Source organism: Bubalus bubalis, chromosome 7 (assembly GCF_019923935.1).
Source record: "Bubalus bubalis isolate 160015118507 breed Murrah chromosome 7, NDDB_SH_1, whole genome shotgun sequence".
NCBI classification, from domain to species: Eukaryota; Metazoa; Chordata; class Mammalia; order Artiodactyla; family Bovidae; genus Bubalus; species Bubalus bubalis.
The window spans coordinates 78,249,293-78,321,381 of NC_059163.1; the positions used below are offsets into that span (position 1 = coordinate 78,249,293).

Genomic DNA, 72,089 nt, shown 5'->3' on the forward strand with positions numbered 1-72,089 from the left:
GGAAAACAGGCAAAACACACTCTGACATAAATCACAACAGGATCCTCTATGACCCACCTCCAAGAGCAATGCAAACAAAAGCAAAAATAAACAAATGGGACCTAATTAAACTTAAAAGCTTTTGCACAATGAAGGAAACTATAAGCAAGGTAAAATGACAGCCTTCAGAATGGGAGAAAGTGAAGTCGGTCAGTCGTGTCTGACTCTTTGCGACGCCATGGACTGTAGCCTACTAGATTCCTTAGTCCATGGAATTTTCCAGGCAAGAATACTGGAGTGGAATGCCATTCATAATGGGAGAAAATAACAGCAAATGAAGCAGCTGACAAAGAATTGATATCAAAAATACACAAGCAGCTCATGCAACTCAATACCAGAAAAACAAAGGACCCAATCAAAAAATGGACCAAGAACTAAACAGACATTTCTCCAAAGACATAAAAATGGCTAACAAACACATGAAAAGATGGTCAATATCACTCATTATCAGAGAAATGCAAATCAAAGCCACAATGAGGTACCATGTGATGCCAGTCAGAATGGCTACTATCAGAAAGTCTATCCACAATAAATGCTGGAGAGGGTGTGGAGAAAAGAGAATCCTCTTACACTTTTTTGGAAATGCAAACTAGTGTAGACACTATGGAGAACAGTGTGGAGATTCCTTAAAAAACTGGAAAGAGAACTGCCATATGACAGCAATCACACTGCTGGGCATACACAATGAGGAAACCAGAATTGAAAGAGTCATGTGTACCCCAATGTTCATTGCAGCACTGTTTACAATTGCTAAGACATGGAAGCAACCTAGATGACCCTTGGCAGACAAATGGATGAGAAAGCAGTAGTACATAGAGACAATGGAATATTCAGTACAGTTCAGTTCAGTCGCTCAGTCATGTCTGACTCTTTGCGACCCCATGAATCACAGCACGCCAGGCCTCCCTGTCCATCACCATCTCCCGGAGTTCACTCAGACTCACATTCATCGAGTCAGTGATGCCATCCAGCCATCTCATCCTCTGTCATCCCCTTCTCCTCCTGCCCCCAATCCCTCCCAGCATCAGAGTCTTTTCCAATGAGTCAACTCTTGGCATGAGGTGGCCAAAGTACTGGAGTTTCAGCCTTAGCATCATTCCTTCCAAAGAAATCCCAGGGCTGATCTCCTTCAGAATGGACTGGTTGGATCTCCTTGCAGTCCAAGGGACTCTCAAGAGTCTTCTCCAACAACACAGTGCAAAAGCATCAATTCTTTGGCGCTCAGCCTTCTTCACAGTCCAACTCTCACATCCATACATGACCACTGGAAAAACCATAGCCTTGACTAGACGGACCTTTGTTGGCAAAGTAATGTCTCTGCTTTTCAATTTGCTACCTAGGTTGGTCAAAACTTTTCTGCTGAGCAGTAAGCGTCTTTTAATTTCAGGGCTGCAATCACCATCTGCAGTGATATTGGAGCCCCCAAAAATAAAGTCTAACACTGTTTCCACTGCTTCCCCATCTATTTCCCATGAAGTGATGGGACCGGATGCCATGGTCTTTGTTTTCTGAATGTTGAGTTTTAAGCCAACTTTTTCACTCTCCTCTTTCACTTTCATCAAAAGGCTTTTTAGCTCCTCTTCACTTTCTGCCATAAAGGTGGTGTCATCTGCACATCTGAGGTTATTGATATTTCTCCCGGCAATCTTGATTCCAGCTTGTGCTTCTTCCAGCCCAGCGTTTCTCATGATGTACTCTGCATAGAAGTTAAATAAGCAGGATGACAATATACAGCCTTGACGTACTCCTTTTCCTATTTGGGACCAGTCTGTTGTTCCATGTCCAGTTCTAACTGGTGCTTCCTAACCTGAATACAAATTTCTCAAGAGGCAGGTCAGGTGGTCTGGTATTCCCATTTCTTTCAGGATTTTCCACAGTTTATTGTGATCCACACAGTCAAAAGCTTTGGCATAGTCAATAAAGCAGAAATAGATGTTTTTTCTGGAACTCTCTTGCTTTTTCCATGATCCAGCGGATGTTGGCAATTTGATCTCTGGTTCCTCTGCCTTTTCTAAAACCAGCTTGAACATCTGGAAGTTCACTGTTCATGTATTGCTGAAGTCTGGCTTGGAGAATTTTGAGCATTACTTTACTAGTGCGTGAGATGAGTGCAATTGTGCAGTAGTTTGGCATTGCCTTTCTTTGGGATTGGAATGAAAACTGACCTTTTCCAGTCCTGTGGCCACTGCTGAGTTTTCCAAATAGGCTGGCATATTGAGTGTAGCACTTTCACAGCATCATCTTTCAGGATTTGAAATAGCTCAATTGGAATTCCATCACCTCCACTAGCTTTGTTGGTAGCGATGCTTTCTAAGGCCCACTTGATTTCACATTCCAGGATGTCTGGCTCTAGGTCAGTGATCACACCATTGTGATTATTTGGGTCGTGAAGATCTTTTTTGTACAGTTCTTCTGTGTATTCTTTTCACCTCTTCTTAATGTCTTCTACTTCTGCTAGGTCCATAGCATATCTGTCCTTTATCGAGCCCATCTTTGCATGAAATGTTCCCTTGGTATCTCTCATTTTCTTGAAGAGATCTCTAGTTTTTCCCATTCTGTTGTTTTCCTTTATGTCTTTGCATTGATCGCTGAGGAAGGCTTTCTTATCTCTTCTTGCTATTCTTTGGAAGTCTGCATTCAGATGTTTATATCTTTCCTTTTCTCCTTTGCTTTTCACTTCTCTTCTTTTCACAGCTATTTGTAAGGCCTCCCCAGACAGCCATTTTGCTTTTTTGCATGTCTTCCATGGGGATGATCTTGATCCCTGTCTTCTGTACAATGTCAGGAACCTCATTCCATAGTTCATCAGGCACTCTATCTATCAGATCTAGGCCCTTAAATCTATTTCTCACTTCCCCTGTATAATCATAAGGTATTTGATTTAGGTCATACCTGAATGGTCTAGTGGTTTTCCCTACTGTCTTCAGTTTAAGTCTGAATTTGCCAATATAAGGAGTTCATGATCTGAGCCACAGTCAGCTCCTGGTCTTGTTTTTGCTGACTGTATAGAGCTTCTCCATCTTTGGCTACAAAGAATATAATCAATCTGATTTTGGTGTTGACCATCTGGTGATGTCCATGTATAGAGTCTTCTCTTGTGTTGTTGGAACTGGGTGTGTGCTATGACCAGTGCATTTTCTTGGCAAAACTCTATTAGTCTTTGCCCTGCTTCATTCCATATTCCAAGGCCAAATTTGCCTGTTACTCCAGGTTATTTCTTGACTTCCTACTTTTGCATTCCAGTCCCCTATAATGAAAAGGACATCTTTTTTGGGTGTTAGTTCTAAAAGGTCTTGTAGGTCTTCTTAGAACCATTCAACTTCAGCTTCTTCAGCATTACTGGTTGGGGCACAGACTTGGATTACTGTGATATTGAATGGTTTGCCTTGGAAATGAACAGAGATCATTCTGTCGTTTTTGAGATTTCATCCAAGTACTGCATTTCAGACTCTTTCGTTGGCCGTGATGGCTACTCCATTTCTTCTGAGGGACTCCTGCCTGTAGTAGTAGATATATGGTCATCTGAGTTAAATTTACCCATTACAGTACATTTTAATTCACTGATCCCTAGAATGTCGACATTCACTCTTGCCATCTCTTGTTTGACCACTTCCAATTTGCCTTGATTCATGGACGTGACACTCCAGGTTCCTATGCAATATTGCTCTTTACAACATCAGACCTTGCTTCTATCACCAGTCCCATGCACAACTGGGTATTGTTTTTGCTTTGGCTCCATCCCTTCATTCTTTCTGGAGTTATTTCTCCACTGATCTCCAGTAGCATATTGGGCACCTACTGACCTGGGGAGTTCCTCTTTCAGTATCCTATCATTTTGCCTCTTCATACTGTTCATGGGGTTCTCAAGGCAATAATACTGAAGTGGTTTGCCATTCCCTTCTCCAGTGGACCACATTCTGTCATTAACATTCTGTAATGGAATATTACTCAGCTATTAAAAAGAACAAGCTGGAATCAAGATTGCCAGTAGAAATATCAATAACCTCAGATATGCAGATACCATCCTTATGGTAGAAAGTAAAGAAAAACTGAAGAGTCTCTTGATGAAAGTGAAAGAGGAGAGTGAAAAAGTTGGCTTAAAGCTCAACACTCAGAAAACTAAGATCATGGCATCTGGTCCCATCACTTCATGGCAAATAGATGGGGAAACAGTGGAAATAGTGACAGACTATTTTGGGGCTCCAAAATCTCTGCAGATTGTGACTGCAGCTGTGAAATTAAAAGATGCTTACTCCTTGGAAGAAAAGTTATGACCAACCTAGACAGCATATTAAAAAGCAGAGACATTACTTTGCCAACAAAGGTTCATCTAGTCAAAGCTATGGTTTTTCTAGTTGTCATGTATGGATGTGAGAGTTGGACATAAAGAAAGCTGAGCTTCAAAGAATTTATGCTTTTGAACTGTGGTGTTGGAGACAACTCTTGAGAATCCCTTGGAGTGCAAGCAGATCCAATCAGTCCATCCTAAAGGAAATCAGTCCTGAATATTCATTGGAAGGACTGATGTTGAAGCTGAAACTCCAATTCTTTGGCCACCTGATGTGAAGAACTGACTCATTTGGAAAGACCTTGATGCTGGGAAAGATTGAAGGCAGGAGGAGAAGGAGATGACAGAGGATGAGGTGGTTCAATGGCATCACTGACTCAATGGACATGAGTTTGAGTAAACTCCAGGAGTTAGTGATGGACAGGGAAGCCTGCTGTGTTGCAGTCCATGGGTTCGCAAAGAGCTGGACAGGACTGAGTGACTGCACTGCACTGAACTGATTAAAAAGAACTCATTTGAATCAGTTCTAATGAAGTGGGTGAAATGGGAACCTATTATACAGAGTGAAGTAAGTCAGAAAGAAAGACACTAATACAGTATATTAACACATATATATGGAATTTAGAAAGAGGGTAATGATGACCCTATATGTGAGACAGCAAAAGAGACACAGATATAAAGAACAGACTTTTGGACTCTGTGGGAGAAGATGAGGAAGGGATGATTTGAGAGAATAGCATTGAAACATGTATATTACTATATGTGAAATAGATCCAGTCTGTGTTAGATGCATGAAACAGGGCACTCAAAGCTGGTGCACTGGGACAACCCTGAGGGATGGAATGAGAAGGGAGTTGGGAGGGTGGTTAAGTACAGAGGACACATGTACACCCATGGGCGATTCACGTCAATATATTACAAAAACCACTACAATATTGTAAAGTAATTAGCTTCCAATTAAAACTAATTAATTAATTAATATTTTAAAAAGCTAAAAAAAGAAAAAAAACAATTAAATGTTCATTCAAAAAATTTAGACATTAAATGTCATTTATCCCTGGTATGATATTTTTTAGCCTGCTGTGGTAGACAGATGCCCCTGGTAGCCATGTTTAACACAATGACCCAGGTGATGTTGTTCAAATTTCATCACTTCTCCAGGCTTCCAGTCGATCACTTATAAATTAGTGGGAGTTAAAATAATGACCACCAGGTTTCACTTTGTATCATGATTCTATTCAATTGGTCTTGGCTGCTTGTTGCACTGGATTTTGAAGGATTTTGGCTGTATTGAGATTCAGAAGAAAACCATTCTATGATTAATGGGAAGGCAGAGTAGAAAGAAATGACTATAAAGTTGCAGGGCATTTGCACAAGATTCCTGTTTTACCTAAGGTAGGTGAATTGCTATATCAAAGAGACTACAAAATATAACAAAATAGAAATTTGTTTCTCACGCTCATACAAGTACAGGACAAGGGGACAAGGAGGTGTGATGTCCCCTCCAAAGTGACCCAGCCCGATGGACATTATTTCAGATCTACCCAAAACATAAAGAAACTGCAAAAGTTCCGGAGAAGGCAATGGCAGCCCACTCCAGTACTCTTACCTGGAGAATCCCATGGACAGAGGAGCCTGGTAGGCTATGGTCCATGGGGTCTCAAAAGGTTGGGCATGACTGAGAAACTTCACTTTTTCTTTTCACTTTCATGCATTGGAGAAGGAAATGGCAACCCACTCCAGTGTTCTTGCCTGGAGAATCCCAGGAACAGAGGAGCCTGGTGGGCTGCCATCTATGGAGTCGCACAGAGTCGGACACGACTGAAGTGACTTAGCAGCAGCAGCAGCAGCAGCAAAGTTTCCCCACAACCGGCATTTTTATGGTCCAGCTCTGAAAGTACGATCCAGCACTACTACTTACATATGTTTCAGTATCATTTCACCTGATCAAATCTAATTGAAATAGAGGCTGGATTCATAGTTTCTCTGTGTCCATGGATAAAAATAAAAATATAGATTTTGTAATCAGCTGTCACAGTATCTAAAACACCTTTCAGCTTGGTTTCAATTTAACACATTCTCATTTATTCATTGTGCTACTGACTCAAGTCACAGCTCTACTTCATTATGAATTTGAGGATTGGTTCATCTCTAAAGTGGCAATAATAACTGGCAAAATGACCTGTTGTTTAGCTCAGTTGGAAAGCATGCTGCCGCTAAGTCACTTCACTCGTGTCCGACTCTGTGCGATCCCATAGACGGCAGCCCACCAGGCTCCTCTGTCCCTGGGATTCTCCAGGCAAGAACATTGGAGTGGGTTGACATTTCCCTCTCCAATCATGAAAGTGAAACGTGAAAGTGAAGTTGCTCAGTCGTGCCCGACTCTTAGCGACCCCATGGACTGCAGCCTACCAGGCTCCTCTGTCCATGGGATTTTCCAGGCAAGGGTACTGGAGTGGGTTGCCATTGGAAAGCATAGGGCAGTAGTAAGTCTTGGGTGGGTGTTTCAAAATTGATGTTAATTGTCTAGCTTTACTCTAGTGAAATAGTTTTCTAATTTTTCATTAGAATATCAATTTCAGAGTGTAGGTGCCTCATCTATCTTGTTACTCAATGTATGCCCAGCAACTACAGCGGGGCCTGTCACACAGAAGATACTCCATATGTATTCACTGAATGAATCATAATTCAGGCCATAGAGCTATTATATGTAATAAATTCACGGGGAGTAGTCTTTAAAACTATTCCCTGTAAATATCTAAAATACATAGTGTTATTATCATTAATATCAATAATCTAGAAAAACTCTAACCCTCACATGTCCATGCCTTGTCTTGTCTTGTCCTCATGCTCAGTCACATCCAATTCTTTGGACTGTAGCCCACCAGGCTCCTCTGTCCATTGGATTTTCCAGGCAAGAATCCTGGAGTAGATTGCCGTTTCCTCCTCCAAGGTATCTTCCCCATTCAGGATCGAACCTGCATCTCTTATATCTCCTGCATTGTAGGCTGATTCCTTAACCACTGAGCCATCATGAAAGTCCCTCACTGCCCTTCAAAACAACCACTGGTATGTCTATGAGGCAATCTAATATAAACAAAAAATTTTGGGCTAACAATGGGATTAATAACAATAATCATTAATCCTGAACAGTAAGAAAGGTGACTGTATCCCAGTAGGCTTGAGACTGTCATGATTTCTATCAGTTCATTCAGGATTTTATCTGGATGCTGACTTTTTCATCTCCATAAATATCCCAGTTTGCATCATAAATTACATGATTATTCTAGTAATAAGATTTTTGTTTGCTTTTACTTTTGAATGATATTATGTTTTAATCCTTCCTGATTTCTCTTGGACAGGTATAACTTCATTGAAGCTTATGTCTCTATGATAATTTGCATGGTTGCTTTAAATAGCAAATTCATGGCTATAAATCATGCTCTATTTTATATAATATTTTGTTACTTATAAGCATTTGTTAATTGGCTAAATTGACTATTCCAGATAAGCAAAGTGAAAGTCATTAAAATGTAGTACTGTGAGTTAAGATTTACTTGGCAACAGATTTCCCCAAAATAATTGTATCTGGTAGCAGCTACAGCAGAACGCTACAGCTGAAATTTCAAACATAATTCATGATAACCAATAAATTGGCAATGGACTTCCTGAGCATAATTAGGCACAACCAGTAATAACTATGCATTAGGAATAGATCTCACAAGCACAACTGGGAATAGCTAACAATAATTAATGAATTGGCAATAGATTTCCTAAGCACAAATGTATCTGGTAACAACTACTGATGAATGTCAGAACTGAAATTTCAAACACAATTCATAACTCCATTGTTTTAGGTCAGATGACATTGTTCTTAACTAAATATTTTCTAGTGTGGTTAAATGCTTTTTTTGGCAAATTTTTGAAGACAATAAATAACTGTCAATTGCAATAACTCGAGTACTAGGCTTGTCTTAATTAGTAGAGTTACTTTTGGCTTAAAATCTAGTCCTTTGGGCAACTGAAAAAACAAGTACTTAGCTTTTCTCCTTCATCATATAAAATCTGTATTTTTATAATTATTGTTACTTAATCTCTTCCTTGTGCATACCTGTGTGTGCTCAGTCATGTTCAACTCTTTGCAACTCTATGAACTGTAGCTCATTAGGCTCCTCTGTCCATGGAATTTTCCAGGCAAGAATACTGGGGGGTGGAGGGGGTTGCCATTTCCTCCTCCAGGGGATCTTCCCAACCCATGAACCCGCGTCTCCTGCATCGACAAGCAGATTCTTCACCACTGAGCCACTTGGGGGGATTATTCAAATGTAAAACCTCTATAATTCTAGATTTACCAGATACACCTAATATCACACAGCTATTATTTTTTCCCCCTGGCAAAATCCACTCAGACCTTTTACATCTCCAAAAATGTTGATAGTCTCCCTCTGAGCTCTTTGCCTAGAGACATTACAGCCACAGTATTTAATGTTAAGCCCCCCAGATTGTTCTTTAAGTATATTAATAGTAGGGCTTCCCTGGAGATCTAGTGGTTAACACTTCATCTTCCAATGCAGGGGTTGCAGATTCAACCCCTCATCAGGGAGCTAAGATCCCTCATGCCTTGTGACCAAAAAGCCAAAAGATAAAACAGAAGCAATATTGTAACAAATTCAATAAAACCTTTGAAATTGATTTACATTAAAAAATCTTTAAAAATACATTATATGTCAGGGATACCTAAGGGCCTCACATATAATAGATAAGTGTTTTCATACACATTGCCTCATTTGTTTCCCATTATAATCTTGTGACATATATATTGTACATTGCTCCTTACGCATTTGGTCATTTTCAAAAGAATAAACATCCTGGACACCAGTACCCATATGCTTACCCTAAGATTAATCTTGGCATGCAGTAGATACTTAATAAATAGCTGTTGAGCAAAAGTCTTAAATCAGAGCATATACGTATGCAATTTCCGTTAGGTGTTTATTGTTGCATAACTATAGTACTGCAGAGAAGGCAATGGCACCTCACTCCAGTACTCTTGCCTGGAAAATCCCATGGATGGAGGAGCCTGGTAGGCTGTAGTCCATGGGGTTGCTAAGAGTCGGACACGACTGAGCAACTTCACTTTCATGCATTGGAGAAGGAAATGGCAACCTACTCCAGTATTCTTGCCTGGAGAATCCCAGGGATGGGGGAGGCTGGTGGGCTGCTGTCTATGGGGTCACACGAAGTCGGACACAACTGAAGTGACTTAGCAACTATAGTACTGAAATCTTAGTGGTTTCAAACAACATGTATTTATTGTCTTGCAGTTTCTGTGGGTTAGGAATCCTAGCTTGCCTTAGAAGGGTCTTCTGTTTTGGGTTCTCACAAACTGAGTTCAGTGTGGTAGCTAGGACTGCAGTGTCATCTGAGCTTGACTGGGGCATTATTTGCTTCCGCAAGCTCACATAGTTGTTGGCAATATTCAGTTCCTGGCAGGTGGTTGGACTGAGGGCTAGAAGTCTCCATCAGTTTCTAGCCATGTGAGACTTCCCCCAATGGTGACTTACTCCTTAAAGTTGGCAAAAGACAGAGTGTCAGAAGAATGGGTTTATAACTTACAGGATGTAATCACCTACACATAATCACATACATCTCCTCACTGTTGCCAGAGTCTGTTGGTTAGAAACAAGTTACAGGCCATGCGTCTCCTCAACAGAATGGGATTATGCAGGAGTATGACAACTAGAAGTTGGGGATCACCATGGTCACCCAGAGTCTCCTCATATAGTTTTTCTACCAAGTTTTCTGAAAGGAAACTAGTTTGAAACTAGCATCTCCAATTCAATGGGCATGAACTTGGGTGACCTCTGGAAGATGGTGAGGGACAGGGAGGACTGGCATTCTACAACCAATGGGTTTGCAAACATAACTTAGCTACTGAACAACAACAGCATAGCTTTTATCAGAAAGCACATGCTTATAATAAGAGTAAGACGAAGTTTTAAAATCTGGTCAATGAGAATTTGATACATGGCTCATTGAGTTGAGAGTAGGGAGCTGTATGTGAGGCTAAGTTTGCTGTACAGAATATGTCTACTTTCCTTCCACACTCCTTACAGTATGAGGGCACATTATTAAAATATTTATACAACTTACATAACTGCATCTAGAAATTATGTATTTGATGTAATCTATTCAGCCACATTTTATTTTTATTCTTTCTTTTAAAAGCATTTTTGGCAACATGAGCTCACCTGCCTTGCAAACTTCAGAGAACCACGAGCTCTGTGGTTTGCCAGGTAGCAATCTAGATGCTGAATTCATTTTAAGTAATAGCAGGATAGGTCCAAAGGAGGACATAGTAATGAGAGGAATTCAAATTATTGTGCCTTAATCTTTATAGGAATTCTAAACTGCCTTCATATTTTAAATTCCAGCTGATGAAATTTCTTATAGAGAAACATTAAAAGTCGTAATAGAGTATATACAGATGCCCATGAATTCTCATATATATTCCTTTATTCTCCTAAACATGGCATTTCCACGTTTAGTAAGATTTCATTGCATGTGTAAGCACAGTTTTACTGAAGCATAAAATTCATTTTGTGTTGCAGTAAAATTCTTCCCTTTCTATCTCTTCTCATATCTTCCTTTCAATATTGCTAACAGTGAGATATTTGTAGTTAAATAAATGTGAGTGCCATTTCCAGCTCCTTGACTTACTAGTTGTCTCATCTTGAAAATTTACATAATCATTTGAGCGTCTATTTCCTCATCTGTAAAGAAAAAAAATAGGAAGAAAAGAAATAAAAGGGTAATTACACCTGCCTCATAGGGTGGTAGTGAGGATTAAATAAGATTGAATATCTAAAGGGCTTAATGTAGTTCCCAGCACAAGGTTGGCATGCAGTCCATGTTTTCCTCCTTTTGCGTTACATTTATCTTTCACTTTTACAGTCTAAAAATGATGATTCCATTTGAATTGTTTCTCGAAATGAAATCCAGGCTTCCATAAAAAGATAGCCCTTACTGAAACTGAGATGACTATCATGAGTGCACCATTTTAATACTCTGACTATAAACTCTGTTAAATGCTTCTCAATATGTTTTTATATTAAATCAATTCTAAAGTTTCAAATGGTTCCTTGCAGAGTTTTGTTTTAATTTTTATTTAGCAATTTCCCCTTCTACCTAAATGAAATTCAAGCCACTGATTGCCTACATTTGTAAAGATTTGTCTAGCAATGTACTTCTTCCATTATATTTATATAAAAATAAGCCTTTGAAATATAATGCTTGAGTATTTTGTAAAGTCTTTTGGTTCATATCTTCATCAAACATTTTTTGAATATCTATGTGAAATTCACTGTATAGATCAAAGGGGAAAAAAGGCAATTTTAAGAATAATAATGTTACTATTAATAAACTTTGAGCACTTACTAGGCAACAGGCACTCTCATAAGTAATGTGTCTATTTACTTATTTAAACTTCTCATCATCTTTTAAGGTGGATCTTATTACCTGAATTTTATATACGTGAAAACAGAGGTCCAGAGAGTTTAAGTAAGTTCACTATATAGTTTGATGTAGGTCACACAGTTCATAATGAGCAAAGCCAGAATCCACACCCACAAGTCTGACTCTAGAATCTCTGCTTTCCATCAGCAGTCAAAGGCTTACATACAGAAGTGCATGATTTAGTGTATTTCAAATATCTTTCAGGGACTTCCCTGGTAGCTCAGACAGTAAAGAGTCTGCCTGCAATGCAGGAGACCTGGGTTTGATCCCTGGGTCTGGAAGATCCCCTTTAGAAGGGAATGGCAGTCCACTCCAGTATTTTTGTTTGGAGAATTCCATGGACAGACCATGGGGTCCCAAAGAGTCAGACACGACTGAGTGACTTTCACTCACTTTACTCACTCACTCAATATCTTTTAACCCATTAGATAAGCCATTTATTTTAATAATTTTTTAATTACAAAAATTCCCTCTCCATCCTCAATCATTAGTTGCTGCTGCTGCTGCTAAGTCGCTTCAGTCGTGTCCAACTCTGTGCGACCCCATAGACAGCAGCCCACCAGGCCCCACCGTCCCTGGGATTCTCCAGGCAAGAACACTGGAGTGGGTTGCCATTTCCTCCTCCAATGCATGAAAGTGAAAAGTGAAAGTGAAATCACTCAGTCGTGTCCGACTCTTAGCGACCCCATGGACTGCAGCCTACCAGGCTCCTCTGTCCATGGGATTTTCCAGGCAAGAGTACTGGAATCATTAGTTAGGTGTCTACAAAACAGAAGAGACTTTGTAGAACTATTATGATAAAGTCACGTTGAATGGTCCTGTATGACCATCCCAGTGTGACTCCTGGAAGCCTTTTTCCAATGTTCCTTGCTTATAATGCTCTTTACTCACCATGCTCTTTACAAGTTAATTAATCTCCTGCAATGCCGGAGACCCAGGTCCGATCCCTGCTTCAGGAAGATCCCCTGGAGAAGGAAATGGCAACCCACTTAAGTATTCTTGCCTGGAGAATTTGATGGACAGAGGAGCCTAGCAGGTTACAGGCGATGGGGTCACAAAGAGTCAGACATAACTGAGCGACTTTCACTTGCACTGTTGACAGAATGTTTGTTTTCTCTCAAAATTCATATATTGAAACCTAGTTCTCAGTATGATGGTATTTGTAGGCAGGACGTTGGGGAGGATAACTGGTTCACAAGGGTGGAATCCTCATGAGAAGGATTAATACCTGTATGAAGAAACTACACAGAACCCCCTTGCCCCTTCCATCATGTGAGAACACAGCAAGAAGAGGGTAATTTATGCACCAGGAAGAAGGTCCTCAACAGACACTGAATCTGCCAGCAATTTGATCTTAGAATTAGCCTCCAATACTGTGAGAAATAGAAGTTTGTTGTCTAAGCAATCAGTTGATGATATTTTTGTTAGAGCTCCCCTCGTGGCTCTGTTGGTAACAAATCTGCCTACAGATCTCTGGGTCAGAAAGAAGGGAGAGGGAAGAAATATTGAAAAGGGAAGGGAGAGGGAAGAAATATTGAAGAAAAATATTCATCCCCTGGAGAAGGGAATGGCAATCTACACCAGCATACTTGCCTGGAGAATTTCAAGAACAGAGTAACCTGGTAGGCTATTTGTCCATTGGGTTGCAAAGAGTCAGACATGACAGATAATTTCACTTTCTTTCACTTTTGTTAGAACAGCCAGAATGAACCAGGATCAAGGCCTTTGATTCTGCTCTGCAGATTCAGTCTTTCTCTTCTGAGTGTTATTCCAAAATGATACCTAAGGAATGGGGAGACTGGAATGCATCTACCACCTTTGCTTTCATGAGGAGTCAGACTCCTTAGTTTTATATCACAATTGATTCCATACTTTGTTGAGGAAAGGGATGCTGCCTATTTGCCTTCTTGGAGATACCATTTATGAGCTCTGGCTTTACCTATATTAAAGTGAACCACACTGAAAGTACAGTTAGTTATTCCTGAAAAGGACAACCTCACCTGTTTCAGAGTCAATAAGACTCAACTTCACTTCTAAGCTTTCCTTCAGAATTAATATTTATGAAATAAATGCTGACATTTATTGACTGCCTATTTAAGCAGCATGCATTTCATAATTCATTGAATCTTTAATGCAAACCTGTGTCTTATGTCTTCTTATTAATCCTTTTTATAAACAGAGAAAAAGAATAACAGAGAAATCAAGTAACTTGCCCATATTCTCACAACTACTGATAGTATCAAGCTTTGCACACTGTAATCCTTGTCTCCAGACATGCTCACTTAATCTTATATCAGGTAAGTGTCCTTAACTTTCCTGATTCACACTATATGAGTTCTAGTGATATAAATATAAAATCAGGGCATGGATGTATTTTTGAAATAGTTATTTATATAATCTTAGCTTTTTTTTTTTAACTTACCAGAAGGAGAGATATTTAATTAAGTTAGGCAGCTCCCCCTTGTCCAGGCTGGTAGAATCCTGCCAGATATAATCCTTTCCCCTGCTTCTTGTTTAGCAGCCAAGAAAGCTTTGCATACAAGGTTTTTGGGGGACTGGGTGGAGCCCATATATACAGTGGCAGACTTGCTGGTAATAAAATACCTTAATGGGTGAAACAATAAATTCTAGCCAAAGAGACACCTCCAAAACATCTAGAGTGTCTGAGGGACAGCCAAGATGAACAGATGATGTAACTTGTGTATGATAATCAGCCCTCCAGGCCAGGGCTGCTTCTGACTGGTTTGTGAGAAAAAGTGTTTGTCTCAGGTTCACCATAGAGAGAGGGACAACCATGCACAATTAATTTTGTGAGTAGTTAAGAAGTAATGTTGAAGAAAAATATTGAATTGGATTTGTCAACAAGTGATAATCTTGGAAAAATTACTCTCCGACATACATCACAGCAGGATCCTCTATGACCCACCTCCCAGAATATTGGAAATAAAAACAAAAATAAACAAATGGGACCTAATTAAACTTAAAAGCTTCTGCACATCAAAGCAAACTATTAGCAAGGTGAAAAGGCAGCCTTCAGAATGGGAGAAAATAATAGCAACTGACAAACAACTAATCTCAAAAATATACAAGCAACTCCTACAGCTCAACTCCAGAAAAATAAATGGCCCAATCAAAAAATGGGCCAAAGAACTAAATAGACATTTCTCCAAAGAAGACATACAGATGGCTAACAAACACATGAAAAGATGCTCAACATCACTCATTATCAGAGAAATGCAAATCAAAACCACTATGAGGTACCATTTCACACCAGTCAGAATGGCTACGATCCAAAAGTCTACAAACAATAAATGCTAGAGAGGGTGTGGAGAAAAGGGAACCCTCTTACACTGTTGGTGGGAATGCAAACTAGTACAGCCACTATGGAGAACAGTGTGGAGATTCCTTAAAAAACTGGAAATAAAACTGCCTTATGATCCAGCAATCCCACTGCTGGGCATACACACTGAGGAAACCAGAATTGAAAGAGACACGTGTACTCCAATGTTCATCACAGCACTGTTTATAATAGCCAGGACATGGAAGCAACCTAGATGTCCATCAGCAGATGAATGGATAAGAAAGCTATGGTACATATACACAATGGAGTATTACTCAGCCATTAAAAAGAATACATTTGAATCAGTTCTAATGAGGTGGATGAAACTGGAGCCAGAAAGAAAAACACCAATACAGTATACTAACGCATATATATGGAATTTAGAAAGATGGTAACCAGAACCCTGTATACGAGACAGCAAAAGAGACACTGATGTATAGAACAGTCTTTTGGACTCTGTGGGAGAGCGAGAGGGTGGGATGATATGGGAGAATGGCATTGAAATACGTATAATATCATATATGAAATGAGTCACCAGTCCAGGTTCGATGCACGATACTGGATGCTTGGGGCTGGTGCACTGGGACGACCCAGAGGGATGGTATGGGGAGGGAGGAGGGAGGAGGGTTCAGGATGGGGAACACATGTATACCTGTGGCAGATTCATTTCAATATTTGGCAAAACCAATACAATATTGTAAAGTTTAAAAATAAAACTAAAAAAAAACAACAGTCAGAGGGAGCCAACCATATTTCATTTTCATTTATTTTCCAAAAACATATTTCTTTAAAAAAGATCTTCCATTTGTTGAAATTATAAAGTCTCCTTTATATTTAATATCCTATATTTTCTAAGCACTGCATTATTGAATTGTCAGGAAAATGTTTCCTTAGAAGTTTAATTAATGACTGGTTGTTTTCTTAATAACCTCCTTCCTTAGACTTGCTATGGAATAGTTTGATTGGCTGGTGATTCCTACATGCGTGCTAAGTCACTTCAGTCATGTCTGACCCTTTGCAACCCCCTGCCAGGTTCCTCTGTGGATTCTCCAGGCAAGAATACTGGAGTGGATTGCCATGCCCTCCTCTTCCAGGGGATCTTCCCAGTTAGGGATCAAACCCATGTCTCCTGCCTCACTTGCATGCAGGCAGATTCTTTATGGCTGAGTCACCGAGGAAGCCTTGGTGGTTCCTAGCAGTTCCCTAATTCAAGTTGGTAAATATTTCGAATGAGAACCATGCTGGGCATTTCTGACAGGATATAAATATATATACTTTAGTTCCTGTTCTTGTAATGTTTGAGTTAGTTGGCAGGATAATAAATCAATAATAAAAATGGTTAAGTTTTATTGAGGGCTTACTTTGCACCTTGGAATGTTTAAGCACTCTACATTTATTGAATCATTTAATTATAAAAACAACCAGATTTCTCTTTTTATCCTTATTTTATATATGGAAACTGATACTTGGAGAGCTTTAGTATTGTGCTCCAGATTACATTGCAAAAAAAGTTGGTAACTGCTGCTGCGGCTAAGTCGCTTCAGTCATGTCCGACTCTGTGCGACCATACATGGCAGCCCACCAGGCTCCTCTGTCTCTGGGATTCTCCAGGCAAGAACACTGGAATGGGTTGCCATTGCCTTCTCCGAAAAGTTGGTAAACTAGATTGCAACTCCAGGTATGTTCGTTTCCTACAGCTGCTGTAACAAAATACTTCAAACTAGGTGACTTGAAATAACAAAAACTTACTCTCTCACAGTTCTGGAAGGCAGAAGTCTGAAATCAAGTTGTCAAAAAAAACTTTTAACCTCTAAGGGAGGACACTTTTTTTGCCTCTTCTAGCTTCTGGTGACTGTTGTCACTTCAGTCTATCTCTGGTGTCTATGTAACTTCAGTCTCTGCCTCATGTCTTCACAAGACCATCTCCTCTCCTGTATCATTTCTTCTCTCTCCTTTAGGATATTTGTCATTGAATTTAGGGCCCAACCAGAATAATACAGGACAATCTCATCTTAAGGTACTTAATTTAATTACATCTACAAAGACTCTTTTTTCAAATAAGGTCCCATTCATAAGTTCTCTGGGTTGAGATGTGGAGATACCATTCAATGGACTCCACCAAGCATTCTGATTGCAATGCCCTTACTATGGCTCTCAATGTGTAAATATAAATAGATTGAAGGGCATAGTAAGATACCTCTCAGTGGGAGGGAGCAGTAGAAAAGACAAAAGTACTGGCATTAGACAGAAAGGAATATGAGCCTTGCCTTTACTGTAATTATAGTCTGTTTCTCCTTGGGCAGGTTACCTATTAGTTCCAAGTTTCAGTTTTGTCATCTATAAAATGTGCTTTACTATATGTTTTGCCACATCAGTTTTTGAAGATAAAGAAAAACTAAATAAAATCACCAGGTCTCATATCTAGTGTTAGAGGAACCATTGACTGAAACTGCCCACCCTGTCCAGGCATGATAGTAACCATGTGCATGAATTATCTTACAATAGGAAGTCCTGGTAAAGAATGCGTAACTAACAAGTTACTACTAACCAGAATAATTTGTGAAAGGTCAAAAGGAGAGAGGAGATGTCAATTAATGTGTCCTACCAACCTCCCAGAATCCTTCATGCTGGAATCCATCTTGGCAGGGCAATGCCGAGGAGGCTTTCCCAATAGTCTCTTGCTTTGTCAGCACATGTGTCTCCTCAGAAAATTCATTTCCAAGTTTTAGACAAGAGCCAATTCTCAGGCCCTGGAAGGGATCTCCCCTTTTGCAACAGATAGATACAAAATGTTAGTGTCCCTTTACTGCCCAGGAACAAACAAACCAAAAAATGAGGGAAAAGGAAGATAAGGAGTAATTCATCTCTGGATGAGACTCAAGAATAGAGTTTGGAGACTGCTTCACTTAGGTATATCTTGATAGACTGTTTGATTTTCTACAGATGAGGACAACCTATGTGCTCTCTAGAAAAGGTGGATAAAATAGCATTTATTTTGAAAAAAGAGTATTTTTACAAGAACATTATAGAAATGATTTCAATCTGAAAAAATAGATTGCTACAGTGCCAGGAGAACTTTAACTTTTAGGATGAGAAGCCTGTAGAGAAATCTCAGGAATCTGTTATAAAGTTTTCAAAGACATTAAGATATTAAGTTTTTCTGTTTTCTGGCAAAATATTTTGTAGAGTAGAATTAATAGTCATGATACAAAGAACAATTATGTAAATGCCCAAAAGCAAACAATTCAAGAGGAAATGAGCGGACAATTTTAAAGAAGTACTTTACAGGTGTAAAAGTTTATATAGTCAGTGTCATCTATGAGGACATCTATGATATGACAGTGATATTATTACAGAAGGAATACACAACCCCATTAACAATCAGTGTGTGCAATTAAAACTAATGACTGGTTAAAAAAACAATTGGACTAGCAAAAACTAAAAAATATGGAAAAATATATTCAGGAAGTAAGAGTAACAAGTGCTTAGGAAAGTATAACCTAATTATGAAAGTATAAATTGAAATATCTTATAGTTTGAAAATACTTTGGCATTCTCTAAGACACAATATTTCCACTCTTAGAGAAAAAAATGTATGCACATTTACTTCAGGCTACATCTATAAAACTGGTCATAGGAGCATTGTTAGTAATATTTTCAAACTTGAAACTGCCCAAATGGTCACCAAAAGTAAAAACGTCAAAAATACATTAAATAAGGAATGCTATATGATAATAAACATTAATGAAGTACAAACACACACATCTACAAGAATGTATCTCAATAACATGCTAAGTGAAATAATCATGTCACAAAAGAATACACAATGTGATTTTATTTATATAAATTCTAATTGCAAAAAAACTAAACTATCTGCTTATGATGGATATATGAAAGAGAAAATTGCAAAGAAAAAAAAAAAAAAAAAAAACAAGAAATCCAGGAGATTTTAAAACAAATTTCAGCATAGTATCTGCTTGTAGGAGAGGGAATGGAAAATACAGCAAGTCCTCTACATGCAAATGAATTCCATTCCAAGAGCACATCCATAAGTCCAATTTGTTCTTAAATCCAAAGTTAGCCTAGGTACCCAGTTAACATAATCAAATATACAGTACTGTACTGTAATAAGTTTATAATACTTTTCACACAAATAGTACATAAGAAACAAATACAGAAAGCAAGAAAATATTTTAAATCTTATAGTACAGTACCTCAAAAAGTACAGGAGTATGGTACAACAGCTGGCATATAGTGTCTGCCATCTAATGAAGAGGCAAGAAAAGTTATTGACGAGGAGGGAGACGAGGTGAGAGAGGATAGAGATGAAAGATTATCAGCAATAGAAATGGAGGGCAAGCTGCAATTCTGATGGCACAGGTTTCCTGCTGGATTCAATTCTAAATATTCTCTTGAAAAAATTATGCAGTGATGTCTAGGTAGTAGCTCTTTTTTTTCTCATCATGGATGACAGGGTACAACTGTACTGCTCCCTGAATGGCTGATGCAATCTTCGCATACCATTCTACGTTCAGGTACCACGCCTCAAACACTAACAGTGCCTCCTCAAATAAAGAAAAAACTCTTGCCATTTCCTGCATCATGAATCTCTTTGGTTCTTCAGTGACTTCTTCATCCTATCTCTCTTCATCTTTTCACTGGGACTTTAAATGCATCAGGTCTTCATTAGTAAGCTCCTCGTGTTGCACAGCAAGGGGTTCAATGAAGTAGTCCTTGCATGTTTGCTTCTTTGAAAGTTAACAACTTGAAGGTTTGTATGTAGGCTTCTGTGACTGGGTTATGGTGCTATGGCTTCCAAGGTACTGGGGAAATTCAGGTTTTTCTAAAAACTTAATGGTGTTATTCATCTGCTCAATTTAACCTACTTTTTTTAAAACTTTATGTTTACATATGTACTATATGTATAGGTATACATGCGTTTTGGGTGGTTTTTGTACAAACATCTCACAATTTTTAAAATAACACAAAAAGATAATCCACTTGACATACTAGATTTTAGAGTTGAGTTAGATAGCAATTTGACTCAATAAGATACTCGGTCATTTACCTAATATCAGTTAAGAAGGAGCTAGACACTTGCCAGAACTGTATCTTGAATTAAAAAAACAAAATAGTCAAGCAAAGATGTCAATGTAAGATGTTCCTATACTTACTTCCTATCATAAGTACACTGAATCTACTGTTATACATGGAATAATTTCTTTCAAAAGAAATACAGAAACTGAATTACACATCATGTGAACTAGAAAATATCTACAGTGAAATGGATAGATAATGTTGAGAAACATTCTCACAGTAAATCACAGCCTAGCATAGTAACATGGTATAGAAAAGGGACATACAATCCTCAGATTCTCTCTGAGAAACAAAGGGTTTAGACCAAGCATCTAGTGCCCTGATTTTTTAAGACTTCTATCTCATAGGTAGGCCTTAAAACCATCTAGTTCTGAAAATTAATGGGGCTTACTTCCACAAGACCCACAAGACTATACAAAGGAATATTCCTTAGTGGGATCAGGAGATTTGCTGTGTCTTTCCAGTGTTCCCCTGAAAAAGATCTATTTGCATTCTTTAAAACTATTGCCTGAGGGTTAGGCTTCTAATATATCCCACTATTAGGGCTTAATAGTGATCTTCCCTTAAGACCCTCTGGCAAGGCCGGCAGGCACTGTCTTCCCATAGTCCTGATGGCCCACTCTAGGTTCCCAAGTAGTAGAATGAAGGAAATGACAAAGATCAGAGCTGATATAGGAACTAAAAAGACCATACAAAAATCAATAAAATTAAAAGTTGGCATTTTGAAAATATAAACAAAATAGAGCAAACTTCAGCTAGACTTACCAAGGGAAAAATGATAGAAAAATGAAAGCAAAGACATTACCGTTTATAATAAACAAACATGAATTCTTAAGAGACTGCTATAAATAATTATACATTAAAAATTGGACAGATAAGATAAGAATAGATAAGAATAGATAAATTCTTAGAAATATGCAAACCACCAATACTGAATCATAAAGAAACAGAAAAACTGACCAGATCATTTACTAGTAGAAAGATTGAATCAGTAATCAAAAATCTCCCAGTGAAGAAAAGCAGAGAATTATATAGCTTCATGGTGATTTCTACTATATATTTAGAGAAGAATTAATGCCAATCCTCCTGAAACACTTCCAAAAAATAGAAGAGGAAGGAATCCTTTTAAAATTATTTTATGAGACCAAAATTACCCTGATACTAAAACCAAACAAGAACACACAAGAGATTATTACAGGCCAATATCCCTGATCCACATGGATGGAAAAACCCTCAACAAAATATTAGTAAAACAAATACAAAAATACACTGAAAGAATCATTCATCATGATGATCCAGTGAAATTTATTCCATGGAGGTAAGGAGGTAAGGTGATTCAATATTTGCAAATTAATCAATGAAATGTACTACTTTAATGAACAAAAAGGATAAAAACCATATGATTATTTTAATAGATGCAGAAAAAGCATTTGACAAAATTTAACACCCATGTATCATAAAACAGGGCTTCCCTAGTGGCTCAGTTGATAAAGAATCTGCCTGCAATGCAGGAGACCTGGGTTCAATCCTTGGGTTGGGAAGACCCCCTAGAGAAGGAAATGGCAACCCATGCCAGTAATCTTGCTTGCAGAATTCCATGGATGGAGGAACCGGGCAGGATATAGTCCATGAGATCACAAAGAGTCAGACACAACTGTGTGACTAATTTTGACTTTGACTTTTTGTATCATAAAAATTCTTAATAAACTGGGTATAGAGGGAGAATACCTCAGCATAATAAAGGTGACATATTACAAGCCCACTGGGCTTCCCCAGTGGCTCAGTGGTTAAGAATCTGCCTGAAATGCAGGAGTCACAGGAGATGCAGGTTCAATCCCTGGGTTGGGAAGATCCCCTGCAGGAGGGCATGGCAACCCTCTCCAATATTCTTACTTGGAGAATCCCATAGACAGAACAGCTTGGTGGGCTACAGTTCATAGGGTCACAAAGAGTTGGACATGACTGAAACAACTCACATGCACACACATTTCAAGCCCACACATAACATCATATTCAATGATGAAAAGCTGAAAATTTTCCCTCTAAGACAACGAGCAAGATGAGAATGCTCACTTCTACTGCCTTTACTCAACATAGCACAGGAAGTTATAGAGATATCAATCAGTCAAGAAAAAGAAATAAAAGTTAACCAAGACTGAAAGGAAGAAGTAAATTATGTCCCTATTTGTAGATGACATGATGTATATAGAAACCTTGAAGACTCCACCAAAAAACTATTATAAATAAGAAACAAATTCAGTAGAACTGCAGGATTCAAAATGAATATATGAAAATCAATTGTGTTTTATACACTAATGAATTAACAGAAAGAGAAATCAAGAAAACAATCCCATTTATAATTAAATAAAAATGAATAAAATACATAGGAATAAATTTTAACAAAGCTGTCAAGGTCTATATGTGAAAACTATAAAACACTTATTAAAATTGAAGTGAAAGTTGCTCAGTTGTGTCCGACTCTTTGCAACCCCATGGACTGTCCATGGAATTCTCCAGGCTAGAATATTGGAATGGGTAGTCTTTCCCTTCTCCAGGGGATCTTCCCAACCCAGGGATTGAAGGAGGCACCAATAAATGGACAGATATATCATGTTTGTGGATTGGAAGAATTAATATTGTTATAATGTCTATGTTACCTAAACCAATCTATGGATTATATGCAGTTTCTCTCAAAATTCTAATGGCATTTTTCACAGAAATAGAATAATCTTAAAATTAGTATGGAATGACAAAAGATGTCAAATATCAAAAGCAATCTTGAGAAAGAGGAACAAAGGTAGAAGCATCATGATTGCTGATTTCAAACTATATTACAAAGCTACAGTAATCAAAGCAATATGTTATTGGCATAAAAAGCTATAAATAATCATAAATACCAACAGAACAGAATCAAGAAATAAATCTTCACATATGCAGTTAACTAATATTTAACAAGGAAGCCAAGAATACTCAATAAAGAAAGAATAGTTTATTTAATAAATGTTGCTAGGAAAAATGTATACACACATGCAGAAGAATTAAATTACTAATAGATCCCCACTTACACAACTCACAAAGATTTAGTTGGAATAGATTATAGGTATAAACATAAGACTTGAATCCATAAAATTCTTAGAATAAAACACAGAGAAGAAGCCCTTTAACATTTATCTTGGCAATGTTGGTTATGATAGCAAAACAAAGGAACAAAAGCCAAAATTAAAAAGTAGAACTACAGCAAATTAAAGTGCTTCTACAGAACAAAGGGAACAATCAGCAAAATGAAAATGTAACCTACAAAATGAGAGAAGATATTTTTAAACTGTCTATGTAATAAGGGATCAATGCCTCCAAATGTATGTATATATAATGGACTCATAGAACTCAGTAGCTAAAGAAGCAAAGCAATGCTATTAAAAAAATGAGCAGAGGAACTGATGTGGCGGATTCATTTTGATATTTGGCAAATCTAATACAGTTATGTAAAGTTTAAAAATAAAATAAAATTAAAAAAAAAAAATGAGCAGAGGAACTGAATAGACATTTACTCAGGGAAAACATGCAAATGGCCAACAGGTATATGATGAGGTGTCCAAAAGTACTGATCATCAAGGAAATACAAGTCAAAATCACAATGAAATGTTACCTAATACCTGTAAGAGTGGCTATCATCAAAAACACAAGAAAAACCAAGTGTTGTTGAGGATGTGAAAAAAAGAAACCTATGTGCATTGTTGATGGGAATGTAAATTGGTAGAGCCACTATTGAAAACATTATGGAGGTTCCTCAAAAAATTAAAAGTAGAACTAGCATATAATCCAGTAATCTCACTTCCTGGTATATATCTGAAGAAAATGAAAATAAAAACAGGGTATCCTAAAATTTATATGCCAATTATACCAAAATTAAACTGAAATTTAAAAAATAAATGGAGCACTTTATAAACTAAATGTATTTAAATGGTACTTTCACTTTCCTTTGGACATCTGAGAATATCTCTGATTATTACAAAGTAAAACCATTTTTGTGTGTAGATCAAAGTTTCTTCTATTCCTACTCCTCCTTCTCCTCCTCTTCTTTCTCTTTTTCTTCTTCTTCCTCAGCCCCTGCCCCATGCCTTCCTCTTTTTCCTCTTCTTTGATGATGTATGTACTTTTTGTCCTATGCCAAAAAATAAAGAAACAAACAAAAACTCTTCTATCTCAACCAGAGGTTAAAAAAAATCATATCTAAGCAACTTATCTTAACAATCAACAGGACATTTGTTTGAAAATTGTACATATGGTGAAATGAATGAAAGTTCCTGGAACTTTGTAAGGTGTGACTTAGATTCAGGGAAAAATATTTAAATAACTAGTAAGCTACTTATCTTGCTAGGCATGAAGTATTTCACAAACACACGCAGAAAAACAAACAAATAAAAACAAACAAAACAAAAAAACTTTTAATATTACCATTCTAATATCATAACTATGTGCACAATTAGATTTTATTTCATCATTCTAGAATTTGCTTTCTGTGGTATATCTTGTTATTTGTTTGACAAGATATTTTTGGCAGTGTATTGATAGTTTAATAGCCAAGCATGTAGGAGAGTGAGAGATTTTCCGTCTGTTGATTGAGAAAGCCAAAGGGAGGAAAAGCCATTGCACAATTCTAGAGCAGGGTGATTATTCAGAGAACTTCACAAGGTGGCTTTTATCATACTTTTTAAACAGATGAGTATCTACTGAAAATCTGATATCTCATATTTTTCTTTAAAAATTTTTTTCTTTCATTGCAGCTTTGCTCATCTTTGTTACAGCTTTGGTGGTCAGAGAAGTAATCAATGAAGAGTCACATGAAGAACACTGATGGATACAAGGTACACTGAATATGGGAATGTGGGAGTAGGAGCCGAGTTTTGGGAAAAGGGAGTGACTGGACGCCTCAACTTTGACTGAAGAGTACAATATTATCTTTTGTCTTCAGTAAATGAGTAAGAAAAAGTTTTGTGGTTGAAAAAGAAAAAATATTTTTAAAATTTCTACACTTGGCATTTGTGTAGTTTATTTAAAGATATCAAAAAGTGAAGTGGTTTAAGAACTAGCATAGGATGGGATGACTTTGGCTTTTTATTTATAAGTAAGAGAATTATGGTTGATGACACAATGCATTATCCTTAAGCTATAAACCATTTTGTTTCAATTTCCTATGCAGTTTAACACCTAACACTTCCTTCTGCCCTATAAATATTGGTACAAATTATAACTACTCATACAGCACAAAATATATAGAAATTAACTTTAATGTCCATACTGAGAAATTGTTGGAAGTGAATCATGACTGTAATAAAAGAGTAAGCTTTGAATCACTTTCCCAAAAAAGGTTTAATGTGTACAATTCAACATTGATTATAGGACATGGTTCAAGAATGAATTCCCCAAACAACTGGCAGATGTGATAAGGCAGTTTGAAAAGACAGAAGAAAATATGAAAAAGTACATTCAAGGCAATATTTATTGAACAATGAGAGACCACACAGACCATTCACCTGATAAATGTGATATTCCTAACATACCAAACCAGAACCAGAAATGAGTTTTTGAGTTGATATGAAAGATTAAAAGAGAGAGGGAGTGGGAGAGATAGAGATACTTATATGAGGATATCAAGCCCAAACAACCTAATTCTTAGTTGAAAATACTCAATGTTTGGATAATATAAGAAATATGCAGGGATTCAAGTAGCCAAAGCACAAAGGTAAGAATACGTGTTTGAGATATAATTTTGCCATGAGGTGAATAAATGTGGATTTGGGGTTTCTTTTTGTGACTTCCTAGAGTCCAACTCCCTATCTGATCTATTTCTGGATAGTTTTTTGTGGAATCATTGCCTCCAATCTTATGTATTAATGGGGGAGGATACTTTTAAGGATATGTCCTTCACTAAGTCTGTAAAGGAATCTGAACTCACTCTTCCTTCTCTATCACAGCCAGGGGCAGGAAGACAGCCCAAGGACCAACATGAAAGCCTCTTCATGGACTTTGAAAATTGAGAAAGGTACACACAGGCCTGAAATGGAGAGAGGCATAATGGAACTCAAAGAGTTGATATTTTAGGACATGACATAAATGCCGAACCAAATTCTAATTAATAAGTTTGAAGAATTATGGCATCCAGTGCTTTCTCCTTGATGGCAGATATCTGTGAACACTTCTTGGCAAAGTAAAGTACATTTTAGATGGTTTCAAGCTGTTTAAATTGATGTGAGAACAGGTAGAAATTGTAAAAGGATTGGTTCTACTTCACTATGTCAGTTTCTATTGTGATAAATAAATGGTTATCAGCTTTCCCAGCAAGTAGATGTCAAATGTGAGTCAAAGCTGGGATTACCAGAGCTGTTCAATCCTGAAAAATTATCAGCTATTTTGAAAACTATCCCCATAGAATTTACTGATATTTGTATAGCTATCATCAGAAATATGCTTCTTGTAATGATCCTTTTATGAACATCAGATTTATGTTATTTGTGTTCAATTCACAGGATAAGCATTCTCTTTTCTAATTTACTGTTAAATTTCTTACTTCTCTGGACCACTCATTTAAACTGTACAATGTGGGATTTTGATTCAGACTAACCTAAATACAACTTTCAATAACTAACTTTTCTGATTTTACTATTATTTATAACTCTAAAGATGATTAATCTCTAATTTAATCTCTTTTTGTGACACAGCAAAAATTTCTAAGATATTCCATATAAAATATGGATAGAAAATTTATGATTTTAACTTAAACACTAGCTATAAAATGTTGAATTTGCTCAGTTCATTTGATCATATTAAATTCTCATTTTTTATTATCACTCATAGGCCTCATAAATATCAGTACATTCTATTATACTTAGATCATTAGCCATTAAACACCAACTCACTTATTTGTCATACCAAAATTGGTTGATACATCTTTAAATTTCAGGAAGACATATCTTTTCTTACCAAAATCTGAAAGAGTTGTATAGTTAGGTCAAGTTGAGCCATAGGCAGTAGGCAGACTGATCTTTCTTTCTCTATACTGCTTTGGTTACTATACAAATAGATAGATAACGTATTTTTCCTTTTCACCTTTGAAGAGGCTAAGTTGGAGGCGATCCACAGCAGGAGGAAAATTGTAGGCAATAGAACATGCCATCTGGTAGGAGTATGCTGGAAAATCTTCAGCTTTCTCATTTCCAGAAAGTAAAAGTAAAAGTCTATTAATTCAGCTCCTTGCTTGGCTGAGAAATAAATTCCAAAAGTCTCAAGTTGCATCTGGTTTACTCCATGTCTGGCTCTAATATGTACAATGTAAGCCAGACAATTTGGATGAAAATATTGCTCCTCTCTGAGCTTTTAGCAATTGGAAGGAATAATAATGTTTTTCATGTCTTAAATTCAGACACTGTCTCTGATATTGATCTGGAATGCACAGCCTGTCTGGGCTGTTCCTTAAGTGGTGGGATATAGTCTAAAGATCTCTTCCTGAGAAGGAGAGGCTAATGATGGAAAAGATGGTTTCATAGATCAGCTTACCTGCCAGTGAATCCTATTACAAGACCATCATCAGTTCTCTGTGCTTTACACTGGTAAGACCTCTGAATCTGCTCTTTGGGGCATACAGTTGCCTTTGGAAGCTACCATGGCTTCCTACTTTTATAAAATTTTGACCATACCCTTCTTTCTATTTTCTTTTCTATTTATCTATAAATATGAGTTTTTAATGCAGAAGTCATGCTAACATGTATTTATGCTCTCTACAGGGCTTCCCATAGTCTTAAATGGACATGAAGCTTTTCTAACTATTCTGCTGATCAAAACAAATGTTATCCTTTTTCTCTTTACCTCATGGGCACAAGATAGCTGGCACAGTTCTAGGCATCAACTACATATTCAAATTAAGAAAAAAAGTGATAATTGGTCATCCAATCCTTATCTATCCTTTTCATCAGAAATAATACAACCTTTCTAAAAGTTCCTCACCAATAGTTATCTAACTTAGGTACCATTAGTCAGAACTATGTCACATGACTATCTTGCAAAGGAGGATAGGTATGTGGTTATTTTTCCAGTCTCTCTAGCAGAGGTAAGAAATTAAGTTTTGTAATAAGTATTGGGTATTGGTTTAGTTAGTCAACAGTTCCTTTGACTTGCATGAAAAGCAGTTAATACAGAGTTCACTTTAGTTCAGTTCAGTTGCTCAGTCATGTCTGACTCTTTGCGACCCCATGGACTGCAGCATGCCAGACCTCCCTGTCAGTCACCAAGCCCTGGAGTTTACTCAAACTCATGTCCATTAAGTTGGTGATGTCATACAACCATCTCATCTTCTGTCATCCCCTTGTGGTCCCATCTTTAATCTTTCCCAGCAAATGAGTCCATTCTTCACATCAGGTGGCCAAAGTATTGAAGTTTCAGCTTTAGCATCAGTCCTTCCAATGAATATACAGGACTGATTTCCTTTAGGATGGATTGGTTGGATCTCCTTGCAGTTCAAGGGACTCTCAAGAGTCTTTTCCAACACCACAGTTCAAAAGCATCAACTCTTCGGCATTCAGCTTTCTTTATAATCCAACTGTCAAAACTCTCTCTTCTTTATAGTCATGTACATCCATACATGACTATTGGAAAAACCATAGCTTTGACTAGACGGACCCTTGTTGGCAAAGTAATGTCTCTGCTTTTTAATATGTTATCTAGGTTGGTCATAACTTTTCTTCCACACAAATCAATAAATTGCAGTTGTTCCTAGCTACTAATTTGACAGAAAAAGCTTATTTAGTTCATGGAAATCAACAAAATATTTCATAGCTTCACGTTATTTTCTCACGTTATTTCATCCATGTTCTTACCCTTAGTTTGTGACAAACACTATCTATTCCTTAAACCCTATCCCAGGACCTAAACTGTTGCCCGCCAGGCTCCTCTGTCTATAGGATTCTTCAGGCAAGAATACTAGAGTGGGTTGCCATGCCCTTCTCCCGGGTGTCTTCCTAACCCAGGGAACAAACCCGTGTCTCTTATGTCTCCTGCATTGGCAGGCAGGTTCTTTACCACTAGCGCCACCTGGGAAGCCCAAGATCTAAACAACTCCTTCTTATATTGCTCTACATGCCATTACTGTTTATTTCCGTTATTCAACAAATATTTTGAGAATCATATCTATACAATAAAAAAAAATATTTCATAGCTTCAAAAGATAGAAAAAAGTACATAATTTAAGTTAATCAGTAGGCACTTCTTTAAGAATTCAAATTCCATGGTGCCTAATCTTATTATGGAGAAGGCAATGGCACCCCACTCCAGTACTCTTGCCTGGAAAATCCCATGGATGGAGGAGCCTGGTAGGCTGCAGTCCATGGGGTCTCTAAGAGCCGGACACGACTGAGCGACTTCACTTTCACTTTTCACTTTCATGCTTTGGAGAAGGAAATGGCAACCCACTCCAGTGTTCTTGCCTGGAGAATCCCGGGGACGGGGGTGCCTGGTGGGCTGCCATCTATGGGGTCGCACAGAGTCGGACACGACTGAAGCGACTTAGCAGCAGCAATCTTATTATATCCAGAGGAAAAACACTGTATGTGGGAATTATTTATAATTTTCCATTCACTAAGGGCTTCTAAAAATTAAACATAGAAACATTATTAAGGCAGTGTAACAAACTAAAATAATTCATATCTTAAATTGAAATTCAGGAAAAATCTAAACAGAGCCAAAGAACTTGCTTGTTATCTTTGCAGGAAATAATCTGATGCTCACCAGAGCCAAAAATACAAATCAGGCATCGTCAATCTTTATTCAAGACTATCACCTATAAAGGCAACATCTTTTTAATCTGTAAGTACTGGTTGCCCTGGAATCTAAGTCATGTTGTGTAGGAGTGGTGGGGCTTCTCTGGGGATATGAACCATCCTAATTTGGGGTTAGAGACATCCCAGGAAAGAATAAATCAAGAATGAACACCAGAGATAAAGCCCAGAGCAAGACCAGAGTAGGAAAACTTTTGCCAAAGTACCAAGCCAAAATTAAATGAAATATAGACTGTACAGTGAAAACATACTCTATTGCAGTCAGAAATATGTATTAATATTCAGAATATTGGCCTCATTGTCCACTCGCTATGTGTCTTTGGACAACTTGCTTAATTGCTCAAAATTTAGCTTTCTTAATATTAATGGAGAAAATAAGTCATAACTTTTAGATTGTGGTAAGAATTAGAGAAAATATAGATAAAATATTTTACAGATTATTTATCACAGGTAATTATTTGTCTTATTTTGGGATTGTCTTAAAAGTAGGGATTCAAGTAAGGCTTGCATTCAAGTAGCTCATATGGTAGATAGACCCAGGGAAAGAAATGGAGGAAGAAGGGAAACTGTGAAGATAAGAGGGAAGAAATAAAATTCAATGCAAGGATGTTATAACATTTACCACCAGAGGCATCAGGGCTTGACTTGTCTGGGCCTGCTTAGGGAACAAACAGAATGCTTCCCAGATTGGGTGACTCAAGGAGCAGAATACTAGGGCACTCAACCAGTCTTCTCTATTGGTTGAAAGTTTCCATTTTACATTGAGTGTTGCCCTGGAAGAGTAACCCTTCATAAAATCAGGCTGTACTGTATTTGTGGGCTCAGAGATCTAAGCAGATAGAGCAGACTCCTCTTAAATAGAACATTCAAGACAGAAAGCAAAAATATTTAAAAGTTTATGGATGAAGCTAAATGCTATCAGGGTTCCATGAGTCTGAGCTCCTGGGAAATAATGGTCAGCTCTTGCCACAGTCCCTGGTAGCTTGGATGGTAAAGCGTCTGCCTACAATGTGAGAGACCTGGGTTCAATCCCTGGTTGGGAAGATCCCCTGGAGAAAGAAATGGCAAAACACTCCAGTATTCACGCCTGGAAAATCCGATGCACCGAGGAGCCTGGTGGGCTACAGTCCATGGGGTTGCAAAGAGACGGATATGACTGAGCAACTTCTCTTCACTTCACTTCACTTGCTACAGTTGAAATTAGTGGCAAGTCATAGAGATATAACATGGGTAATAGAGGGATCTGCTATAGTTTTTGATAAGCTTATTATTATAGTGGTGAAATTAAAGGACATAAACAGGCTTTCGGCAGTCATGCCATAAGGACATAAATCAGAAATTAAGAGCTTGAAAGACTGATCCAAGTGGCAAATGTCAAGGTGCTTGAGAAGTAATATCTTTGGACAGTGTGTTTTTAAATGGTATAATCTGTCTCTGTTGTGGCAATATTTTTATCTTCCTAAAGTGGCAGTGTTAGTGAGTTACTGCTGCACATAGCTACTGAGAATTTAGTTGTTTCAGTGGCTTATTTGCCTGGCTCCCCTGTCTATGGAATTTTTCAGGCAAGAATAGTGGAGAGCATTGCCATGTCCTCCTCCAGGGGATCTTCCTGATGCAGGGGTCGAAACGGAGTCTCTTATATCTCTTGCATTGGCAGGTGGATTCTTTACCACTAGAGCCACCTGGGAACCTCCTTGCCAATACAAGAGACATAAGAGACTCAGGTTCGATCCTTGGGTTGGGAAGATCCCCTGGAGGAAAGCATGGCAACTCAAACTCCAGTATTCTTGTCTAAAAAATCCCATAGACAGAGGACCCTAGCAGGCTACAGTCCATAGGGTAGAAAGAGTCAGACACAACTGAAATGACTTAGCATGCAGTAGAGGTTTAGAAATATTATATTCAACTATTTTCATCTTCTTTGCCACAAATTCAATATATAGATCTACCTCTAAACCATGTCTCAAATATCGTCATTTTGTTCCATTGTCAGCATCACCACTCAAATTCAAGGCTTCTTTGGTATAATTGTCATTCTTTCTCTATAAACATACTATGGTGACAATAAAACATGTCAGACCATTCAAACCCTCCAGTCTTTCCCTTGTTGCCATTGTTCATGTGCTAAGTCATGTGCTAAGTCTTTGCAACCCCATGGACTACAGCATGCCAGGCTTCACTGTCCTTCACTGTCTCCTAGTTCTGTTCAGTTCAGTCACTCAGTAGTGTCCGACTCTTTGCAATCCCATGAACTGCAGCGTGCCAGGCTTCCCTGTCCATCACCAACTCCCACAGCTTGTTCAAACTCATGTCCATGGAGTCTGTGATTCCCATCTAACCATCTCCTCCTGCCTTCAATCTTTCTCAGTGTCAGGGTCTTTTCCAATGAGTTAGTACTTCACATCAGGTGACCAAAGTATTGGAGCTTCAGCTTCAGTCCTTCCAATTAATATTCAGGACTGATTTCCTTCAGGATGGACTGGTTTGATCTCTTGGCTATCCAAGGGACTCAAGCATCTTCTCTAGGACCACAGTTCAAAACCATCAATTCTTTAGCACTCAGCTTTCTTTATGGTCCAACTCTCACATCCATATATGACTACTTGTAAAACCATAGCTTTAACTAGATGGACCTTTGTCAGCAAAGTAATATCTCTGTTTTTTAATATCATGTCTAGGTTTGTCAAAGCTTTTCTTCCAAGGAGCAAGCATCTCTTAATTTCATGTCTGCAGTCACCATCTGCAATGATTTTTGAACCCAAAGAAAATAAAGTCTGTCACTGTTTCCATTGTTTCTCCATCTATCTCCCAGAGTTTGCTCAGATTCATGGCCATTGAGTCAGTGATGCTATCTAACAATCTCAGCCTCTGTTATCACCTTCTCCTCCTACCCTCAGTCTTTCCAACCATCAGGGTCTTTTCCAGTGAGTTGGCTCTTTGCATCAGTGGCTAAAGTATTGGAGTTTCAGCTTCAGCATTAGTCCTTCCAATGAATATTCAAGACTGATTTCCTTTAGGACTAACTGGTTTGATCACCTTGCAGTCCAAGGGATTCTCAAGAGTCTTCTCCAGCAACATAGTTTGAAAGGATAAATTCTTAGGTGCTCAGCCTTCTTTATGCTCCAACTCTCATATCTGTACAGGACTACTGGAAAAACCACAGCTTTGACTATATGGACCTTTGCTGGCAGAGTGATGATTCTTCCCACTAATCTTGGATTAAATTCCAATTTCCTTTAACTTGCATATAGAACCCTATGTTATTTGTCCTCCAATTACCTCTGTGAATTTATTTTACTACTTTTCTTATTGCATACATACAACAGTTTAGCCACAAAGATGTTCTTTCTGCTCTTCTAATTCCTGAAGATTATTGCTACATTGAGAACATTTCACTTCCTTTTTTTAAATTTTAATCCCGTAATGCTTTTCCCTAATTATGGCTGGTTCTTTTTTATCATTCATATTTTAGCATTTTCTTGGCTACCCAAACAAAAAATGTCACTCTGTTATGTCTATCGAATCACCCCATTTTAATTCCTTCCATAACACTAATCAGTTTTCTAAATCTTTTCTTGTTTATTTGCTTGTTTATTTTCCAGTTTCTTTTACTAGGATATAAACTATATGAGTGTGGAGATTTTTCTCTTGCTCAAGCCTGTATCCCCAGTAACTAGAATAGTGTCTGGAACCTCTTGTTTGTTCAAAAATTATTATTTAAATTAATGAATGAATGCATGAATCTAGTTGTAAGCTAAATACTTTGAAAAGTATTGCTGAAGACGCACTGCTTTTTTTTTTGTATTTTATTTTATTTTTTAACTTTACAATATTGTATTGGTTTTGCCATATATCAAAATGAATCTGCCACAGGTATACATGTATTCCCCATCCTGAACCCTCCTCCCTCCTCCCTCCCCATACCATCCCTCTGGGTCGTCCCAGTGCACCAGCCCCAAGCATCCAGTATCGTGCATCGAACCTGGACTGGTGACTCGTTTCATATACGATATGATACATGTTTCAATGCCATTCTCCCAAATCATCCCACCCTCGCCCTCTCCCACAGAGTCCAAAAAACTGTTCTATACATCAGTGTCTCTTTTGCTGTCTCACATACAGGGTTATCACTACCATCTTTCTAAATTCCATACATATGCATTAGTATACTGTATTGGTATTTTTCTTTCTGGCTTACTTCACTCTGTATAATAGGCTCCAGTTTCATCCACCTCATTAGAACTGATTCAAATGTATTCTTTTTAATGGCTGAGTAATACTCCATTGTGTATATGTACCACTACTTTCTTATCCATTCATCTGCTGATGGACATCTAGGTTGCTTCCATGTCCTGGCTATTATAAACAGTGCTGCGATGAACAATGGGGTAAATGTGTCTCTTTCAATTCTGGTTTCCTCAGTGTGTATGCCCAGCAGTGGGATTGCTGGATCATAAGGCAGTTCTATTTCCAGTTTTTTAAGGAATCTCCACACTGTTCTCCATAGTGGCTATACTAGTTTGCATTCCCACCAACAGTGTAAGAGGGTTCCCTTTTCTCCACACCCTCTCCAGCATTTATTGCTTGTAGACTTTTGGGTCGCAGCCATTCTGACTGGTGTGAAATGGTACCTCATAGTGGTTTTGATTTGCATTTCTCTGATAATGAGTGATGTTGAGCATCTTTTCATGTGTTTGTTAGCCATCTGTATGTCTTCTTTGGAGAAATGTCTATTTAGTTCTTTGGCCCATTTTTTGATTGGGCCATTTATTTTTCTGGAGTTGAGCTGTAGGAGTTGCTTGTATATTTTTGAGATTAGTTGTTTGTCAGTTGCTTCATTTGCTATTATTTTCTCCCATACTGAAGGCTGTCTTTTCACCTTGCTTATAGTTTCCTTCGTTGTGCAGAAGCTTTTGTTTAATTAGGTCGTATTTGTTTATTTTTGCTTTTATTTCCAATATTCTGGGAGGTGGGTCATAGAGGATCCTGCTTTTAGTCCCCAAACCTAGATTCTTTGCAACATAAATTTAAGGGTCTTGAGTATTTGTCCCAAAGAATAGGGAGGAGTTTATTCCTTCCTGAGTTCACTCTAGGAGTCCAGATGATTCTTAAATTCAGGAGCAACCCCTCCTTCTCATCTCATTTCAGGACTTTCATACCCTACATGAATCTTGTAGTGCAATGCCCCTGCGTTTTTTTTTTAACTGATGTTCACCCAGCTACCGTTTTCACTGGTCTTTGATGAGTACAGAAATTGAAAGCACACATTTACAAACTTTTGTAGCAAATTTGACATCATCATCCCAACTAAGTGTATGAACATTTTTTAAAATTATTATTTTATTCTAAAGAGATTCAGTTTGTGATGGATTAGAGAAAAATAAAAGCATGTCCTTCATGACAAATAGTTGGAAAAGCTGCTATTTTAAAGCCAGAGTAGATATGAAGCTCAGAGAAGACTTGCAAAGCCCAGTGCCAGCTCAGAATCATGACAGCCAGAATTTTTAGATAATTAATGAAGAGTTTCTCAAATTTGAGAGTGCTCTTAGACTCCTTATATGTCCCTAAATTATTTATAATATAATATTTGAATTTATAAGCAAAAATACATGAACTCTTCATGTGCATAGATTTTATGCAACTATAAAACCAAGATAAGTTTAAAATTTAAAAGTTCAAATAATTACCATTCATGTATGTAACTTATTTCACAGAAACTAAATCGATACTTATTTGGGCATATGATAATAATTGCTATGATGCAGGTTTTAGAGAAATTTCTAGAGCAGGGATGATTCTAGAACCTTTTTCAATAAGAATAAAATAGCAAATATGTTCAGATTTTTAGTCATATGATCTCTTGCAACTACTCAACTCTGCTATTGTAGCATGAAAGTAGCCACAGACATAAAGTACATGAATGGTCCTTTGGAATACACTGGTTTTCAATGTTGACTCTGGATTCCAGGTAATAGCAGAGAGTGAATAAGAAATCTGAGAATAGTAATACAGGTCTTGTACAAGCACATGGCTTATAGACTAAATGATGTGAAAGCAAAAGCAGGGAGCCACTTGAAAGAAACCTGAAGAACGCTACAAAATAAAAAGATATAGTGGAAGGGAGCTATTCTTTTTTATATCTAGTTGTATAATTTCCCCAGGTTCTCAGGGAAGAAGAACAGAAAGTTTGCATTGTATTCAACAACTCCTCAGTAATAATAACAAATAATAATGATTCACATACATTGAGTGTTTATTAGATGCAAGAGTCCTTCGTATCTGGGTTAATCACTTAGGCTATCTGGCTCTATTGTCTTGGTCAGCAGATAGGTTCATTTAACCACATCAGATCGGAGATGCGAGTCAGTTGTAAGATACACAAGCTTAGAGTTTAAGGAGGTTCTGGCTATAGTTATTGATAAGCACACAGATGGTACTGTGAACATGAGATCACACTGGGAAATACTATAGACAGGTTAAAAGAGTTTAGCACCAAGCCATGGAACTATACATATAGAGATCCAGAATCAGATCACATTCTATGGGGACACCAAATTTCCCTCTGTGAACTATGAAGGATAAAACTACACAAGATAAGAGCACTTGGTAAGCCATGGATTTTGCAAAGAATGGAAAAATAAAGGTTATCTGGATTTGCATGGAAAGAAATAATTATCACGAAAGCCCACAGGTCACTGTAGATTCAATTATATGTTAGACACTCAAACTCACTTTAAATTATCAAATGAGAAAATGCAGTGTGGACTAAGGATATTTTATGAAAAAAAATCTATTTTCCAAAGATTCTATCTATATTAAGGAAAGTCATCTTGAAGTGTCTGCATCATCATTGTATAATTAGCACCCCAGGTTATATTTATTTAAGCCGTTGAAAGTCAGAAGAAGCACAACTCTATCTGGCAATACCATGATGAATAATACTCCTAATGGGGTTAAAAATTGAAACTAATTGGTTTGTGTGATTGTTATTAAGTCCAATTTAAGTTAGTTAATGGAATTTTGTTTGGCAAGGGAATAGAGTTTATCTTTGCAGATGATATTTTTATCTTTGCAATAAGTTTCTGTCACCCTATTGAATTCATGTATCTAAATAAAGTTAAAGTGATAATGTTCCTCTGCATGCCTCAGGTCAATGGTTAATTTTAGAGAAAACGTAGTAAGAAAATTCATAACATTCCTGGTACAGTGGTATCTCTATCTAGAATACCGACACACTCAATCTTCATTTTCAACAGACTCCATGTAAGATCAGGTCACTTAAAACAGTGTGACAGTTTAGTGGAATATAAGTCCATAACACAGTTGCCTAAATAGATTCCAGTGTCACCCAATGATGAAATAAATGATCTTTCATGAAAACCAGATTTGGCAGGAAACCCAAAAAACCTAATTAAGTAAACAATATACAACCTAGGTAGTCTTCTACACTATTTATTATACTTCATGCATGATTGTTTCTTAACTGACTTGTGTATATAGCCTGGCTAAACTTTGAAATGAGTATTCACATATGTCATATCTTTTTGCCGTTTCACACTGTTCATGGGGTTCTCGAGGCAAGGATACTGGAGTGGTCTTTCATTCACTCCTCCTCCAGTAGACAAATTTTGTCAGAATTCTTCACTATGACCCATTCATCAAGGGTGTTCCTGCACAGCATGGCTCATAATTCATTGAGATATGCAAGTTCCTCAGCTACAACAAGGCTGTGGTCCATGAAGTGGTATGACACCAGATGATGAGCCTCCCAGGACAGAAGGTGTCCGATATGCTACTAGGGAAGAGCAGAGGGCAGTTACTAATAGCTCCTAAAAGAATTAAGTAGCTGGACCAAAGCAGAAATGATGTTCAGGTGTGGATGTGTCTGGTGGTGAAAGTAAAGTCCAATGCTGTAAAATATTGCATAGAAACCTAAATGTTAGGTCCATGAATAAAGATAAATTGGACATGATCAAGCAGAAGATGGCAAGACTGAACGTCAACATCTTAGGAATCAGTGAGCTAAAATGGATGGGAATGGGCAAATTTAATTCAGATGACTATTATATCCACCACTGTGGGCAAGAACCACTTAGAAGAAATAAAGTAGCCCTCACAGTCAACAAAAGAATCTGAAATTAAATGAAAGGATGATTTCAATTTGTTTCCAGGGTAAACTATTCAACATCACAATAATCCAAGTCTATGCCCCAACTGCTGATACTAAAGAAGCTGAAGTAGACTGTTTCTATGAAGATCTACAAGACCTTATAAACTAACACACACACACACAAATAAGTCCTTTTGTCATAAGAGATTGGAATGCAAAAGTAGTTGAAAGTCAAGAGATACCTAGAGTAACAGGCAAGTTTGGCCTTGGAGTACAAAATGAAGCAGGGCAAAGTTAGCAGTTTTGTAAAGAGAGTAAGTTGGTCATAGCACACACCCTTTTCCAACAACCCAAGACAACTCTACTCAGGGACATCACAAGATGGTCAATATCAAAATCAGATTGATAATGTTCTTTGCAACCTAAGATGGAGAAATTCTATACAGTCAGCAAAAAACAAGACCTGGAGGTGACTGTGGCTCAGATCAGGAGCTTCTTACTGTAAAACCCAAACTTAAATTGAAGATAGTAGGGAAAACCACTAGACAATTCAAGTATGACCTAAATCAGTACAGTGGAGGTGATGAATAGATTCAAGGGATTAGATCTGGTAGACAGAGTGCCTGAAGAACTATGGACAGAAGTTCATAACATTGTACAGGATGCACCACAACTAACCCAGAGATAAAGAAATTCAAGAAGACAAAGTTGGCTGTCTGAGGAAACTTTACAAATAGCTGATGAAAGAAGAGAGGTGAAAAGCAAGGGAGAAAGGGAAAGATATACCCAACTGAATGCAGAGTTACAGAGAATAGCAAGAAGAGATAAGAAGGCTTTCTTAAATGAACAATGCAAAGATAGGAGAAAATAATAGAATGGGTAAGACTAGAAATCTCTTCAAGAAAAATGAAGATATCAAGGGAATAGTTCATGCAAGGATAGACACAATAAATGACAAAAATGGCAATTGCCTAACAGAAGCAGAAGAGATTAAGAAGAGTTGGCAAGAATACACAGAAGAATTCTACAAAAAAAGGTCTTAATGACCTGGGTAACCATGATAGTATGGTCACTGATCTAGAGCCAGATATCCTGGGGCATGAAGTTAAGTGGGCTTCAGGAAGCATTACTATGAACAAAGCTAGTGGATATGACAGAAATCCAGCTGAACTACTTAAAATCCTAAAAGATGATGCTGTTAAAGTGCTGCACTCAATATGCCAGCAAATTTGGAAGACTCAACAGTGGTCACGGGACTGGAAAAGTTGTTTTCATTCCAACTCCAAAGAAGGGCAACGCCAAAGAATGTTCAAACTACTGTACAAATGTGCTCATTTCACATGCTAGCAAGTTTATGCTCAAAACCCTTGACAGCAATACATGATCCGAGAACTTCCATCTGTACAAGCTGGGTTTAGAAAAGGCAGAAGAACCAGAGATCAAATTGCCAACATTCACTGGATCATGGAGAAAGCAAGGGAATTCCAGAAAAACATCTACTTCTGTTTCATGGACTATGCTAAAGCCTTTGTGTGGATCACAGCAAACTGTGGAAAATTCTTAAAGAGACGGAAATCAAATCCATTCTCATGGCATAGTTGCCACTGTGCTTTGGATCATTCCCCCAATTCAAAGTAGCTCTGGATTCTTGTTTCCTTCTTTAAACAGTTTTTCTAGGCATCACATCCATATCTCCCCAGTAAAAGCAGAAGAAATTTATGGGTTCCCAAGTAGTTTGCTACATGCAAAACATTGAGGTGATGCTGAAAATTCTTAGGATCTGTGAGCTTGTTAGTAAGGCATCTAAGATTAACAGTTGTGCTGAGATACACAGACACTTTAAGCTACTATATAGATTTCTATTTTGTTTCATGACCTCTAATTTCTGAAGTGTTAAATGATTTCCTTTTCTATGTTTGGTTGCTCTTTATAAGATTTTCTTCCTTTCTAATCTATATATTTTTTAATTCATTTTATTGGGTTCTTGTCTGGGGGAGGGAATTCTATTCTGCCTTAATTCTGAAGATCTTGTTCCTCCCTTTTTAGATGGCTCATAAGGGCTTATAAAGGCCCAAATAGAGGTGTTTTAGAGAGGCTTATTTCTGGATTAAACAGTCATCACTTATAATTGCCATCCTAATGCCCCCAACAGGAAGCTTTACAAAAGGTGACTTTCTTTTCTGGGAGTGCCATCACTAATATCAGCACTATCTTCAGCATGGCTAGAATAAAGGAATTTGACCTAGCTGTCTGCAAGAAGCATGCCATTTGGCTAAGGAAAAATAAGTGACACAACTTGAATGTCATTTTTAAAAAAATAATAAATGCAGATGGAAATGACCAATAATTTTTGAAGGAGTAAGGAAGATTACAAGGAAATATAAATTTAAATCCCTTGGATAATGTTAAATGAATTTGAATAGGAGTTTTAAGGTGGGATTTAGACTTTTGACAATACAAAAAGTACTCCTTGAGGTCAGGGGTACATTGTGAGCAAAAAAGAGAAGAGGGGCAGCATGGGTGTATATATACACCGTATTAATCAGCTTGGCTCTATTATGAGATACAAGAAGCAAGAATGTGCAGTCATGTTTTAAAAAGACAAATTATAAAGACTGAGTGATGACCTTAGTGATTTTATGACTTTAACCTTCAGCTTTGGAGACTGCCCCCACCCCCCAAATTTAAGATACACCTCATGTCAGATTCCATGTCTTTTCAGTTGAACATTTAGATTCTTTTCCTCCTGTTGAGAAAAATACGCTTTTTCAGCTAGCTAACCCCACCTTATTGAGTTCAGATACTAGCAGGCTGACATTAGTAACAAGAGATTAGAGGTGTGAACTTCCTCAATTTATGTTAACAAGGTGCTAAATGCAAAGGCCAATTATGAGTACCCCTGAATGTCAACTTCCTGTCGCCTGAATATCCAGTGAATGAGCTTGATCAGGGTATAGCCCTTGTCCTGTGGTATTTATAGGATTCTCAGCTGAAACTTATTGGATTCCTGAAAGTGTGGCTTTTAAATTCTTCAGGGTATTGAGGAATGTTGTGGGTTCTCTATAAACGCTCCAGATGCTGTCCAGAACACCTGGCAATAAATTCCAGCCTCTCTGACTTCCCATTTCTTCTGATGCAGGGTTATTAAATATGAAATATTGCATGCTGAAATTCACATAAAACAGCCTAATTAGTAATAGGAGGAAGTGAGAGCAAGGGCACATGTGGTAAGAAAGGGATCATGGAGGGGGTAAGGATAGGGATCTATAATTGCAAAAACACAAGGAACTCACTCGCCATCCATTCAGCACCCTGCCCTGCCTAACTATACCCTTCTGCTGACCTCCATTGTTCGGGTCACTCTTTTTTTCATGATTTTTTAAAGCCTCTTTTTAAATATATATTTTACTGTAGGACAGTTTTAAATTAACAGAAAAGTTGTTAGGATAATACAGAGAGTTTTCATGTAAGTCTCACTCAAATATTGGCTTACAAGGAAATACTAAGACCCAGTTCACTGTAGGGAAGAAATATTTTTCCCTAATTCCTTTCCTACCTTCGTCATACACAATGTTATGCTCTGGTTTAGAGTCTCAAAAATTCTGATAGAATAAGCTTAGTTAAATGATATTATGACTCATAGTGCTATTTGTGCTGCAAGAGAGTTACCTAAAGCATGGTCAATGGACTCCTTCCAATTTACAGAATGTTTGTAACCAGTCTTCAAAGAAAGAAGCAGCTTATGACAGAACTTAAATTCTCTATTTTGCTGAGTTTCTTATAGCAAGACCTTTATTTTTTTTCTGTTTTAGTAAGGAAGCCATGCATTTATTTGCATTCTGTTGTTATCCTCTGTTACGTTCCAATAGCCTCCTCTACTACTCATTGTTCTAAATCAACTATCTGCATTACTTTTCCTGTGAAGCCTCTAGAACTGCAAGGATGGCCCCCCTCCCCTAGTCTTTCTTTTAATATTGAACAGCCTTTAAAATTTAAACACCTTGAGCATAGGGCAAAGTCCTAAAATTTTCTTAAAGAGTTAGGCAAATGGAAGAGGGTCCCTAATGCTTCTTGAATTGTATAAAAGTCCGATACTGGATTAAATTGAAAAACTGCCTATCCCTTGTTCCCCTAGCCAGGTCATGAAATAAATAAGTATAATTCATAGTGTAGTTTAATGTTGAAAAAAATTAATAAATTTTGATCTGATTGGACTATTGACATGAATGCAAAATAGCATTAAATTAATTTAAAATTATTCATAACCTTAACTCTTCAGCAATTTTTTTTTAGGTTGATCTTCCATTATCTATCCTTGGTACTCACTGCTTATTACTTATAATGACAACATTATAATACTCTTGAGTTCTCACCTTCTGTATTTTTCAACAAATGAAAAAATCTTGATTTGAATTTTTTAATCTAGAAAATCCTTTTTTAAATGAGAGAAAATGACACTAAAGGGAAATAGGATTTCCTTCCTAGGTTCTAATCATATATATTTTTATCAGTAATAACACTATCAATAAAAGGCCATCTTCCTTGTACCAGACTAAACCCATTAATCACTGTAAGCAGGTAGACAAACTCAAAGTTCTAATATATTATGGTCTAGATTACAGTCTTATCAAGAGTCCTCTTGCCCCACTGGTGGTATTTTGCAATGTTTGGAGGCATTTCTGTTTGCCACATTTGGGCAGGGGCAATTACAGGTATGCAGTGCAAAGAAAGGAAAGCATATAGGGCAGCCTTCAAAGCGAACAACTAGCTGGCCTAAAATGTAATAGTTTCAAGGTTGAGAAACCATGGTGTACATGACCAATACAGGATAAACTTTGGTCAAGAGAATAAAGGTGGAATGGGTTTTATAGGATGAGGAAGGACATGAAAGCACATTAAATAGCTTGATATCTGAAGGAAAATTTATGCAGTGGTTTTAACCAAATGTAGGGGAAAGTGGGTGGATGTGATGGTACAAAGTAGTGAGGTACATTCTAGGTTATTGGAAGTTTTATACTTCTCAGAAGGGAACCTCTGGAAGATGAATAAGATGACTAAGGGCATTTTAGATCAAGGACTTCAGAATCTGAGATGTAAAACCTATATGTAAGATAAAATTTAATACAGTGCTTTAAATGTTATGATAGTGATATACACAGGGAGGCAAGACAGCATATAAGACAGAGAAATCACCAAAACAGAGAAGGATTGGAAAGGCTTTCTCAGTGAGATGATGTGGTTCCATTTATACTGAATTCTAAAGGATGAGTCACAGTTAGCTAGAGGACAGTGGAAAGTGGTAAGTAGTTTATTACAGACAAAAAGAAAAGTACACAGAGCAAGAGGGTAGAAAGAGTCTGGAAAATGTCTTGTTTTAAGTAGTTCAGTATGTATTCCTCTTATTGTAAGAAATAAAGAGAATGTTGAGGGATGAGGCTGGAAAAGAGGGAGTAGAAGTCAGAAAATAATGAAATTTCTCTTATGCCAATACTGACATTAGTAGTGATCATGGAATGCCACTGAAAAATATAAAGCAAGTGAGTAACTTCATGATTCATGCCTTTGGAAAATCACTCTGTCCAGAGAGTGTGGCTGGAGGGACCAGCCTTGGGGTCAAGGAAGTCAGACAGGAGACTTCAGGACCATCTGAACAAGAGTAGCTGGTGGTCCCACTGAGATACCCTAACTTACCTGGCATATTATTTGGTAGTTTTCAAAATGTGAAGGAGATCAGATATCTATGAATAAGTATTTTTAAGGGCTTTAAGTCATTCCCCTAAGCATATCACCATTCTAGAAAACGTAGACATGCAGGTGAATCAAACATGGTTACTGATCTCCACAAGTTACAGGAGAGATAGGACATGTATATATTAATTGATACCTAAGTAAGAAATGATACACTCCACAACAAGGGTACAGGTACATTGCAATGCAAATTTAGAGCAAGCAAAGGATGATTGCTCCATAGAGAATAAGAAAGGGCTCTAAGACAGTAATGAAAATAGAGCACACTACTAATATCACAGTAACATAATAAAATAATATGTGAAAGTTATTAAGCATTTATTATTAGTAAATGCTTCATTTAATCCTTATGTGATTCCATGTTAGGTACCTTTTTCAGATGGGGAAGCTGAGGTTGTAAAGAGGTTGAGAGATTTGGCCAAGGTCACCTAACTGCTATATGGAAAAGTTAGGAATTAATCTAGGTGTGGATGAAGCAAGCACCCTTTAGAAATGTTGAGAAGAAAGGAACAGGCTTCTCTGTGGAAGGAGGAACATCATTATAAGCCCTGAAGTAGGGCATCCCAGAGTACATATGGAGAAAATAGAATGGTTTATTTTGCCAGGAGCCTGTGTGGATAAAATATCTACAAATAAGCAGATTTTTCTGAGTCATGTGGTCAAACAAACACCTTAGAACTTTCAAAATTTAGATTTTTGGTTTAACACCATTCTATAAATAAGCCATACTCCTATGGTGAATATAGCTAGACTTCCATTGCTTTGTTCCAGCTCTTTGAGTTAGGCCATCTTGAAGAATTTAGAGCAATTATTTGATCACACATTTTCTAATTGACAAAAAAATGTTAATAGTATCTTCAAAATCCCTTACTCCCTAGCTGCCAAAGGAACGTGCATGGAACAGATGCCAAAGACAGCTTGGAAACTTTCGAGAGGGTTGGAAACAGCAGTTCCTATTAGTCTCTCTATCTACTGTATCCAGGGTTGGCATCAGAAGCAGTCACTGTGCTTGCCAAGGACTCAGGTGGCATCCTGAAGGGACTACTACTTATGAAGCCATGTGGTGATTTGTATTCCTTTCAAATTCCAAGACAAAAATAGAGACCATGTATATGGATGCTAACCCTTAATTGGGAAAAAAAAAATTGTTTCAATAAAATGTTGTCTTTTAATAGTTTATTCCAAAGTTCATGCTCAATATTGGACACTAATCCAACAGATTGTAGCAAGGTTTTGTGCAAAATGACCACCTTCTTCTAATTTGTCTGGCTGAATATTTCCTGTACCTTATAAAAGAGGGATAGGATGTCCTGGGTGAAACCATCAACATCAGGTCTGCAGTCACCTTGAGAGCCACAGCTCCCTGCTTTTCCTCACCCTCTGAGCTCTGACTTCTACAGACCTTTCTTTCTTGTTTATATCTGCCACTATCTGTCTTGCTGAGGTCCTACTGTGCTTTCTTACCCTATGCCGTCTCCTCAAAACTATTTTCTCCAACTCTATTTCATACTACCATTTAATTTTTCCTTCAGTTACACCTTTCATAAATACTTCCATTTTAGTCCTTATACTAAAGTCTGACTTGCAGGCAAACTGCAAAAGCAATAAAAACAACCCCTTTCTATGCCTCAATTTTAACACCTATAGTATAGCATTCTGTTTGTCTATTGGTATATCAGTATCACCACCTAGATTTTGACCTCTGTGAAAGCTGACGCTAGATCATATTTACCACTCTCCTTCTAATCTTGGCTTTGGAACTGACACATAGCAGATGATGAATCAATAATGGTTAAATAAATGAGAGAAAAAAAGGTCCTTATTCTTTAAGGAAAAAAAAAGCTTTCTATACATAAAAGAGACAGTTAAGTTTTATTTTCTATATTTCTTACCAGAATGTGGCCCCTGGGGTCAAATCCTGACTCCTTCACTTGGTACCTGTTTTACTTTTTCAAGCTGATTCAGTTCAGTTCAGTTCAGTTGCTCAGTCATGTCCGACTCTTTGCAACCCCATGAATCGCAGCACACCAGGCCTCCCTGCCCATCACCAACTCCCAGAGTTCGCTCAAACTCACGTCAATTGAGTCGGTGATGCCATCTGGCCATCTCATCCTCTGTCATCCCCTTCTCCTCCTGCCCCCAATCCCTCCCAGCATCAGAGTCTTTTCCAATGAGTCAGCTCTTCGCATGAGGTGGCCAAAGTACTGGAGTTTCAGCTTTAGCATCAGTCCTTCCATTGAAGACCCAGGGATGATCTCCTTTAGAATGGACTGGTAGGACCTCCTTGCAGTCCAAGGGACTCCCAAGAATCTTTTCCAACACCACAGTTCAAAAGCATCAATTCTTCGGCGCTCAGCTTTCTTCACAGTCCAACTCTCACATCCATACATGACCACTGGAAAAACCAAACCTTACTTTGTTGGCAAAGTAATGTCTCTGCTTTTGAATATGCTATCTAGGTTGGTCATAACTTTCCTTCCAAAGAGTAAGCGTCTTTTAATTTCATGGCTGCAGTCACCATCTGCAGTGATTTTGGAGCCCCCAAAAATAAAGTCTGACACTGTTTCCACATCTATTTCCCATGAAGTGATGGGACCAGATGCCATGATCTTCATTTTCTGAATGTTGAGCTTTAAGCCAACTTTTTCACTCTCCTCTTTCACTTTCATCAAGAGGCTTTTTATTTCCTCTTCACTTTCTGCCATAAGGGTGGTGTCATCTGCATATCTGAGTTTACTGATATTTCTCCCAACAATCTTGATTCCGGCCTGTGGTTCTTCCAGCCCAGCGTTTCTCATGATGTACTCTGCATATAAGTTAAATAAGCAGGGTGACAATATACAGCCTTGACGTACTCCTTTTTCTATTTGGAACCAGTCTGTTGTTCCATGTCTAGTTCTAACTGTTGCTTCCTGACCTGCATATAGGTTTCTCAAGAGGCAGGACAGGTGGTCTGGTATTCCCATCTCTTTCAGAATTTTCCACAGTTTATTAAGCACTGTAAAATAAAAATATTAATAATGACCACCTTGAGGAGTTATGGCAATAAATAAATGAGATAATGAATATAAGGACCTCACCCTTGTGTCTAGTGTAAACTGAATTCAATTAATATTAGCTTGCAACATATTTATTATAGATAAACAAATAAGCTTCTTAGTTATTTCTAAGTTGTATTGGGCACATAGATGCATTTGGGTCATGTTATGTTCACGAAAATAATATAGATAAATAATTAAGCTGATAGGATGGTTAACATTCTCTCATAAAAGGATAAATAGAATCAAATGCTCTAAATAAATAAATTTTTTAAAAAAGAATGTCATTTAAGACTACTTGGCTGTATTTTTAATGTTAGACTATATTCCACTATGGATGAATAGTAAAATTTGTATATTTTAAAATCAATTCGAATAATTCTTTCCTCTGGGTGGTAATGTCACCAGGTTTCTATTTCAATTTTTAATTTGCTTTGTTTACAGTGCCATTTAATTTTATTTTGTACTATGTTAAAATGTATGTGTTTCTAAATTCATAGCTGTGTAATAAGGTATATTTAGAATGTTTGCATTTTTTCTTTTACAGATTAGACTTTATTAGTATTTTAGGTTGTAATAGAGAATTTCATAGACTATATAATTAGATGTTTAGGAAAGAGAAAATATTTTGTTTTGGTCATAATTTTATAAATGTTTCATATTGCTTAATAATAAAAATGCCTCTTCTAATTTGTTGTTTAAACTATCTTTCAATAGGAACACCTCATTTGTGAGGTGCTATAAGCAAAATCTTATAAAAATAAAGAAAATATTATGTACATGCATTTTTTTATTGCGGTAAAAAATCCATAATGTGAGACCTATCCGCCTAACAAATTTTTAAGTGTACTGAACAGTATTAACTATAAGCATAATGTTTTGCAGAAGATATCTAGAACTGTCTCGTCTTGTATAACTGAAATTTATATCCATTAAACAGCGACTCTCCATAGTTACTCATAGATAGTAATTTATGTGTTTTTTCTTTAATGTTAGCCAAAATAGCTATGTGCGGCATGTCAACTCCTGCTTCCTGATCACCAGCTATGATAAGTTGTTTAACACCTGTAATAAAATTTTCCCATAGGAGGTAAAATTATCACTATTACTATTATTGTTATATCTAGCTCTATGCTTAGTCTGAATAAAAAATATAGAAAGATAGTGTATATCATTTAATAACATAGTATATACCATAAAATTTGTATTGGTATTGATGATACAATTATTTTATTCTATTGATATGCATAAAGGTATTGGCATTAATAAAATCTACTGAGTGCAAATAGATTGTCCATCACCAAGCTAGGGGTTTTCTATGTATTTGCTCATTTAACCTCATGACTACTCTATGTGGGAAAATTTATTATTACTCTTGTTTTATAGATGAGGTCACTGAAACTATTTAGAAAATAGTCTAAAATCATACTAGTAAGTAGTGGGTCTAAGATCTAACCCAAATCTACTTGATGAAAATCATGCACTGTTTTCTCTGGTATTATAATTGAAATTCAGAGAAATTAACTTAGATCACAAAAGTAGTGCATAGCAGTTTGAATTTGAAAGTCTGTATGGTCCCAAAGTCTGTTATTTCTATTCTATTATGTTGTTTCCAGTGGCACGTTTACAACAGTTCAGTTCAGTTCAGTCACTCAGTCATGTCCTACTCTTTGTGACCCCATGAACCGCAGCATGCCAGGCCTCCCTGTCCATCACCAACTCCCGAGGTTCACTCAAACCCATGTCCATTGAGTCAGTGATGCCATCCAACCATCTCATCCTCTGTCATCCCCTTCTCCTCCTGCCCTCAATCTTTCCCAGCATCAGGGTCTTTTCAAATGAGTCAGCTCTTCGCATCAGGTGGCCAAAGTACTGGAGTTTCAGCTTCAACATCAGTCCTTCCAATGAACACCCAGGACTGATCTCCTTTAGAATGGACTGGTTGGATCTCCTTGCAGTCCAAGGGACTCTCAAGAGTCTTCTCCAACACCACAGTTCAAAAGCATCAATTCTTTGGGCTCAGCTTTCTTTATAGTCCCAACTCTCACATCCTTACATGACAACAGAGACAAGATTAAACATTAATAGCAACTCGTATTGTTTATAATCTAATGTAAAAATGTGTGGATCAAATTAGCAACACTTTGGTGACCATTGTTACAAACTAAAAGTTTTTACCAATTCATTCAAGAAATATTTTTTTTAGCATGTACTTCATGAAAGGTACATTTCATATAGCTTGGAAAATAGCTTCCATTCTAAAGGGAAAGACAGATTTTGAAGAAATAATAATTTAATGTCAGAGAATGATCCATGCTATGAATAAAAAGGAGAATAAGGCACTTCCAAACACTATAGGGATTGGGGACGACAGAGGATGAGATGGTTGGATGGCATCACTGACTCGATGGACGTGAGTCTGAGTGAACTCTGGGAGTTGGTGATGGACAGGGAGGCCTGGCGTGCTGCGATTCATGGGGTCGCAAAGAGTCGGACACGGCTGAGTGACTGAACTGAACTGGACTGAAACAGTATAGTATGGAATGAGGGGATAGTACATTGTAACTTTACTGACACTAACAATCTCAAACAAAGCAATGGAAGTTAACATCAGTAGAGGTAAATCATACTGATAACTTTTGCCCTTGATAATGTGGTGAGAATTGCACCTTACTCTTGTGATCTTCCACCGCTAAACTCATTACTCCAGTCTAATCATGAGAAAAACATTAGTTCAGTCCTTATAGAGGGACATTATACAAAATAACTGACCAGTAATCCTCAAAATTGCCAAAGTCATTATGAACATTGAAAACTGAGAAGTTTTTACAGCCAAGAGGAAACTTAGAAGATTGAATGTAATGTGGGATACTTGAGGGATTCCAGAGCAGAAAAAGGACATTTGAGAAAAACAGAAGAAATCTGATTAAGTGTGGAGTTTATGGTGGCTCAGATGGTAAAGCATCTGCCTGAAATGCAGGAGACCAGTGTTCATCCCTGGGTGGGGAAGATCGTCTGGAGAAGGGAATGACAACCCAATCCAGTATTCTTGCCTGGAGGATCCTGGTGGGCTACAGTCCCTGGGATCGCAAAGAGTCGGCCATGACTGAGCGACTAACATTTTCACTTTCACTTTTAGTTAATAACAACATGTCAAGTTTATTAATTATGATAAATATACTATATTACTGAAAGATATTAATTAGGAATCCTGAGTGTGGGGTATATTGGAATTCTTTGTGTTACCTGCACAACTCTGTATATCTAAAACTATTCTTAAATAAAAAGTTTATGTAAAATCTAAAGGTCAGAGACAGATAAATAACAGATCCAAAGCATAAGCTATATTTCATGTATCCTTGCTGACATGCAAGTGGAGGCAATATGTGGCAAGGGATGAAGGTGACCTCTGGGAACAGTGTAGTCCCTGGCTGACAGCTTTCAAGAAGCCAGAACCTCAGTCCTACAAAGACAAGGAAATGAATTCTTCTGGCAACAAGAATGAACTTGGAAGTCTATTTTTCCCCCCAGAGCCTCCAGATAAGAAATCGGTTTTTCCAACACTTGATTTCAGCCTGATGACCCTGAGCAGGACTGACTCACATAATTTTTAGCTAATAAACAGGCGTTGTTTTAAACCTCTAAGTTTATGGTATTTTTTTTCTTATTCAGCAAATAAAAAGCTAATACAGAGATAGAATTAGAAACACTCCTGTTATCTTTTAACCCATGCCTACCATATGTGTATTTCTTGCATTTGTGAGTGTGAGAGAAGCAAGCAGGTAAGACTGACTTAGCTCCTTCCTCACACTTGGGTCAGCTTTCTGCTGAGATGAAAAATTCTGGTCTTCTCTCATTAGCTCACCTGGTGATGAGCTACCCAGGGTTGGGTCTGCTCCTACAAGGAAATATCTACAGTTGAAGTGGTTAAGTTAGAATAAGGGAGAGAGAGAAAGTTTGAATACATGGCAGCAATTACAAGCCATGTTTTTCTCTGTCTACTTTTTAGTAATAATGTTGATACTTCTATGAGAATCTTGATGGCTCTCACATCTGAATTCTCAATTGTTTCTGAGCTAGAGAGAGCAAGACAGGGTTGTTTATTGAAGTGTTGGTTTTCGGCAGTCAAAATGAAAGATAAACAGAAAATACTCCTTTCTAAAAAGTGTATCATTCTCATTATAACTAACAAGGAGAGTAGGGTCAGGTTACTGAGAACTAAGAGTACCAAGATGAAGCATTTTGGTTTAATGAATCAGAACATTTTTTTCTATAACAAAGGTGTGACACGATTAGAGTGAGATTTCAAAACGATTAGTTTTACAGTGCTAGGCCATGGGTGAGGGGTGGCTTGGGATAGAGTGTGTGGAAACAATTATGCCTATGCAAATATTATATAAAATGACTTACTTCTGAGCTTCATATAAAAACTGATCTTGGCTCAAACTGAGGCTTGCTTAATAGGCAAGAAGAAAGAATAGTCTGAAACATAAAACTGACTCCTTAAAGGCTTGAGACAGGCATATGTGCTTGTAAAAGTTGAATTTTTGCCAACTAACTTATAAAGAATAAAATGTCATCTCACTACTCTTAGCACTTGCAGCTGTATTTTCATTTCCATGCTTAGAGAAATGATTTTCGAAGAATTTTTCATAATACTTAAATTCGGCAAAATATAATATCTGTCATTTAGAGGCTTCAAGTTTTTAAAGATGGTGGTCATACAATCCTTCAAAAAGGTACATCGACCTTGAAAAACTGACTCTTCTTACTTCAAGTGTGAAAATTGGCCTATTGCATTAACAAAGTGAAATTTTAATCACTCTAAGCCATGAAGCTCCTTTGGTGAAATTTTGGACCCTGACACTTAAAAGCTAGTAAGGGAAATACGGTTCTAATTTTGCCTTCTTATAAATTTAAAACATTTTAGATGCCATTCCAGTCATGGATATCCCTTTAGGGCCATGGTCACTCAGATGTGCCGCAGAACTGCAAACACAAATCTGATTGGTATCAGCAGTCAGATTCCAGGTCCAATTTAGATGATGGGTGGAGGTTAGGTTATAGGCCAGAGAAAACAAAGCATTTCCCAGTCCCTACTACACTCCACAGAATTACATCGACAGGTTCCATGGCTTTCCCTGTGCCCTGTCCCTGGCATACACTGGTATATTGTCATATTCTTGATTCTCTTTCACTGTGACCATCAGATTTCCCAAAGCTTCTCAGGGTTGGATCATCAGCTAACTTTTATCTAACATGTAACCTCTAGACAACATAAAAGAGTAGTTAGATGGGTTAAAAAATAGCATTATGTTTCCAAATTTCAGATCCTGTTTCCACCATATAATGTCTCTGACCTTAACATACATGACTTTGCTTCTGGAGGTCTCAGTTTCTTCATCTGTTGACTGGGGTAAGTAAAATGGAGCTAAGAAAACAATATCTTCTGGCTCAATAAATTATTCTCTGTAATTTAACACATAATCAGTTAATCTGTGTATGAGTAAGAATTCATACACAGGAATGTATGGGGAACAGAATCAATAGGATGTGTAGATGTAGAAAGAGATTTATTTTAAGAAATTTAGTCACATGATTATGCAGGAGAACACATCCCAAGATCTGCAGGGTGAATCAGAAAGCTGGAGACCTGAGAGTCAGTGGTTAAGCTCCAGTTGGAGTTTGAAGGTTTGAAAACCAGAGAGTGGGTGGTGTGGTTCCCATCCAAAGGTCGGCAGGCTTCAGGAATAGCTGATAGTTCAGTTTGAGTCCAAAGGTAAGAATACAAACTGATGCCCCAGTTCTCTAAGATCACAGGGCCACTCTGTAGCAGAGCTAGAATTCAGAATTTAGAACTTTTTGGCTACAAATTCCATGTTCTCATAAGGAAATCACATTGCCAGTCTTTCTTTTTAAATAGAAAACAAACTGAGAAGGCAAAAACCAGAGCCCACAAAACTCCCTTCCAGTCCTATAGGTCCCAGTGCAGCTCTTTGCCAGTGTATGCATTTATATATAACCATGTGTGAAACATCTATGCCGTTTTTCTGAGAAGTTGAGTAGGTGGCATGTATTTCGACAGCCCATCTCTACCAAATGAGAGCTATAATATATATTTAAAGATGATGTCAGCCTTTCTAAATATAATTTTCAACTGTGCTGGGAAAAATATAAACTGCAGCACTGTAATAATCAACATATAAATAGCTCCCACATCTTTGCCATGCAAATTTGGATGATATTATGGAAGAAGGCTATCAAAAGGGGCCTTCTGTTACCACGGTTTCTGCTCACCAGTGAGCAGCTGGGATTGATGACATTTTTAGTTAAAGCCAGTTTGGAAAGGCTTTTATCCCAGAGAGATAAGCTAAAACCTCAAAATAAAACAATTCCAAACTGCCAATGTTTGATTGGTTTGAAGTTAAAACGATGGTATTAAATGCCTGGTTTTCTCACAGTTTTATAGAAAAAAATACACAGTGTTCCATTGCCCTTTGACTGTTGACAAACTGAACTTTCAGTTCTTTCTCTTGTGGGCTTTTCCTCCACCTGGAAGGGTTCAGGACATCCAACACCTCACTTCCAGGGCTAGGAGTGGAGTCTCATGCAGACTGAACATCCCTCAGGCCTCCTGAGCAGACAGTGCCTCCTCAGGAGGCACCAAACACCATGACCCTGGGAAGAGGTAGATATGCTGGTGATCTCATCCTTATCAGAAACCCATTGGGATTTCTTTTGAGAACAATGTGGAGAGATTCTTACTCATCCCCATCTCAGCTGTATAAGGGCAGCACTCTGGTGGAATTGTTGCTCGTGTTGCTAATTCCAGCTAAAGATAGGCAGGTATTTATTAATATATGGCAGAGGTCACAACCTAGAGGAGGGCATGGCAACCCACTCTGATATTCTTGCCTGAAGAATCCCCATGAACAGAGGAGCCTGGTGGGCTACAGTCTATGGGGTCGCAAAGAGTCAGACATGACTGAACGACAGCACAGAGGTCACAAACCAAATAGGTAGCCCTTGGCTATATCTGACTCTGAGGCCGATTTTTTATTGGGGGCAGCACAGTATTATATTTTTCCTTAACTTGGATACTTTTAGATGAGTCATATAATTCATCTTACTCCAGGCTCTACATTCTTGTTGTATATCTAGTCAGGCTCACACTTTATATCACCTGCCTGACTCTTTCAAGTACTTGAGTTTGGGTCTCTCTTTATGGAATTTTTGCTGTTGAACAACACTGCAGATAAGTTTTTTTTTTTTTTTTATATAAATTTATTTTAAATGGAGGCTAATTACTTTACAATATTGTATTGGTTTTGCCATACATCAACATGAATCCGCCACGGGTGTACACGCAGATAAAGTTTTGAAGAACGACTGCGTAAACCAAGTGATCTGGATCTAGAGATTCTCATTTGCTCAGAGAAAGCATAAACATAGGCGCAGTGGAAGAAAGACACCAGCTAGGAAGTACACTGTACGTAAGGGTCTTCTCTGTGGGATGCGTTACAATTCTGCCTTTGCTGTTTTAGCTTGTTAGTCAGTCTCTTGGATTGTAGATTATATTTTATTTATTTATTTATTTTTGGCTGCTCTGGGTCTTCACTGCTTTGTGTGGGCTTTCTTTAGTGGTGGCGAGTAGGGTTTCAGTGCACAAGCTTCTCCCTGCAGTGGCTTCTCTTGTTGAGGGTATGGGCTCCAGACACACGGGCTTCAGGAGCTGCATCGTGTGGGCTCAGTATTTGTAGCCCCGGGCTTCAGAGCTTGGGCTCAATACCTATGGCACAGGGGCTTAGCTGCTCCACTGAATGTGGGATCTTCCCAGACCAGGCATCAAACTCATGTACTGTGAACTGGCAGGCAGATTCTTATCCATTGTGCCACCAGGCAAGTCTGAATATCATGTTTTTTAAGTCAAACTTTCTTGCCTTGGTCTGAGCTCTGTACCTTTAAATAAGTTATTTTTCTTTCCTGTGATAGATACTTCGTTCAGTTTATTTTTTCCCCCAAAGTAACCACAATAACTCCTCTCTAAAGCACATATCTTTGAAATGTAACTGTGCTATTCCTCCTGTCATAATATAGCTCTATTTCTCTTGGACCTGGGCATGGCTATGTGACTTGCTTTGGCCAACAGGACATTAGAAATTTTAACACAAACAAGAGATTTGAAAAGTATTTCCTCACTAAGACTTGTCCTCTCTTTTTCTTTTTTTTTTTTTAATTTCACTCCACAACATGAATGAGCCCAAATTAGACTTTCAGAGCAATCACATGGAGGAAAGCTGAAGGTCGCTGACCAAAAGCCTACAAATGACTGAACATGTGAGTGAAGCCATTAAAGACCATCTGGTGCCAGGTATCAGCTGACTGCAGAGATTAGTTGAGTTAACTCATAACAGAAGATCTAGTTTTTGAATGCACAGAATTCTGAGACATAAGAGATTCTTGTTGTTTCAAGCCATTAATATGGGGGGTTGTTTGTTACACAGTAAAGTTAATCAACTACCCTCCAGTGTTACTTTGGAGTTATAAATAATATCCATAGATGACTGACCCAGAGACAGTTCCCCATAAATGAGATCTATATTATTCACTAGTTATCAATCTGAATGAGCTCCTAAGAACCTTAATTTTTAAGACAAATTGAGTTCTGCTTTTATTTTCCTTTTTTTGAAAATTGATCTTGACTCTCAGTAGTTCTTGATTCTGATGACTTGGTTTTAATGTTCCTCAAAATGACAGTATCACACCCCCAACCTTCCTTTGATAAATTCATCTCCATCACAGAAGCTTAGAGGAAAAGCCTCAAATTACAGTCCTGACTTTTTGGAAATAAAACTAACAACAAATGACAAAGTTAAGCAGCAATGATTCTCATCAAGTCAGAACTGAAAATCAATTTTGAGTGTTGAGGCCCAATAAATTAATTCATTGTAGTTGAAGAAACCCTTGGAGAGTATCTATTTTATTCAAACCATGAGTGTGTGGCTGTGCATGAAGGTGAATGGATATGCCTAGTCCTTAACCACCACTTTGTCAGAAGTTACTAAAGAGACTTATGCAAACGTGGCTATCCTATAAAACAAACTATATAATATGATCTAACAGGACATAAAAATACATCACAATAAGAAAATGAGTTGGTGATTAAGAAGAAATATTATTATGTTAAAGACAGGATTGAATGGGTTTCCCAAGTATTCATACATTGAGCAAGATATTTTAGATTAATTTTCTTTAAAAGGTCTAAACCAAACCAACTCCAAAAACAAACAAAAAAGGAAGCATAAAACAAAGCCAGTGTTTCACATGTCTGAAGAATTTAGGAGAGCTTTGACTTCAAAGATAGGCAGATCCACAGGTCAGACTGTATCAGGACTCTATCTCTCAGCTCTCTTCTCTGTTCACCATTTGTTAGCTTTATGGGTTTTCAGGTAGAATGGCTTCCAGCAACATACTGATTTCCAACTCCAAGTCTGTAACAAAGTAATTCATTCTTAAAAATTCAAAGGAAAGTCCTAGATCTGACTCTCACATCTCCATGAGCCAGACACTTAAAATGAGAATGGGATAGATCCCTTCAACTCCAGAGTCAGAGAGTAGGAGTGGGGAGGATTTGTTAACCAGAAGAAGAAGAGGGAGGGTGGGCCCTCAACTTTTAAAATGATAAATATTCATCTTGGCTCAGTAGAATTTTCACTTTTGGGCAGCAGCTGGATGGGTGAGTTAGGTCAAAAGAGCAAGTAGGAAAGCTTTCCTTGATAGTTCAACAATTAGACAATTTCAATTAGAAATCAATGTATCTTAATGTTTTACTGTCTTTATAGCAAGTCTCATCCAAAAAAAAGCTGAGGCTGCCATTTTGATGCATTTGATTATGTTTCAGAAAGGAAAAAGCAGATCTGGAGGACCATTGTATGTGTCGTTAATCCTGTGCATTATATTTCAATAGGGTGCATTTCTCTCATTTCCGCAAACAAAGACATGACAATCCCTGGAGTCTTAGCAACTCAGTGGTTACACCTACTCAATTATGTATTTGGCTCACTTGCAAAATGAAGTAATCAGATGAAGCCTGGTACAGACTGGCTTGAAGTAGAACAAATATGAGTGAACTCATCCAACAACATGCCTGAGGGGGAAAGTATATGTAACTTTCATTACTAGCTCAAAAACAGCTAGAATTTGAATGGTGTCACTTTGTATTCCACAACAGAATAGGAGTTGGGATTATAAACACCTAAGTGAGACAGAATTTAGAAGGCAAAAATCAGACATGACTGCAGGCAGGACCCAAGAATAAAACAAACAACAGCAACAGAAAAAAAAATAGGCAAGAAGCCAGATAGGATCCAAAAATGAGAAAATTAGTCACCCAGGCAGCACACACAAATGCTGGGAATCTAGGCAAGGTTTAGAGGATTATCCAGAACCAAGGACAAAAGATCTCACCATTAAGACAAATTTCCAAAGAAGGGTGTTTGGAGACCAGGCAACCCGGTTCTTTGTGGTTGTTTTTATGTTGGTGCCAAACTCATAAATTGGACCAGATTGATGGAAGGGTAGGTGGGCTGCGTCATGGACAGGTGAAAACCAGGGATGGAACGTAGAAGAACTATCCCATTTCTCACTGCCATCTACCCCTTCCTCCACATCAGACACACGCACACACACACCCCACCCCCCACACACACTTGATTCTCCTGGTTAGTATGTAATTGTTCTTCAAAACTCAGCTGAGCCATCAGATTCTTCAAGATGATTTCCATTGCATCCTTCCATTGCCTTATCTACCAATTGTATTTTATTTAGCTGTTCCTCTATGTCCTTCCAGAAGCCCGAAGCCATGAGTCAATCACACAATACCACCAGGATCTGGAGTAGTCCTCATTTAATGTGTTTTTTTTTTTTTTTTGGTGGGGTGGGGGTTGTCATTAATAGATCACCAAATTTAAGCTGAGTTCACCTTGCTGAGCAGTAACACCAAAGCGATACCCACTTGTCACTTGCAATGCCTAAGAAAAGTACAATACCACCTTTACCTAAGCTTTTCCAAATAAAATCTATATCCTTGGAAGCTTAGACACAGATTTAAAAATATTTTGATATATGAATTCATATTACTTATGGGTAGAGTTTTTTCCCTAAATTAGTGACCAAATACAAAGGCTATAACAACAAATATTAATTTTGTGTTTGATAGTTCTTCTGCAGATAAGATGATAAAATAATTTCCCAGGCATGATCTCATTCTTGTTTGGAAGCACAATTATGAGAAGTCAGAGGTCTACAACATTAAACAAATTACTTCACCTCGTATGTAAAATAAAAGAATCCATTCCTGCTCTATACTTCTAAGAAGCCGCATGATCTTCAAGATTCTTCTCAGGCTTAGACACTTAAACAAAACATTTTTAAAGATTAAACATTACATATTATTGGTGAGCTCAGTTTTTACTTCAAAATTTATTCTTAATCTTTAATTACACTAGAGTCTTCCAAGGGAATATTCAAAATAAACACTCCTTCTTTCTCTGTTGCAGTGGTTCACACATTTTAGTGAACAGTGAGAACATTTGGCTGTAAGTGTAAATTTCTCAGTTTTCTAGGGATTCTGAATCAGGGGTTGAGCTGAAGAATCTGAATTTTTAAAACGTGTTTTAAATGATATTGATTAAAGTTGTCTGTGACAGAACATACCTTGACTTCCACTTTGTTTCCTGTATTTTTGTTATATGTATATATATATATATAAATATATATATATATATATATATATTTATATGGCTTCCCTGGTAGCCCAGATGGTAAAGAATCTCCCTGCAATGTGGCAGACCTGGGTTCAATTCCTGGTTTGGGAAGATACCCTGGAGAATGGAACAGCTACCCACTCCAGTATTCTTGTCTGGAGAATTCCATGGACAGAGGAGCCTGGAAGGTTACAGTCCATGGGTCGCAAAGGTATATATATATATATATATATATATCCTCTCCCATCATTATCCTTTAAGTCTGACAAGCATTGTGAATACCATGACTGAGACAAATATACTCAAGAGATATTGTCTAGAAAAGAGAATGCCTGAGTTGGAGGATGAATGAATGTGTAAATGACAAGTGATGAATGAATGAGCAAACAAATTTAAGTCTCTCCAAAGAGTACTTATCATTGTTTTTCTAACAGTCCACATGTTTAGAGACTGTCCAGCCTCAGCTCAAGGCCAGCTCTGGCATAGGCTTGCCAAAGAAAAACCCCAGCTGACATTGCTGTTCATAAGTCCAGGAGGGAAGAAGACATGATCAGGAAGCTAGTAAGACAGAGACCCTCAGGGATCGTTAGCAGAGGCTAACATCCTAACGCATAATAGGCAAGAGCTGTCATTTGGAACTAGCCCATGACAGCCAGCTGGTTCTTTGCCTCCACCAATTTAGTTTCCAGTTAAGAAAGTTACTGGCCTTGAAAGAAATTATTTTCTGGGTTGAACTGGTTCAATATAAATAGTAAGGCTACTTGGGGAAGCTTCTTTTTAACTCATTGTTATTACTTGTGCTCTGTTTCTATGCCTGCAATTACATAATGAGTACACAAGTAAGTTGGTCATTTAAAAACTTGACATTAAAACAAAGAGAAATGAACACTTATATTTTATAGATGTAAGGGCATAAAGAATCTGCCTTTCCAGAAGGCCTAGTTTTGAAACGTGGTTCGAGAAGATCCCTTGGAAAAGGAAGTGGCAACCCAATCCAGTATTCTTGCCTTGGAAATTCCATGGACAGAGGAGCCTGGTGGGCTACAGTCCATGGAATCACAGAGTTGGACATGGCTGAGGATTAAGCACATACACAATGGCATAAAAAAGGGGTGATATTAGGAACACAGTTCTTAGAAATGATGCTGGTTTGCCTAGCTAGGCTTTGAGAGGGTGAATGTAGTTAGAAACCTCTGTAGGCCCCATCCCCACCAAGCTGTCTTAGCTTCATTTTCATGCTTGTTAACAGTCGTGTAACAGTGTCTTATGGGGCTTCATTCAAGAGAATGCCTGCTTTCTCTCCTGCTGTCACTACAAGGTTCATCTTCAGCTTGACTCTCCTTGATGATGGAAGGCTGGAAGGCTGTTGGTTTGCAAGTGGTCTTCATATTTTTCCACCAGTATTTAAGGCACTTTGTAGCTGACTTTCATCTTCTCCTTTTGACATGATTTCTGCTCACGACTGTTCCCATCAGAATAAAACTAAGGACTCCTCCACTCTCATCATTTTGTCTGGAAACTTCAGAAGTAATATCGACCCTCTTTTTTCCTTACTCTCATTTGCAAGGTTTGCCTTTTAAAGTTGTTTCTTCCACTTCATTTCCACTATTTACACCATAGTGCTAGCATGTATGGAGAAGGCAATGGCACCCCACTCCAGTACTCTTGCCTGGAAAATCCCATGGATGGTGGAGCCTGGTAGGCTGCAGTTCATGGGGTCACTAAGAGTTGGACACGACTGAGCGACTTCACTTTCACTTTTCACTTTCATGCATTGGAGAAGGAAATGGAAACCCACTCCAGTGTTACTACCTGGAGAATCCCAGGGATGGGGGATCCTGGTGGTCTGCCATCTGTGGGGTCACACAGAGTCGGACATGACTGACACGACTTAGCAGCATCAGCTAGCATGTATCAACTGCTCCTGAACAACAGGCAATCCTAGTGGCTTCCTAATCGGTTTGCAGGGTCTCTACCCAGACCGCCTTTCCCTAATTCTAGCATACATCTTTCAACACTTTGCTTTTCTCTTGTCAACATTGTCCTTGGAAATTTTCAGGTGTGCTTTACCATGCTTAACTGAGTTGACTTCAACAAACATTTACTGGGCATCCATTGCATTCCAGACATTATTCTGGAATATAAAGGAGATAAGAATATGGATAATATAGCTAGCAGAGGGAACAGACTCAGGAAGAGATGGTTAATGAGCAATGAGTAAATGTAATATCAGTTGGAGATTTAGCAGATTAGGAAAGGCTTCCAGAAGAAGAAACACTGAGTTGAGTTTGAAAGGATGAACAAGAGATGGCACAGTGAAAGGAGCATGGGCATTTTAGTAGCTAGTGCAGTGTGAACAAAGGCATGGAGGGGAGAATGGACAGAGTTCTGGACAACTTGAATCTGGAGTGGATATTTCAATTATGGGCAAGGATAGGAAAGAGACAACCAAATAAGGTCAGATTGTGAAGGATTTTTTTCTGTCAGGCTGGGGGAAACATTTAGCATAATCTGAATCTAGTTCTTACCAGGTAGTCCTCAATCTACTTCTTACATCCACAGGGTGTGTGGCAAAGGAGGGGAGTAATACTCACTAACATGTTGATAGTATGAAGAAACAAACTTTTTAGATGGCATATAATTCATAATGTGATTTTATGTGTAAATAAACAGCTATAGGGGCTTTCCCAGTGGCTCAGTGGTAAAGAACATGCCTGCAATGCAGGAGTCCTAGGTTTGATCCCTGGGCTGGCAAGATCCTCTGGAGGAGGGCATGGCAACCCACTTCAGTATTCTTGCTGGAAAATCCCATGGACAGAGGACAGAGGAGTCTGGCAGACTATAGTCCATAGGGTCACAAAATGTTGGACATAACTGAAGCAACTGAGCAAGCAAGCAAAGACAGATATAGGTACTGTATATTTCAAAGTTATTTGGATTTCTTTAAGAAACAGAAATGTTAAAAAAAAATTAAAGCTCTCAGTAGGTTATGTTAATTTGGACCCTAATGGCTACTGATCACCTACTGTCTTGTGCTTTTAAGGATGTATAAGAAAAGGCTCAGAGGTATTGGAACCAATGATTCCAGTCAAAGTATTACCCAGATTACTTTGCTTGGAAGAAATGAGCCTAATGTAGGTGCATGAGTAAGATTCAGAGTTGCTGATTCCATAGTTTCATGTATGAAAATATGCACAGTTTTCTGGTTGCAAGGTTAATTACAGTCATAGAGTCCCCAAATAGTCCAAATGATAGAAAAATGAAAAGGTAGATATATTGGTCATAGTTAGATATAACTAAAGATAAATAATAATAGATGGATGGATGGATAGATAGAAGATATAGGGAATGAATGAGAGAAGAGTTCAAATTAGGGTGCCAACCTGTGCTAGTCCATCTTTTTCATATTTTTTTGTATAACACCTTTACTCTTAGACTGTCCAACTACAACTTTTTTTTGGCCTAGAAATGAGATAATTTTTAAGTGTTCATTTTAGGTATCACAAATTTATTTACTCTTATAGACAGCCCTGATTATGGTTATATTTTCATTCATCCACAATGCCTTCTTTCACCTGAGTTGAAAGACCACTGAGGGAACAAATATCATCTTACCCTTTGGCCCTCAAACACAGTCTAGCACTAGCTCTTACTAGATGCAATGAGTAGTTCATTGTGACTTCATGGACTGCAAAGTCAGACATGACTGAGCAACTGAACTGAACTACTCACTACATCTAGTAAGATCTAGTGCAATGAGAAGTAGATGTACACTAAAACCATGGACTGTATTTTATTCAATTTAATAATACACACTGAATAGACTGTGCTAGATTCTGGTGCTGTAAGATGGCAAGAATACAGTTCTGGAAATTGAGATACTTGTTGGTTTCCCTTAAGAATAGCTTTCAAAACTAAAAAAAGAAAAAAAAAACAAGAAACATTTCTTAAGAACACTCAGATCAGTCGCTCAGTCATGTCCGACTCTTTGCCACCCCATGAATCGCAGCATGCCAGGCCTCCCTGTTCATCACCAACTCCCGGAGTTCACTGAGACTCACGTCCATCGAGTCAGTGATGCCATCCAGCCATCTCATCCTCTGTTGTCCCCTTCTTCTCCTGTCCCCAATCCCTCCCAGCATCAGAGTGTTTCCAATGAGTCAACTCTTCGCATGAGGTGGCCAAAGTACTGGAGTTTCAGCTTTAGCATAATTCCTTCCAAAGAAATCCCAGGGCTGATCTCCTTCAGAATGGACTGGTTGGATCTCCTTGCAGTCCAAGGGACTCTCAAGAGTCTTCTCCAACACCACAGTTCAAAAGCATCAATTCTTCGGTGCTCAGCCTTCTTCACAGTCCAACTCTCTCACCCATACATGACTACTGGAAAAACCAGTGACTAGACGGACCTTTGTTGGCAAAGTAATTGTCTCAGCTTTTGAATATGCTATCTAGGTTGGTCATAACTTTCCTTCCAAGGAGTAAGTGTCTTTTAATTTCATGGCAGCAGTCACCATCTGCAGTGATTTTGGAGCCCAGAAAAATAAAGTCTGACACTGTTTCCACTGTTTCCCCATCTATTTCCCATGAAGTGGTGGGACTGGATGCCATGATCTTCGTTTTCTGAATGTTGAGCTTTAAGCCAACTTTTTCACTCTCCACTTTCACTTTCATCAAGAGGCTTTTTATTTCCTCTTCCCTTTCTGCCATAAGGGTGGTGTCATCTGCATATCTGAGGTGATTGATATTTCTCCTGGCAATCTTGATTCCAGCTTGTGTTTCTTCCAGTCCAGCATTTCTCATGATGTACTCTGCATATAAGTGAAATAAACAGGGTGACAATATACAGCCTTGACGAACTCCTTTTCCTATTGGGAACCAGTCTGTTGTTCCATGTCCAGTTCTAACTATTGCTTCCTGACCTGCATACAAATTTCTCAAGAGGCAGATCAGGTGGTCTGGTATTCCCATCTCTTTCAGAATTTTCCACAGTTTATTGTGATCCACACAGTCAAAAGCTTTGGCATAGTCAATAAAGCAGAAATAGATGTTTTTCTGGAACTCTCTTGCTTTTTCTATGATCCAGCCGATGCTGGCAATTTGATCTCTGGTTCCTCTGCCTTTTCTAAAACCAGCCTGAACATCAGGAAGTTCACTGTTCACATATTGCTGAAGCCTAGCTTGGAGAATTTTGATCATTACTTTACTAGCATGTGAGATGAGTGCAATTGTGCGGTAGTTTGAGCATTGTTTGGCATTGCCTTTCTTTGGGATTGGAATGAAAACTGACCTTTTCCACTCCTGTGGCCACTGCTGAGTTTTCCAAATAGGCTGGCATATTGAATGTAGCACTTTCACAGCATCATCTTTCATGATTTGGAATAGCTCAACTGGAATTCCATCACCTCCACTAGCTTTGTTCGTAGTGATGCTTTCTGAGGCCCGCTTGACTTCACATTCCAGGATGCCTGGCTCTAGGTCAGTAATCACACCATCATGATTATCTGGGTCATGAAGATCTTTTTTGTACAGTTCTTCTGTGTATTTTTGCCATCTCTTCTTAATATCTTCTGCTTCTGTTAGGTCCATACCATTTCTGTCCTTTATCAAGCTCATCTTTGCATGAAATATTCCTTTGGTATCTCTAATTTTCTTGAAGAGATCCCTAGTCTTTCCCATTCTGTTGTTTTCCTCTATTTCTTTGCATTGATCGCTGAAGAAGGCTTTCTTATCTCTTCTTGCTATTCTTTGGAACTCTGCATTCAGATGTTTATATCTTTCCTTTTCTCCTTTGCTTTTCGCTTCTCTTCTTTTCACTATTTTCAGCTATTTGTAAGGCCTCCCCAGACAGCCATTTTGCTTTTTTGCATTTCTTTTTTATGGGAATGGTCTTGACCCCTGTCTCCTGTACAATGTCACGAACCTCATTCCATAGTTCATCAGGCACTCTATCTATCAGATCTAGGCCCTTAAATCTATTTCTCATTTCCACTGTGTGATCATAAGGAATTTGATTTAGGCAAGAGTGAATGTCAACATTCTAGGAATCAGCAAACTAAAATGGACTGGAATGGGTGAATTTAACTCAGATGACCATTATATCTACTACTGTGGGCAGGAATCCCTCAGAAGAAATGGAGTGGCCATCATGGTCAACAAAAGAGTCTGAAATGCAGTACTTGGATGCAATCTCAAAAACGACAGAATGATCTCTGTTCGTTTCCAAGGCAAACCATTCAATATTACAGTAATCCAAGTCTATACCCCAACCAGTAATGCTGAAGAAGCTGCAGTTGAACGGTTCTATGAAGACCTACAAGACCTTTTAGAACTAACAACCAAAAAAGATGTCCTTTTCATTATAGGGGACTGGAATGCAAAAGTAGAAAGTCAAGAAACACCTGGAGTAACAGGCAAATTTGGCCTTGGAATACGGAATGAAGCAGGGCAAAGACTAATAGAGTTTTGCCAAGAAAATGCACTGGTCATAACAAACACCCTCTTCCAACAACACAAGAGAAGACTCTATACATGGACATCACCAGATGGTCAACACCAAAATCAGATTGATTATATTCTTTGTAGCCAAAGATGGAGAAGCTCTATACAGTCAGCAAAAACAAGACCAGGAGCTGACTGTGGCTCAGACCATGAACTCCTTATTGCCAAATTAAGAACACTGCATATGGTAAATAAACATTGGGGGACAATTAGACATAAGAGAAATAATGTCTCATTCATTCTTAGAAAATGAAATTCACAATAGCTAAAATGTACAGAGTAAAATTTGTTATTGGACAAAAAATAATGGAGGAATAAAATCTTCTTAAAGAAACAATTTTTTTTTAAGTTTTAAATTGAGAAGATTGGACTTGATAGAAATACAAAAAGGAAAACTTATCCTATTTGATGTGGAATTTTAAAAAAGTGATTGATGAATTAAGTATTTGGTATAAAGTTTATGTAAAAATGAACTTGATAAAATAATTCTAATACAATAAAAAAGGAAATGGAAGAAAATTGTTTAACCCTACAATGTGGTCATAGGTATTTGATTCAAAAATTAAATTAGCATAATAAAGTTCTAGCAAATACCCTATAGAAGAGGAGTTTGAAATGTTGCTCTCATTCTAATGAGAATGTCTGAATTAATCATACAATGAGAAGGTTCTTAGAGGTCAAGAGAATGAGGAAAGAACATCTAGGGATTAAATTAAAATAGGACTTTGAAAATTGGAGGATCACAACATCTTGTATTCATCAAAATCAACTAAGTATTTGGTCAAATAAAGATTTTTCAGTTGTAAAAAAAAATGACCTTTAATAGATTCTATAATTTTACTTTGATATTCTCACTAATTATTTTCTATTATCTGGAAACTCTTTTCATAGGGCTCCTGGTTTCCTTAAGAGTAAGATGTGGATGATAATAACCATAATAGAGTGAAGCTGTTTGCATGTTTCAATAAATTATAAAAGAGTCCTTTAAACAGGGATGAAATTAATAAATTCCAAATTATTAGGTCATTTATTTCAAATATATTGAGGCAAAATTCAAGTTTTTAAGTATACAATAATATAGTGAGTCCATTACTGTGGTCACGTTTCAATTATATTACTGATATATTAATATCATATAAAATTAACATTATATTAATTCAGATGAAATTCTGGTAAATGTGCAAACACATATAATAGACACTGATGCTTACTCATTAACAATATCCATATTCTAAAGAATGCAAAAGCAGAAGATCCTGTACATTTTGCATTATTATGCGACACATTAAAAAAATGCTTTAATCTATAGTTTAGTCTAGAAAATTGCTAGGATGATTGAACTAGTTATTCTAATTATGCAATTAGAATAATTTACAACTGTTGCAGATTTTTTTAACTTTTCAAATTACACTCATATGTATTATTTAATGGTATTTACAAAGGTGTATATACTTAGCAAAAATGCTACTTGATAAGTAGCATAAGGGTTGTCTTTACTGACTGATGCTGATATTGAAAATAAGGATATGGAATGGATGAGAACCAGAATAACATGCCATAGCCAGAATAATATGCTATAGCATCACTAGCATACTAGAAGAAGAAGCAGGTCTGTAAACCAGGAGAATCTATATTCAGAGAATACTAGACATGTCTAGCATCACTATCTACAACTTTGCTGAATCTGAATTGGACCATGTAGCCTTACTCTCTGCCATCCTCAACCAATCTAACCTAACCAAGGCATTCACTTATCACTTATCAAGTAGCTTGAATAGTTGAGTTGATCATTGAGTTTCTTCTATTAAGAATTTCAGAAATTTGAAGTTTAAGCACTTAAAGACAGGGTTAAGTGACTGCAAGAAGTTCCTGCAAAATCTAGGGTAGAGATTATCACTTTACAGTCATGTACCACAGTAAGCCCAACAAACTGATCAACAGTTCATGGAAAAAGAAAGAAATACAGAGAGCATCAAAGTGGTCTGTGAGAAAGAGAAAAGTAATGGCAGACTTTACTAGCGATTTCTCAAGTACCTATCTCCCTTTTCAATTTTCCCATTCTGGCAGAGAAAATTCCTATTCTATAAGATGATGATGCCATATAGCACTTCATCAGCCTCCCATGTAGCTAAAGAGTGGGCATGTGGCCCAGTAATTGTGAAAAAAACTACAAGAGAAGATATGGGGGACTTCTTGGAAAGATTTTTATTCTGGTCTGAAAGGCATCAGAAAAAAAGCTGCTCTTCTTGTCCTTAAATGGTGTTAGCCATCACTTCATGGCAAACAAATGGGGAAACAGTGGAAACAGTGTCAGACTTTATTTTTGGGGGCTCCAAAATCACTGCAGGTGGTGACTTCAGCCATGAAATTAAAAGGCGCTTACTCCTTGGAAGGAAAGTTATGACCAACCTAGATAGCATATTGAAAAGCAGAGACATTACTTTGCCAACAAAGGTCCCTCTAGTCAAGGCTATGGTCTTTCCATTAGTCATGTATGGATGTGAGAGTTGGACTATAAAGAAAGCTGAGCCCGAAGAATTGATGCTTTTGCACTGTGTTGTTGGAGAAGACTCTTGAGAGTCCCTTGGACTGCAAGGAGATCCAACCAGTTCATCTTAAAGGAGATCAGTCCTAGATGTTCATTGGAAGGTCTGATGTTGAAGCTGAAACTCCAATACTTTGGCCACCTGATGCGAAGAGCTGACTCATTTGAAAAGACCCTGATGCTGGGAAAGATTGAGGGCAGGAGGAGAAGGAGACAACAGAAGATGAGATGGTTCGATAGCATCACTGACTCAATGGACATGAGTTTGGGTAGGCTCCGGGAGTTGGTGTTGGACAGGGAAGCATGGCGTGCTGCAGCTCATGGGGTCGCAAAGAATTGGATACGACTGGGTGACTGAACTGAACTGAACTGAAGGATCTAATATCTAGAACTATAGCAGCCATCCTGTGACTATTAGGCGACAAACTGAAGCACCACACTGAATATGATAGAGTGGAAAGAGCCTCTCAAGAAAAGAGCCTAGGTCTCTGGTCATTTTGTTAGGTTTTGAAATAACCTACAACCAAAGTATCTTTAGATTTCTTGACATATATGATAAAAGATACCCTTATTTTTTCAACACATAGTTCTTGAGCATATATTATCTTAATAATCATAAGCATCTTAATTCATAAGTCATCTTATGTTCTGATCTTTAAATCTCAAGTGAATCAGTCTCCATACAGCCCAGCTGAACTCAACCTATTATTTTGTGTGTATGATTTTCTCTTGTATTCTCATAAAACAAGCCTCTCTCTTTCTTTTTTAAAAACTACTCTACGTGTTTCTACTCTTTACAAAGAGCATTAGTCTCAACACAGGCTGTTAGTGACATATTTTAAAGTTAAAATCTTTGACTAAAATCATAATAGGGTTCAGTAGTGATGCAACTCTAACCAGAACACAGGTGAGCTCTACCAGCTTTTCTGGTTACTTACCACACACTATTTCAAAAATGGTTGGAAAATAGAGATGTCATTCATTGATGAGCTATTCAGTGTTACAGAAGAAGTGCTATAATAGCCATTTTAAGAATAACTTCAATGCACATGGTGGCATCATTTAACCTACCATAAAATTGCAGCATAATACCCAATGAAAAAGGGTTCGAGCGTTCAAAGAAAGAGATCAGAAGGGAACCTGAATATATTCAATAACTATTTGAACTTTTTTTTGCAAGGAAGTCATTTAATACTTATCCATTTAGATCCCTTAAAAGGAAGCTTCTCTCCCCAAAGCCTCTCTATTATGAAGCTACAGTCTCCAGATTGCCAACTCCATTGTCCATGGAGCAGAGCACGCTTGGAAAAACCTGCCAGATAAGCAAGTTCTCACAAGCCTGGGGAGAGATTAAGTGCTGCTATGTGCCATTCCTTCCAAAGATGCCTTTGCTTCTCCCGCTTCACTGCTGCTGTGAAGTCGACAATCCTGGAAATGCATTTTGAGGCAGGGAGTTTTCAAAGTGACAGGCTTAAAAAATACAATTCACCTTTTGCCCTTCCCCTCCCTGCAGCAGGACGCAGGGCCTCCTTAGCACTCAGTTTTCTAATTCTGACTTTGCACTGGTATCTTCAATAAACAGGCTCAGCTCTCCTGGGCCACAGGTTTCTAACTGGTAGTTTCTAGTCAAAATTCCCCCTTCTAAATTCAGATGATTAACCGAGTGGCTACAGTTTAAACAACAACAACAACAACAAAAAAACATTTTCATATCTCCAAGCTATATGCTCTAATTCAATTTTCTTATAAATTCAGAGAAATAATTAATAGCAGACTTAAATTGACTCCAGAATTTCCTCTTACCTAAGCCATTGCTAACTCAAACAGATAGGAAATCAAGTGGAATAAAATACATGGGAAGGGACATCTGTCTTGATTGTTTCTGAACTTCATGGTCAGAAAGAGCAGGGCAATTCAGTCTAATGGAGAAGACAGGAGATACGAGTTTTCTTTTTCCTTCTGATACCCAACAGTGTTTTAATATTGTTCACTTAAATTTTCTGTTTTCTTTTGAAAAATCAGTATTCCATAATATTAATGACTCGAATTTGGAATTCCTTGATAAATGTATCAAATTCCTTTCTTTGATAAAATGTAACCCAATTGTCTTAAGGGAGAAGATAGAAAATTTGGACCAAGAAAACCTAGACTTGAAACTTCCCTCCAAATTTCTTTGTTGTATATCTCTGGATACAAAAGTTAATTGTTCAGAACTTCAGTCTCCCCATCTGTAAAATGGAAATGATTTTGCCAATATCACAATTGTTAGAAAAAGGTGAGGACATAGCATATGAAATTTTATCTTTAGAAAGAATTTCTAAAATCCTTTTGATCCTAGTAACCAGTATTATTAGGAGTCTTTTTAAAAAACCATATGAAATATAATTAGTTTTAGAGCAAATCATATAGAATATAATCATTAATTACTGAGAAACCAAAATCAGTCACCTGGAAGCTGCTTACTCAGCTTTTATGTAACTTGAGGTTGAAGCTGGGATATCCAGTTTTCAGTTATTAATTCCCAATTTGCATAATAAGAGGGATAGTTCAAAGGTACCATGAATTCTAATAGAATTATGGCACCTTCCTCAGTACCACAAATCACTATAAGTAAACACATAATCTAAACAAAATGCATGATCACTAGGCAAAGGGAGCTTGAAGACACACTCCCAGCCCACTTTTCCAACCTGGTATCAAGCCTCAAACCAGCTTTATGTAGAAATTAGAGGAATTCTGGAAAAAAAATATATATAATTGATTGTACCCATTTTGAGTATATATGTATATATCTCCTGCCAGCAGCTATCAGGTATTCAAAGGCATTCTTTCCATTAACAGAAGAAGACAACTGCCCAGGTGATTTGATTTCCTATTCTCTGAAATACATAAATTCTTCCCTCCAATCCAATTTTCCTTCACTGGAAATAAAAGTCCTCTTTTGAAGTTTTTTACACATAGTCATTGTATCAGTCATTGTGCTTGATACTTAGCTATCTGTTTATGAATATATGGTCCCTCCCAGGTTTTGAAAGACACTATCTTAAACTTCTCTATAACAGGGAGTACACAGCAGGGTGCTTGGCAACAGGAGATGTTCAGAAAGTTTTGAAGAATGAATGAACCCCATTAGTGAACTTTATACAACTTTTTTTTCTTTAACCAAAGTTTATATTAATTCTCTAAAACATGAAATATTCCTCTTAGGGGAGGTCTCACTTTGAATTTCTAGAAATCTTTTCATATCAGTGCAAATGAATTTCAGATAATTGCCTGGGAGTGACCGTGTATAGGGATTACTGAGGACTGAAGGGTAAACTGGAGAAAGCAACCATCACTGAGTGAGTGAAGGAGCCCAGCAACGTTCACCAACTTCTTTTTCTCCCATTTTGTCCAGACAGCACAGCTCTGAATTTTATCAAGTATGACTGCATATGGCCATCACTAAGTAAGAAGAAATAGCAGCACCTCCCACCTATGAATCTCTTACTTTGTGCCTGCCAATGTCCTAGGCATTTTATATGAATTATCTAGTTACTCGTTACAACCACTGTTAAAAGTAGCAACCTTAATAATTCTGTTTTCAGATGAGAAAACTGAGGCATGAAGAAATTTCCAAAGATCACTCCTTTGTCTGAACACAGAGCCCACCATTCTGCGCTCAGTGTTTGGATTAGCCATGCTGGTGCCAGGAAATGTAACAGGAGCTGATCCAGGAACACTTCGGCGTAGCTCTGGTCTAAAGTTCAGGCTGGGGCCACATTGCAGCAGGTTGGAGAAGAGACTTACAGAGAATGTTTGTGTGTCCCACATGTTTGGCACTGCAGACACCCTCTGCTCTCTCAAACTTGGCTGAAAGGACAAATGCGCTGGCTTCAGATGACTCCAAACTCGCACGTATTGTTGATATTGATGTTCTTTCATCTGGATGGGAATGACAGACGTCTTTGTCCAGACCTGGCAGACACATGAGAACAGAGTTGAATTTCCTTGAATGCAATGTAACCGCGACATCACAGACAGCCCTAAGCTGCCTAAGTAATATAAATGCCCTTCTTTCCTTTGTCTCCACACAATTATTCATAAAATATTGAATAAGCTGAAATGCAATGTGATTTATGAAGCAGCTGAACTCCAGATAGTTTTGGGTCCTCCCATCCCCCATGAAGAATGGGAGAATATAAGCCAGCTGGGATAATAGGCAAGCATCCCATGCCAAAGTTGGAGTTCTCAGGGGCCTTAACAGCCAAGGCAGTTCAAAGCTACCAAAGGTAGACGT

The 72,089-nt window shown here is 37.8% G+C and overlaps 1 long non-coding RNA gene across 2 annotated transcripts; it reads left to right on the forward strand.

Annotated features, from left to right (window-relative positions):
- Positions 1-24,843: 24,843 nt before the first annotated feature.
- Positions 24,844-53,207, forward strand: LOC102414346. 2 transcript variants are annotated; one of them, XR_003110663.3, is made up of 5 exons: positions 24,844-24,971; positions 25,064-25,144; positions 26,255-26,322; positions 30,038-30,134; positions 52,333-53,207. It is a non-coding gene; the product is annotated as an uncharacterized LOC102414346 (long non-coding RNA). The 2 variants fall into 2 exon arrangements; XR_003110662.3 differs by lacking the exon at positions 52,333-53,207 and adding an exon at positions 44,843-46,036.
- Positions 53,208-72,089: the final 18,882 nt, after the last annotated feature.